Source organism: Carassius gibelio, chromosome B3 (assembly GCF_023724105.1).
Source record: "Carassius gibelio isolate Cgi1373 ecotype wild population from Czech Republic chromosome B3, carGib1.2-hapl.c, whole genome shotgun sequence".
NCBI classification, from domain to species: Eukaryota; Metazoa; Chordata; class Actinopteri; order Cypriniformes; family Cyprinidae; genus Carassius; species Carassius gibelio.
This window is the reverse complement of record NC_068398.1, coordinates 17,659,302-17,722,224: the sequence shown is the minus strand read 5'-3', so window position 1 is coordinate 17,722,224 and position 62,923 is coordinate 17,659,302. Positions and strand designations below refer to the sequence as shown.

Here is a 62,923-nt window from a genome sequence, read left to right as displayed (position 1 = left end):
AGCTATGAAACTTTCAATGGCAAAAGGTTTTAGAGATAGAACTCTTTCCTTTTGGCGTGATCTGAATCTGAAGGAGTTTTCCCACAAACATTCACAGGGGGAATTCATCAGGATGGCAGAAAAAGACAAACGGTCACCTGGTAAATGTGTCATACTGTTCAGTTCATTGTGAACTCCCTCTCATCCCTACGGGTCACAACCAAGTCATCCAGCAGTCACCATTAAAGCAATACATGCTATTCATGAGAAACACAGACATAAACCACAAACTAGTGAGTAAGCATTTTTCATCATCTGTTAAAGATCACATAAGAAACAATAAAACTTTTTTTTTTTTAATTAATGAAGAGTGTGACCTGGACTAACAATTGTAATATCAGATGTATTAGTATATACTAAATCAAGACAACACGCACCAATAGACAACTGATTGAATGAAATTAAACTACTTATTTGAAATATAAAAATAAAAAAAGTTATCAGCATCTTTTCTATCCATTTTGAATACTTTTGTGCATCTTTGATGAATACACATGTTCAATGTAAATTTAGTTCCAAATGTCAAATTTTTTTATAAATCTCAAGCATCAATGAATTATGTTATACAATTCACATCACACAACCTGAACAGCAACACATGCTTTAAATTCTTAGTACTGGTGCATTTTATCTAGTTTAAAGTTAAAAAAAAAAGCCCTACTCCGAGGTCAGTTCATTTTCCCCTCATCTAGACACTTTACAGAGACTTTGTTCTGCCTGGCACTTCTCTCTCTTTTCTGCTTGTCCTTATCTGGACTTTGTTAGCAGGGCTCTGCTCGCTGCATCCACAGTGAGGCTTGTGCAGGAACAGTAATTAAACCCAAATGTCCCGCAGGCTTCCTGGATCAAAAATGGATCAAAAATTTCCATCTCTTTTAGAGATTCTGTCTTATTTCATACTCAAAAGTAAAAATCCTCTAGGACCAACAAAGGACAACAACACACACAAAAAAAGAAAATATATAAATACATTGTGTGTATATTAATACAAGGGGGTTGTTGGTTGCTCATGTGTCGCAAACCAACAAGCCCCTTAGCTAGGCTGTAAGACCGTGTTCTCACAATCTCACTCGTAACACTTGTGCCAGAGGCAGGGGCGCCTTAAGATAACCAAAAAATTATGTGCACCCCTGTATATAGCCATTACATAAAGTAAACACTAGTTATTACAGGCATTACACGGAGGTGATATGAAAGGAAATGTCATCAATACTTTCCTGGCTGAAATGTGAGTTTACAGGTATGATTTAAACACCATACAGATGCAGCTCAAAAAAATCTGAATATCATGAAAACGGTCTTTATTTTTGTAATTTAATTTAAAAAAGCAAACTTTCTTATATTCTAGATTCATTGCACACAAACTGAAATATTTCAAGAGTTTTGTGTTTTAATTCTGATGGTTATGACTTACAGCTTAGGAAAATTAATTATTCATTATCTCAAAAAATTGAATATTCCATTTTGAGCTTGATTACTTCATTTTGAGTATAAATACTGGGTACCTCTTGGGCTAGTTTAGAACATGCAACCACAATTATGGGAAAAACTACTAACTTGACAGTTGTCCAGAAGACAATCATCAACACCCTCCACAAGGAGGGTAAGCCACGGAAGGTCATTGCTGAAAGGGCTTTCTGTTCACAGAGTGCTGTATCAAAATATAGTCATAGAAAGTTGACTGGAAGGAAAAAGTGTGGTAGGAAAAGTTGCACAAGCAACAGGGATGAACACAGCCTTGGGAAGATTGTCAGTAAAAGCAGATTCAAGAACTTGGGAGAGCTTCACAAGGAGTGGACTGAAGCCGGAGTCAGCACACGAAGACGTCTTCAGGAAATGGACTACAGCTGTCATATTCCTAGAACCAAGAAACCAGAACCAGAACCAGAAAAAGCATTTCACCTGGGGTAAGGAGAAAAAGAACTGGACTGTTGCTCAGTGGCCCACAGTCCACTTTTCAGATGAAAGTAAATTTAGCATTTTGTTTGGAAATCAAGGTCTGGAGTAAGACTGGAGAGGCACAGAATCCAAAGTCTAGTGTGAAGTTTCTGAAGTCAGAGATGATTTGGGTGTCATGACGTTGTCATGCTGGTGTTGGTCCATTGTGTATTATCAAGTCCAAAGTCAATGCAGCCGGCTACCAGGAGATTTTGGAGCACTTTATGCTTCCATCTGCTGACAAGCTTTATGGAGCAGGAATTTAGCACCTGCCCATAGAGCCACAACCACTTCCAAGTGGTTTAATGACCATGATACTACTGAGCTTGATTGGCCAGCCTGACCTGACCTGACCTGACCTGAACAGTAATTCATCCAAAATGAGCCCCAACCAAGTATTGAGTGCATAATTAGACCTGCTTTGGAGATCTTTTCTTTGAGAAAATATATATATAAAAAAAATTTCAATTTTTTTTATATTTCAGTTTGTGTGCAATAAATCTACAATATAAGAAAGTCTGCTTTTTTAAATTAAATTAAAAGAACTTTATCATGACATTAACATTTTCTGAGGTGCACCTGTAAATCACTAATTATTATTTTTTTCAACATCAGTAGATCCAAACAACACGGCATGTTGGCATAAATGTGGGTTATTTGGTGATTGCTAACTGTGTTTTTATTTTCAAACATGACATGTTCACACTTTATTAATTAAATCACAGCCATATAAGGTTAAATGATCACATTTAAGCAATAGGACAATTCCTATTCTTCCATCCCCAGATTTAAAATTGAGACTTTGAAGCAGCACTATTTATGGAAGACAGACGACACACAGATTACATCCAAGCAAGTTACTGAACTCTCACTGTATGACGTTACAGAATGTTGTCTGGTCCTTTCACATAGCAGTGTTGCGTTTCTGTTAATCTGCATGTTGAAAAAGATATTCTGGTGCTGCAGTTATTTACTAGTGAATGCATTCCGCTTACAGTATATCGATGGAACACGTCAAACATATCAACTGTACAAATTCTGTGGGGGGAGCCTAAACTGAGCCATTCATTATATAGGATACTACAACCAGGGGATCACTAAAAATGAGTGTGTGAGTTTGTTTACAGAATGCTGTTGTCACTGCTGCAAACTCCCATATAAATATTTTTTAAATAATATAATTACCCTGCAGCCAGTGGGCCCCCTTTAAAAGTAATCAGAGCCTTATATCTTTCATATGCAAATGTGGAATCTGATGGGGGACACCTTGAAACAATAACACCAATAAGAAACAGATGCTTAGCAATGGAAGCGCTTGATAACAAATAGAAAACATAAGCACCAGAAATAGCAAGTCTTTGTATTGGGAGAATGAACAGTTCACCCGAAAATGAAATCTGTCATCATTTACTCACCCACGTCGTCCCAAATGACTTTCATTTGTCTTCCGATAAACAACCAAGAGATTTATTTTGTTCCTTCATTTAAAGGCCATGCAACCAAAACATTGATGCAATAAAACTAAAAGGCCAATCATGCGTGTTTGATGCATGAACTAGTGAGTTTTAAGGATGAGCTTCCAATGATGAATGTTTATGTGTGAATAAATAAGTCTAAATTAAATCCATCCATCATGTAAAGTGACTAAGAGAAGACTTGGATTAAGCCACAGTTTCAAAGATGAAAAGTCTCATGAGTTTGGAGTGGCATGAAGGTGAGTAAACGATGACATTTCTTTTTGGGTGAAGGTTGAGAAAATCTACCGTGTCTGTAACAGACTTTAATAAGAGTAATCCTTAATTTCTCGATTTGTTTTGTGTTGCCTTTGATATATTTTGTATGTTAAAAAAATATGGTCTAAGGATCGCATTATTTGCGGGGGACTTTTATTCTGAAATGGAATCTACTTTCACAGCTAAAAGATAATAATTAAAAATGGTACAGAGAGCAAGCGTTCATGGCGGCTTAACAGAACTCGTGCATGAAAGGACTGTTCATAAGTTTATTCCCCCCATTTAACTCTTTGTTAGGTAAAAACAAGTATTTGTGAAAAATCACTGAATAGGTATAATAATGTTAATGTACATTTAGCTCTTATGGTGATCTCTGAAGTAAAAAAGAAACGCTAATAAAACATCATTTCATCAGTAAAGTTTCGGTCATCATTCAGACGGAGCCTGCTACAGTATCCATGTCCAAGATTTAGATAAATGTTTCTTTATTTGGTGCTTTAAAGCTTCACTGTTCTTCTCAGATTGGCTCAATGCACAGTTTTTAGTCATGACTTTGGAATACGGTTTCTGAGCCAGTGTTGCACTCAGAACTAATACTGTCCCAAAAAAACAGGCCTTTTCAGTATGAGTGCAAGAATAGCCATTGCTTGGGCTACATTCAACCTTAAAACGGCAACTTCAAATTTTGATCACATAAACAGCCTGACGCCCTGTCTATCTAAGTGGAGAGAGAGTAGATGGGGGTTATATGGAAACTGTTCATATTTGTTTTACTGCCTAAGAGGGATCCTGATAATCTCAGCGTTGATCCAGTGCTAAAATAATACATCAGATCTGTTGACCTCACTCAATGATACAGCTCCAACATTCTTTCCTATGAGGAGGTTCTGTTTTTCTCATTACCATATGCTGGATTTCTGTGTGATTTGATCACTGCTCTACCTGAAGTGTGCTTAGGAAGAAGACGTTCTCATGGGTCGCTGCTTCTCAAAACACAAAGCTTCGTTGTACCTCGATTTCAAAAGAAATGACTTTTTATAAAGTGGAGTTCAAAGGTCTTTGTTGACAATAGAAAAATCTAGCTTGAACCTTAAAATAGGGATGTACGATATGTTTTGTCTACAATAATATTAGGGATGCACAATGAATCATAATTAAATTGCAAAAGCAATAAATCGCCATTAGTCAGAAGCTGCGATTGTCGTGCATATCTTCCAGTGAAGCATGGTTCTGTGATCAGCAGTAAATCTCCATTGGGCCAGAGGGCGTTATCGCAATGAAACTTCGAATATGCCCCAATGAAGAAATCAAGGAAATAGCTGCAATGAACAGTGTGACTAATAAACACATGACAATGGATATATATGTTTTATCAGAGCACTTATTAATATAATTTTCATCATAATAAAGCATCTCTATAATGAAACGCTAATCGACATAGCCTTTATCACTGCTTAGAATACAATGAAATATTGTGTGCTTTATTCTGTTTAAATAAGCCACATCTCACAGAAGGATTTATTTCAAAACACTCGACTGACGTTATGAAGTGAGTTTGGAGTAAAAACATCTCTCAGACTGAGTAGCATTTACTAAACAGATCCATAGTTCACTGAGGAGATAGGCAAACAGCTGTCATTATCGCGAACAATTTCATAATCCTACAATTATATCGTCTGCGATTATGAATGTGATTTTTGAAAAGCTTGTCAGAGAACTACTACTCTGTGTAGTAAATGCTGCTCCACCTGAAAGCAGGTGATGGAGATTTACTACTAATCACAGAACTGGCAAAAATATGCATCGCGTTCGATTAATGGTGCAGCCCTAAATATCATAATTTTTGTTTTGATCATGTGCCAGATGACTTTGTCACTCACTTATGAAAAAGTGTTTATGCTTTCATTGTCTGAGTAAGCATATTAAAATGATATTAAAATCATTATCCCTCTCTGAGCAAAAAAAAACAAAAAAACAAACAACAACAAAAGACTGTTTGAGTGAATTATTCAATGACTGACTTGATAAGACAGGGACTTGCCACCCCCTACAAGTCTATTTCAAAATAATCATATATCATTTATATATTATTTCATATTTCAGTATTCAAAATGTATATTTTTTTACTTTAAAAATAACATTAAAAACTTGCTGTATCAAAAAGTCTATCTTAAGGTTATTTTATATGGTTAGAAACAAAATTACCAGCCTATATAAAGTGTTTTTGTTGTTTTATGTTTAATGCCATGCCAGCTTCTGGCTTCTATTTAACTAGAAAAATTGGTAAAATGGTCACACTTTTCCTCAGGTTTATAAACCCTACTGAATATAAAACATCAGCAGACACTCCAAGTGCACGTCACAGTGTAAATATCAGATCCAGATCATGCAGGCATCTAGCCAGACAGCAATTTAGCAATGTTAAAGCACATGTGACTTACTCTCTTGAGGCCTTAGTGGGGCTTCATGTACTGCTGGAGGGGTTTTGTATTCATCGAAGTTAGGAGTGATGCTGGCTGCGGAGGTGAAGCTGTTCTCTGACTCCCGTGCAGGAGACGGTGTGTCCAGCTGTCTGTTAATGTGCATCTCCGCCCGTCTGGTCGGAGCTGAGATCTCAAGAGGGCTGGGAGGCTCTGCTCGCCTCTGGGACACCTCAGGGATCCGGGACGCAGATATTGGTGGGTCAGCTCTCCTTGGTGGTGTTGGAGGTTCCTGGGGTCTGCTGTGGTTACCTTCAGCCCTTCTGTAAAGAGGCCCATCTGTGGCTTTACTCTGGAGCGAGACCTCAGGTCTCTTTAAGCCGAAGCGGGTGATACCGGGACTGGGTGAGCTGTCCACCTGCTTGGAGGAGATGTCGATGGAGATCTCAGTCCTGCGCGACACAGCCTCTGGGATGCGGGCCCTCGATAACTCTATGCGCCCCATGCCAGACTTTGGAGAGCTCTGGTTGGAGGAGGAATCTGAAGCGTGCCTGGAGGTGGACTCGGAGTTGAGCGATCTCATGTCATGGAAACGGCTGCTCGTAGAAGAGGTGGCAGAGCGCAGAGGATTGGTCGTTCTACGGGACAGAGGGGATGGGTTTGTGGATGTGTCCTCCTCCACTTCAAATGACCTCTTAAGTGCTGTAAACAAATATGAATAAAAACATCAGGCAACTTTCAAAGCTTTAAAACAGGCAAACTTCCAGAAATGGATAACTACATACATTAATTAAATACATAAACATAACTACATTGACTTAGTTTAGTTAGAATGTGCTAACTAAGCCTAAAACAAACCAATTTTATAACAGAAAATGATTTCCAAAATTTGGTCACCCAAGCAGGGGTTAAATAATTAAATATAAGGCTTTATACATATAAAATAAGGCAGACTGATAAAATCAACAAAAGATTTACAGAATTTGTATCCCTAAATGCACTGATACAGAGATGTTGAAGATGTTTAATCTTTTGTACCGGATTAAAAATGTTAATAACGTTCCCATGGTCCCTCTGTAAACTCGTAACGTGTAAAGACGCGACTAAAGTGTCTTTCGCGCCGGTGGGGAAATATACCTAAAGAATAGTTGTCTGTTTGAAATAAGAACAGTGTATGGTTCGATATTTTTTGAAATACCTGATTTCACGCGCTTCAAATGTTCAGTAAACATAGCTGTAGTTTGAGAGCTCTCACGCTTGAATGAACAACAGTCATCGCCTGACTCGAGCGCAATGGTGTCCGGTTCGTTCATTTGAGCCGAATCATTTTAATGAATCGGCTGAATTAGTTCAGAAACGATTGTTTAGTTATTGAATCGGTTCGAACGCGGAACAGTCTCTTTAGAACCAGAACGCTACTGACTGGCAGTCATGGTGTTTTTATTCGTGTGCTCCTGCTGGCTCATTAAACTTAGAACGGCCTCTTTCGAATGCGATGAACTGAACAAAGAACGAGCTGAAAGAGATTTGGACTGAACTGGACCTATTTGACTCATTTAAATAAGTTACTTTAAACAAATAGCATTGCAGAAATATTTCGCAAATTGTAAACATTTAGGTTACTTATGACAGGGCAACGCATATGACACAGGTTTTAAATAAATAGCATTTTATTAAATGTCATAATTATAGAAAGCTAAAGGGAAATTGTTAGATAACTGATAAATCACCTATCTATCTATCTATCTATCTAGGCACTACTTATGATGCATCAGGTGCATTTTTGTCCTGAGGCCTGGTTCTTTTTTGACCCTAGTACAGTCGATAGATAAATTGCTGGCAATGCATCAATACAAAAAAAACCTTTTCTCCCATAGCTAGGAGTGCAAACATTATTGAGGTTGTGAAACTGGAGCTGGACAGCCTTAAGATAGCTTTTTCAATTATCTGCAATGTGGCGCTTGACAGAAAGAGACACAATGGCATGCTTGGTCGCTCAGGACATTTGTGTGTACTAATCCCCGGGAAATGTCTAGACACTTGAGTCATGCACAGACACAGCAGTCATATTAATGGCCAACAGCAGTGCTATGGCTTTAAGTTCTGAGCAGGTGGTTTCTATTTCATCAGTTGGTCTGTCCAAACATTAAACACACATATACCTCTCTCTCTTTTGTAGAACGGCATGAATTGGCACTGCTGTTTGTTAACAACATAACATCATTTTTTAAGCTGGTGCTGGCAAAATACTAGACGTGTGTAAGTTAAGTATTTTCCAATGGGCTTGGAAGCTCAGAGACTATTTCATGACTGTAACAGCAGTTTGGCCTAGTAAGAGTTGGCATACGTGCCCATGGCACGTTAGTAAAATAAACAGTTTAATTTACTTACTGGAACCTTTTGCTGGCATCTCTCTGATACTACTCTTAAATCACATTTTCTAAAAGTTTATTGGTGCTGATGGATGCAAAAGGCCTTTGCAAATCTTGTCTTTTTGTCATACAAACTTCAAGGCATCCAATTCACAGCTGGATCTTAGTTCAGTGTGGGAGAGGATCATTGTTTGAAGTTCTATTGGCAGTCTTATTCATGAGAAATAAACGATTGCTGCGATCAGATATGCATCCAGCTGTGGGACAAAATAGGAAAATTAAGAGTCTATAGGCTAAAGGTGACTATTTCTATTCTTAAGCTCATGAAAACTTTTCATGTATTGAATTAAATCTGAAATGAAATCATGACATTTGCCAAGTATGGTAACCCATACTCTGAATCGGTGCTCTGCATTTAGCCCATCCAAGTGCACACACACAGCAGTGAGGAGTGAACACACACCCGGAGCAGTGGACAGCTATAGATCCAGCACCCAGGGAGCAACTGGGAGTTCAGTGCCTTGCTCAAGGGCACTTCAGTCATGAGTATTTAGGGTGCTGCATTGTTCATTCACTCCCAGCTACAGCTCCTGCCAGCACCGAGACTCAAACCAGCAACCTTCGGGTTACAAGTCCAACTCTCTAACCATTAGGCCCCAGCTGCCCCATGAAATAAAACAATATATAAATGTAACACTTAAAATGAAGCTTGAAAATGATAAAGGAAAATGATAAATGCTGCCTTGACAATTAACTGAAATACTAAAAATACTCAAATAAAATAAATGAATACTAAATAGAATACATACATTTAAAAAAAATGGAAAAAAAAATACTAAAAGATTAACTATAATTAAAATGAAAACTGAAAATATATCAATAAAAACTAACATAACAGTATGTAAACAAAAACACTAAAATAGGGGATAACACTAAAACAAGGATAGTTAACGATGGATTGCAAAAGTCTCTGTGTTTGGACGGTTTCTTTTTATTATTGTTTTTATTATTATTTTATTTTTTCTGTACAATGAGCGGGAGACCAATATTGTTTTGAACCCTGCTGGCTTTCATTTATGGACAAATGCTTCAAAATGTGTGTTAATATAGGTGAACTGAACTACTGATTTAAGAGCATGTGGTAATTCAGATCTTTAAGTAGGGCAGGTCCAGGACGTCCACTGTCTCATATTGGCTAGGTGTGTCCATTATACCTCTATATTTTACGTCATGTTATTCAGTCACATGCTTATCATAACACAGCACACATGGATCCATTTTCTTCCAACACACAGGAAAACTGACTTCAGCAGGAAAGGATGGAAGCTGATGCCCCTGTTTTACAGTACCCTTGCATTTGGATAAGGAAAAGAGACCTGCCAGGCATTTGTTTCATTTTTGAGTTGTTGAGTGATGTTTTTTTTTTTTTGGTACCGCTGGTGTTATGATTGGATATGTGATACTCTCAACTCTATTTGGAACTGCTTTGCTTTTTCTCATGAGAGAATCACCATGTTTCTCATGAGTCATCTTCAGAGGGGGCTTTATTTTTAAGATTATATAATTTCCTGTCATTTTAAAGTGTAGCTGGATTAAAATGGAATCCTGCATTTACATAATAATCATGTATTATGCATTCTGTGATTATACTAGACATAATCAACAAAACTTTAATGGCAGTCCACACACACACAAGATCCCTTGGGCTGGATTAAGGCTCAACCGAAAATGATTGTGAATATGTGTTTAACAGGAAGAGACATTGTCTGTCTTGTTGCTTTAGTCCAGGCAATGATATACTTGGCACTGCATGCAATGTAGAGGCATACACAGATGAATCATAATAGTTTGATATACTACAGGATAAATCTCTCTCAGCATTTATCCTCAAACAACCTCTTCATTCACAGACAGGAAGTCAATCATTACAGGCAGATTTTACTGTGTAGTCCAAACGCTCTGTGCTTTTGGACTCTATAAAGTGCAGTATAAAAACCATACAGTGCACTACAGCCAAAACAAGCAGATGACCTCTTACATAAGAATCTTCATCTCAGTATGGTGCATGTGTATTTCTGACATGGTGAGCAGGCTAGATGATGAGAGCTTCAGTGGTGTCTGACTTCAAACCTCTGTCTGTCCGTGGTTTCAAAAACTATACAGAGCATCCAAAAGATCAAGATCACAAAATGCACCGAAACAAAAATAAATTTAAGAAAAGGCCTACATAAGCGAACTACATTTGACTGACACAGGAGAGAAGAAATTCATTATTTTAAGTCATTAATAAAGTCATTATTTTTGTTTTCTCGTAATTTCTATGGTGTTCATCACAGTGCCAAATAGTTAAGTATTTAGACTAAATAGGCTATTTGGTTTCAAAAAAGGGCCTTTATTAGGGCTTCATTAATTAATATTACGGTAGTTAATTCATTACAATATAAACTGCCAATGAAAATTTCTTCCGAACATTCATTCATCTTAGGTATTCCAATATTTAATAACACGTTAAAATTGAAAGTTGCAACTGTGTTACTTAATGAGCTAACATGGACTAAGACTTCAGTAGCAAATGTAGTTATTGGTCATTGTAAAGTGATACCTATTGGTCTTTATAGTTCTTTTGCACTTTAATCTGTGAAAAACAGACTTTATATATTTTTCTGAATTGATTTATTGTATTTAAATATTCAGGTCTTTTTGTTATAATATTTTTTTTAACCTGATATACTGTATTATGACCACCTTTTTGAAACTAATTTTCAATACCGTGATAACAATGTATACTGTGATAAAAGCATTAGCAATTAATCACAACATGAAAATTTGATACCGACAGATCCCATGAGTACTTAATGACAGAATTTTTATTTTAGGGTGAACTATCCTTTTTAGTAGAATTGTGCACTTAACATATGCACCATTCTGTGCCATTTTGTAGTATGAATAGTGTGAGTGATGTGCTCACCCTGAAAATTAAAGCAAGAAGTGCGCTTCAAATACACAGATTAGGGCTGGGCGATAAATCGATTTTATCGATTAACTCGAATTTAACGTTAAGGGCGATTTGTTTTTAATGAAAATCGGTTTTCTCTTTAACTTCCACCACACAATTTTTTTATTTATTTATATTTTAATTTATTTTTAAGAATGTGTCACTGTATGTCACACAAAGGGGAAATTTAGACTAAACTGCATAAGTGAAAATCAGAACAAAATAAAGAGTACATTTGTTTTGAGCAATTTCTTTGTCGGTTGAAGTTTGTTTTTAAATAGAAAAAAAATCGATTAAAATCGAAAATCGGGGTTGGTGTGAAAAAAATCAGAGATTTTTTTTAAAGCCATATCGCCCAGCCCTAACACAGATGATGCATTTAACAAAAAATAAAAAATAATTAAAGGGGATGGGCTGTCAGACTCAGTTGCTGGATGACAAAATAACCCAAAAATCATACACTTGATAGTAGTAGAGTAAATATTTTATGTATAGTACGTCATTTGGGACACAACTTGTGTTCATCAAATGTCTATATATAAATGTCACCGGAAGTAGCAGGTCCTACTCTTTTCAAATTCTATGAATACAGACATTCACATTCACAAACTGTTTTCTGCACACTTGCCTATAAAAGTGTGTAGATGCATTAGATTTGTTCTGAGTTGTTGCAAGGTAATTGTTTACTATAAGTCTTATTCATTGTTAATCTAGTCCTATCACAGTCACATCTGCCCAGCCAGAAGAATCAGAGGTGTTTGAGGTATGTGCCGGCAAAAACAACAGGATACAAACAGAGAGTGTGAGTCTGCTGTAATGATATGTTTGGCCTTGCTGATCTGCGAGAGTTTGGGAGCTGTGTGATGCCGCCCCAGGCTGTGGTGGGAAATGGGCCTCACGAAAACACATAAGAACCCCCCCCCCCCCCTCTCTCTCTCCCACAGTACACACAGCTGCAGCTTTGAGTAAACACATGCATACAAACTCACACAGATGCATTTGCTCCTACCCAGTGCTCATGCACACACACAACACATGTACATCTATGGAAGCAAGAGCGTGTGTTTGATGCGTATGCATAACTTCTGATCAATTAGTGTCCACAACTAAACTATAGGTAGAGGTTTACCTCAATACGCACATTACGCAGTGGAAGCTATTCCAATGCTGTGTTAGCAGAGGCAATACAGGTGAGAAACAAATGTGTGTGCATGTACTGTTAAATTCATCACGTCGCAAAACAGTCATGTCCCACTCGCTTACAGTTTCGGTGCAATGGCTGATTAGCTTCAGGGCAGTTTGCTTATAACACAATGCTCTGGGTTCACTTAGTTTTGACTTGTGTGTTATTACAGGTTATGAGTGCAAAACTACAGATAAGCAGCTACAGTGGGACATACAGTATTTGAAGTGCAACTAGTTGTTTACTGAGTTGGAAAATACAGTTTAGTTGGTAGTTTCCCAAATGCATCGATAGCTAACTATAGTCACAAGTTAATTTGAAGTCTATTGGTAATGGAACTTGCAACCACAGTTGCTTTTGGAAAACGCACCCCAGGCTGGCAGCTGTTTACTAGAATATGTTAGATGGTCTAAAGTGGTCATAGCAGCAACAAATCTGCTACCAGCTGGTCATACCTTCTTAAGCCAAATATGAAAATCATGACAGTGATTACTCACACTTACGTTGTTGTAAAGCTCTTTGACCCGTTCTATATGTTCTGTGAAACATAGAAAGGGGTTTTGATAAATGTTTCAGTGTTTTTACTGCCCATTCTATGGAAGCAAATGGAAATCAGAGCGGTTTGGTTATCAGAATATCTCAATATATATTATTTTAGGTTCCACAGAAAAGTAAGTCAGACAGATTTGGAATGACATGAGGGTGAGTCAGTTATGACTGCATTTTTGGGGTGGTTTTGTTTCTTTAAGACAGTAAATCTTATATATATATATATATATATATATATATATATATATATATATATAGAATGGTGGCTGGTCATTTTCTGACAGGATAATCAACTAGTTTAAAAGCTGACTAGTTAATTCAACCCCAAATATAGTAGGTGCTGGTAAGTATGCAGATCTCTTTTCAAGGCCATATCTAAGAAAGGCAAAAAATAATTACAAGACTGGGGAAAATGGTATGAAAATTCATGCGACAAAACTGTTATCAGTAACATCTCTTTCTCATGCACCTCTCTTTTATCTCTATTTTTATGAACTTTTCCTGTCTCTATTTTAACTCGCCTGCCAGACTGTCACCCCTCCCATACACAAACACACATCTACTTGAAATGATTGTGCAACGTTTTTGAGACAGTAAGTGCATCATAAGGAGTCTCAAAGTTAAACCGACACACATTAACATGTACTACAGCTTAGCAAGGGTTAACTGGTCTGGCTTATTATGGTAAGCTTGAGGACATTCATGAAGTTTTATAATTGAGAACTTTTAATATCCTTTCTTTTCCAGATGGCCATAAATTCACGGTCATGTGACTGAACATAACACATGCACATACTGTAGCACATGTTTCCAGGGAGTATATCAGTATGTTCGCACTTCAAAAGTACAGTTATGAATTTCAGAAGTTATGAGCTTCATACATTAAGCCCATTTCCTTGTGCAGAGGCCAGCACTGAGTAAATGGAAGTCATTTATTGCTCCGTTCCCAACCATAAGCCTTCTTTGAAAGTGTAAAAACAGCATTAGGCTGTAAGTGATGTGTTTGGTCATTGGCAGGACAGTGCTAACATCTCACTGGTCTTCTTTGGGAGGCATTAACCTGATAAGAAAACTAGCATTGCTAACATGTTGTGCACTAGTTTCCCACTTGGATTCCTAACTAGCAAGAATTTTTTTTAGCTAGCTAGTCATCTAGCTTAATTTAAAAGAACATGCTTGTTGACAAGCATCACCAGCATGGTTTTGAAATGATGCTAGTTCTTCAGGTAGACCTGCTGGTAAATTCATACTGGTCTAAGCAGTTGTTTTTAAGCAATAATTAAAGGATTACCATGTCTTCATTCGAAAATTAGCCTAGAGTTTGCTTGTTTATTTACTAGCCATTAACCAAAGCTAATGGAGTTTGTAAATATACAGCTGTGAGATGCTTTTCCCACCCTCAGGAAAAGTTGCACAGAACCACACTATAAAGTGCATACCTCTCTTTATAGTGTGGTCAGTCCTGCCTATAATCTCTGCAAATAGCCACGCTTGATGATGAATTTAGAGACAACATTTAGCCTTACATGCAACAACATAAAAGTGGTTTAGTCGCAGTATAATGAGAGCGCTTTTCCCCTCCCGATGTCTGATTTGTTAGCAATGTAATGAGTCCCAGTCTGGAATAGTTGTCATGTGTCCATGAAATGACCAAAAGATGCCAATTTAGGTCATTCAGAGCACTCCAACAGGACCCATTTAGAGACACATAAATACTTGGTCTAGAATTGTTGTAGTCTGAAAAAAAAAAAAACATAAACAAACGTGTTTCTATCTGTCTTGATTATCCAAGCACTCTCACTCCAGTGTTTACTTATAAATGACACTGAATGTGTCTGTATTGGTTAATATACTACTCAAAAAACTGAAAGAAAAAAAAACCCTCTCTTGATTTGGCAAGCTTTCACTGGAGCTGCTGGCTTAGTAGCAAGTGCACATATATCCACAAGCAGAATTGCATGTTTAGTTGCTTTTTTCATTTTTTGTAAATGTAAAAAAAAAAAAAGTGCTGCACCTTTAAATTATTTTAAATTATTTTTTTTCATACCAGAAAACAGATTAACTCTGGTTTTAGCATTTACATATTATTTGAGGTTCATAATATATCAGTATATTGCTATTTGCCAAAATGAAACATGCATATCATATTGTTCAAAGTGTTATATTGAATTGTTTATGCTCATTTCTATTATTTTTAACTCAAGCTATTCTTTAAAAGCACTAAAAATGTATTAACACTGTTGCTGAAATGTAATCTTTAGCAAATTTCTAAACGAATATCCATCTTTTATAATTTACACTATAATGTTATGATGCCTAAATTCCCTATAGTGTTAATACATAACTAATATCAAAATATATATAAAAAATGTTTTTCTGCTTTATTTTTAATTTATATAGATGAAATAGTATTGAATTTTGATATTAGCTATGTATTATCACCCATATCATAAAAATAATTATTCGCTTATCAATATGGCCCGGAAATTTTCCCTGTCTAAGTAAACAGTTCTTAGTTACAATATGCCGCAATTTGGACAAGACCTTTTTCCGTTTAGTCAAATGTTTGGCTCTGTCAGAAAAGCACAGCTCCATTCAAGTCTATAAAGACACTTCTAAATTGAGATGAAGCTCAGGCAAACCTGCCATTTTCGGCACCCGCAGAATTCTGCGCTTTCTGTGGAATTTCCTCCTTCATTTGTCTGTAAGTTTTAGCACAAAGCCAGAGCAAACTGTCTGGCTTCTTTTCTGTCTGTCCTCTCTCATCCATTCAAGTATCTCTTTCTCTCTGAGACAGAGTGTACATCCATGAAGCAGCGACCCGGTGCACAGCTAAAGCCTCTTGTCTGGGTGAACCGGGTCATCAGCTGACATATGAAGACCACCCTGCCCTGACCCGCATGCCGTTCCTTGTCCTCTAACCTCCTGATATTCGGCACAAAACGCATTCCGAGAAGTGATGACACCGAAAAATCCAGACAAGTGGGAATGTGTCTCGTGTATGAGAGGCGTGTGTGTTTGTAAGGGTCTCTCACAGCTGGATGAGAGGTGTTGAGAGGGGGAGGGGAAGGGGGGTGACAGAGCAAATCAATGCCAGGAGCACACCAATTAAAAAAAAATTAAAAGCAGAAATACAGACGTGACGCTCGAGGAGGTGAGCAGGAGGAACGGACGGCAGCCAGGTATGATGGTCAGTGTGCTCACGGTTAAAGTTGCTTTTGTGTTTACACAGTGAGGACGTTTCCTGTCATGCATGACTGTTTGTGTGTACAGCCTACAGAAAAGAGTGAATAGCACGTACTGTGTACGACAAACACACACACACACATGCATATCACTAGGCGGCCACATGACCTGTGTGACAACCACAGCACACTAAGCTATAGAAACAGACTCCAGGGACACACACACTAATATAAAGATATTGACAATAACTCAGCTTTATACTGACTGTTTGCCTTTGAAGTGAACTCTCTGATTTAAAAGTTACAGAACAACTTCAGATGATTCTGATGAATGTTTTGCACTTTAAAACTCTACGTTTTCTTTCTAAACCACAAAGAATCGTATAAAGAGGAATAAAAACAAACCTTCAAAGTCTGAGATAATTCCCTCCAAATGCGCATTGACATTGGAATCAGACATTCTGAAGCTGACTCTGCGGGATCAAAGCGAGCTTTCTCAGCAAGGCGAAACTCTCTCAGACTTTGTGCTCTCCAGCTCCCAAACAAATCCCAAATTAGGAGGTAACGGGGGGAGGAAAAAAGAGAAAGCGTTCGGAGCGGTCCCCAGATCCAAGCCCACGACTTTCTTAAAGGACCAACTGAGTTTTTCCCACTTCCCCCAGCTCCCTGAACGCAGCAGACCTCAGAATGAGAAACCGATGACAACCCCCCTCCCCCGCTCGCTCTCTTTCACTCTCTCACTCCTTCCCTCTCTCCTCCCTCTCTCTCTCTCTCTCTCTCTCTCTCTCTCTCTCTGACCGAGGTGCTTGGCTTCTAACGTGAGTTATTTGAGACAATGCTCAAACTTTACTTTCCAACCCGCCCACAAACGTGCCGAGACTAGGCTCTTTTGCAATCGGTGAAGAGATAACGTGAGTATTTCTAGATTCAGCTCAGTCAGACTGGGTGACGTGGGCAGAGAAGTTCAGAAGAGTGCGGTCCGTGCGAGAACTGGAGGGCAGCGGCGGCACATATTTCATCACAATCCCCGAGGAGAGCACATCTGCGCTTGCGGCTTCCCCAGTAGTTTCCTGAATTCGAGCCTGAGGCCACCAGCGCTCCTCGTAGCAGAGGGGAGGACGGGGCTGAGGCCACGGGGTATCTTAAATCAGTGACCTCATCTACAGACTCCATCAGAGCTATGTTTCTGCCCACACCTTCTGCTAAACACGTTTTCATTTCATTCAGACATCATCAGCTCTGGCTACAGTTGAAGAGCTGGTTTTGTTTACAGATTCGATCTGCTAACTGCAGATATGGTGACGAGTGTCTGGTTTGTTGGGTTTTTAATGCAAACCTCTCTGCTTGCAACACTATGACTGTTGGGGAATTCTGTGGGATGTGGGGGTGACGTGTTGCACTGAGGTCTGAAGTTTCATGAGCTAGAGTCTACAAAAACAGGAAAGTCAAGCTGTATGCGACTAATCATACAGCAGATTTCACAGCTCTTCAGGCTTGTCTAATGCAAACATCAGGCCTTCTGTATACAAACACACATATACACACACACACCACACAAATCCGGTAAAGGAGGAAATGAAGAGAGTCTGTTAGAGGAATAGGAATAATCTGAAAAGCTTCAGAGGGCACATATGGATTAACCTTGTCAGACTGACTCATGAATATTAATTTGATGAAGTAATGTACACCCAGACATCCTAAACTAATTTGCTTATTATTATTTTTCTCCTGTTTTCTAGTTATATTCATGATTTGACAATATTCTACTGTATAGATCATTTTTTTAGCAAACTCCTAAGGAGTTAGGATTATTTTTTTAATAATAAGTTAATACTTTTATTCAGCAAGAATGCATTCAATTAATCAAAAGCCGCATTTACTTTTATAATTAAACAATTTATTCATAAAATAAATGCTGTTCTTTTGAACTTTCTATACATCAAAGTATACTGCAAAAACAGTTTTCACACAAAACATTAAGCAGAACAATGGTTTTCAACACTGATAATAATGAAAATAATTTTTAAGCAGTAAATCAGTATTGCGAATGATTTCTAAAGGATCATGTGACACTGAAGATGAGAGTAGGCCAATCATGCTGAAAATTCAGCTTTTACTTCACAATACATAAAAATGTAAAATATAAGCAAATAGTTAACAGTTACTTTTAACTGGAAAATACACAATATTATTTACAATGCTTTTTACTGTATTTCTGAACAGTCATAAAAAAAACACATTTTTGAAGTGCATAGATAATTAGCTTGTAGCATGTAGCTAACTTATTTTTTTAAACGCTGGCTATGTAATTAAACTGTCATCTGTGACAATTCTGGACAACATTTACACACCGCCATACACGCAAAAATTCCCAGAAATTTTTCATTCATGAACTTAAACAAAGCAGAATTACCACTAGATGTCGCTGTCACACACACAATACGAGCAAACGGTTGTGGAGTTTTGTCAGTCTCAATTCTAGCACCAACTCTTGCATGTAAAAACTGATATGAAATAATTAACACTGGCATAACTCCTTCAGACGGTGAGATCTTACATGATGTGTTGTGGAGAGCTGTACCAGGCTGAAAGAGGCTTCTGTAAACAAATGCTTTTAGAAGCCATAACTCATTCCACACCGACATACCACGAGGGAGAGAGAGAGAGAGAGTGTGTGTGTGTGAGAGAGAGAGAGAGAGAGAGAGAGAGAGAGAGATCCCTGACACTGGAAAACGTAAACAATCACTTGAATATTGGCTTCCATTTAGGTGGGACCTGTAAGTAGCATGTGATTTACATTACATTTGTGTTGCTAGTTCTCCAGAAGTGTCTGTGGAACTGTGAATTTAGTGCTTAAGCGTAGCTGCAGTGTCCTTCTCCTCCTCCCTGAGCCTCTGCATGTTTACACACTGCCTCAGATCACCAGAATCTCCCAGGACCCCATCACACTCTCCAGCAGCAGAACATCTGGAGTGGAGAAGGTCACTCACTAACACTAAGGGAGTTGATGTAGATGTACTCTCTCAGTGTGTTTCTTTGCCTGTGAGGTAGACGAACAGTAGAATGTGCAAGGACCAGTAACCTTTGTTTTCAGATGGCACTGTATTGAGTTGTATATTGAGAGCAACTTAAAAAAAAAAAATCAAATTTAATTAAATCCAATTTTATTTACACGTAAAGAAACAGATTTTTTTTATTTAGTTCACACACACAGACACACGTATGCTACAAAGTTGCCAAGTATTTAAACGTTCACATTACACCCCAATCAAAGCTTTCCAAATGCTTGTGCACTTTAGCATAATCTCTATGCACATAAACAGGAAGGCCATCTTCTTTCTTTCTATTTTTACATGCGCACAGAGAAGGTGCCCTGCTGAAGGTTCTTGTTACTTCAATTCACTTCCTGTTTTGACCTTGTGTGAAGGATATCTATATAGTATATAGTTCATGATGTTTCAAATATGTGAGACTGCTGACAATGCCTGGCAACGCCAGAAAAGTGAGATCGATAGTTCACGAGGTATAACACCCTTGGTATATTTATAATTTACTCAGAGAATAAATGATAGGATTAAAGGATAAAGTATATTTATGTAGTTATATATCCTCAGAGTATGAACATATACTATATATGCTATTGAAATGCAGGGTCAGCACCAGACTGTACTGTGTGAGACGTGTTTACCCTACAGGTGCGGTTACGTCACACACACAAATATGGTCAACAGGATATGATGTCATCATGCTCTAACTTAAGTTTCCATGCCCTGAAATTTAGATCTTCTAGCGGCCCTTTAATTTTGAAAATCAGAGTTAAATCACAAATAAGATATGTCTTTGTATGAAACATAATATATATATATGTATAATTGGACCGAGATTTGCTGCCAGTAAAAACACTTGAAAACTATGTCTCTTGAAAAACTGTATCTTCAAATGTGTCTCTTAGTGCAAACTGAGAACAAAGATCTTGAGAGTAATACAAATGAGAGGTTCAGTCTTCATTTTGTATGTGCCAGACACTGATTGTTGTGCAAGTGCAATCATTAAACATGTGGTTTTCTTTTTGGGTGGTTCTTTCTGATTAATTGATTTAAAAATATAATTCACTGACACAATTGAGTCATCACTAAGAAGTGTATAGTAGTCCTGCAAATACTTGAAAAATGATGAAAAAGGGGAAGGGGAGAGTAAAATAACAACGTTAACCAACACAGAACATGTTTAGTGAGTCAAAATACAGCAGAAGTACAGTTTTTTTTAGATAAGACTAGATCTGACACCATCCCTCGAAAAGATCATTCACATCATCCTATTTTATTGTTTGTCTTATGAATGGCTGTGAACCCTGTCATTCTTTACTATGTTCATTGCTTTTGTCTACTATCGTCTTTCTTGTATCAAAATACAAAAGAAAGGAAGCCACAAAGGTCAACTGTGACATGAAGTCTGGTGTTTTCTGTTAAGTGATGCACAATCAAGGAAAATGTTGTAAAAGTATGTTGTTGCTTTTAGAGGAAGTCACACAAGTGTGTGCATGTATTTAAGGAATCATTATATTGGTCTTAATGAGTCTACTCCACCTAACTGTTATAAGAATAAGCCCAGTCAGACTGGAGGTGTTGCAACAATATATAGTGATATTCTCATTGTTACCCAGAAAACAGGATACAGGTTTATCTCTTCTGCTTAATGTTACACTTTCAGATATACAAAAGAAATCTATTGTATCTCTTGCTCTCGCTACTGTGTATAGACCACCAGGGCTGTATATAGATTTCTAAAAGAATTTGCAGATTTCCTCTCCGACCTTCTGGTTACCGTTGATAAAGAGCTGATTTCCGGAGATTTTAACATTCACATTAATAATACAAATGATGCATTAGGACTTGCGTTTACTGACCCAATAATCAAGCAAAATGTTTTAATCATATACTCATCATTTTACTCATGCACTAGATTTATATATATCACATGGAATCGATCTTACTGATATAGATATGGTACCTCAAAGTGATGATGTTACCAACTATTTTCTTGTATTGTGCATGCTGCGTATCACTGATATTAACTATATGTCTCAGTCAGCGTTACCGTCTGAGCAGAACTATTTTCCCGGCCACCAAAGACAGATTCACTAATAACCTGCCTGATTTATCTCAACTGCTCTGTGTACCCATAAACACAAATGAACTAGACGAAATGACTGGCAACATGGGCACTATTTTCTCTAATACATTAGAAGCTGTAGCCCCATCAAATTGAAAAAGGTTAGAGAAAAACATACTGTACCATGGTATAACAGTAATACTCACTCTCTCAAGAAAGAAACTCGTAGTCTTGAACGCAAATGGAGAAAAACTAACTTGGAAGTTTTTAGAATTGTGTGGAAAAACAGTATGTCCAGCTATAGACAGGCTCTAAAAACTGCTAGCGCAGAGCATATCCACAAACTCATTGTAAGTAACCAAAACAATTCAAGGTTTTTATTTAGCACAGTATCCAGATTAACAAATAACCAGACACCACACCGATCTTAATATTCCATCACAGTTTAATAGTAATGAATTTCTTCACTGATAAAAGGGATAAGATTCTACAGTGTTTAATACTTCAGTTTCATCCATTGAAGCCAAAGATAAACTGCAGTGCTTTACAACTATAAGACAGAAAGAAATAAATAAACTTATCATGGCATCTAAACCACCAACATGTTTATTAGATCCTGTACCCACTAAATTACTGAAAGAGTTGTTACCTGTAGCAGAAGAACCGCTTCTCAATATTATAAACTCCACCATAGCACAGAAACTGCACTTGTTAAAATTACAAATGACCTGCTTCTCGCGTCAGATCAGGGCTGCATCTCATTGCTAGTTTTATAGATCTTAGTGCTGCGTTCAACACCATATATCATGACATACTCTTAGATCAATTACAAAACTTCAGAGGTATTAAAGGTCAGGCTCTAAAATGGTTTAGATCCTATCTGTCTGATCGCTACCACTTTATTTAAATGGGGAGTCATCTCAATTATAACCAGTAAAATATGGAGTGCCACAAGGATCCGTCCTAGGTCCTCTGCTATTTTCCATATACATGTTGCCCCTTGGTAATATTTTTAGAAAATACGGGATTAGTTTCCAATGTTATGCTGATGATACTCAACTATATATGTCAACCAGATTCAACTTCTAAATTATCTAAGCTAACAGAGTGTGTTAAAAATGTAAAAGATGACCAATAATTTATTACATATTGGAGCAAAAAACACAGTACACAGAAACAAAGAAACAATTTGCAACTAGACGGATGTACTGTTACTTCCTCTACATTCAAAAATCTGGGTGTTATATTAGACAGCAATTTGTCTTTTGAAAACCATATTTCCCATGTTACAAAAACACCATTCTTCCTTTTTAGAAACTTTGCAAAGCTACGAAAATGTTTCCTGTTTCTGATGCAGAAAAGCTAGTATACATTCATGACCTCTAGACTGAACTATTGTAATACACTTCTAGATGGTTGTCCTCCATCTTTGATAAACTAACTACAGGTAATCTAAAATGCAGCAACTAGAATCCTTAGCAGGTTAAGAAAATTTGATCATATTACCCCAATTTTACAGTCTCTGCACTGGCTATCTGTTACTTTTCCTATCAGTTACAAAATAATTAACTATGAGACCCTTAATGGTTTAGTTCCTGCGTTTAGTCTTCTACCACGCTACGATCCATCATGCTTCCTAATGTCACAAAATAAAGTCAACTAAGGAGGTAAAGATTTGTTGCATTTGGCTCCCAAACTCTGGACTAGCCTTCCTGAAAATGTTGGAGTCACTCTGGAATAGCAGACTTCCTGAAGGTACAGACAAACCCTCTCTGTTTAAATCTAGATTAAAGACATTTCTTTGGCCAAGCATTCAGATAATACATCTCATAATCTTGTACCGCAGTTAAATCTGATCAAATGCACATTATTATTTTTTAGCTTGGGTTAAACAAATACATTTTGGTCATGCATTATGGTCACTTGGAAAGCTGTATATAGTCCTGAATATTCCTGTCATTACACATTGTCATCAGCGCAGATGTGTTTTTTTTTTATTTTATGTCCTCCGTCAGTCTTTCATCCATGTTGTCCATGAAAACTGCATTGGACAAAACCTGATGTGACCTAAGACGCTGAGACACTGAGAACCATTTAAACGGCCCTTATGCCTTTGTTCAATTAAAAAGCATTTATCCAGACTAAGGTGCATTCTTAAACTGTTTCTCTTATTCACCACTTCCTGTTTTCCATTCCTCTAGTCTCTCTCTCTTTCATTCTGTCCATCCGTCTACACAGCCCTGATTCAATGTTCTAAATTAATTTGTTCATTCAGCTCTGCTCTTACACTACTTGCTAGATTTCCACTAAGAAAAAAGTTCAATGGAATTATCAAAACTGTACAATGGGTGTGTCCATTTTTTGTAAAGACTATTCTTTGTCCAGCCTAATCTCATTAGTAGATATTCATGCAATGTTTAAACATAAAAAAGGATTGGTATACACTACAATGCACAAAATGTGACTAATGACATAATATAAAACAAAGTATTTATCTATACGAAGATTTAGAAATGTAAAAATCATCACAAATCCCTGCTATACTGTACTATAATATTTCACTGTTTTAGAGATATTTTTGACCCCTCAACCTTACCATATCCTGACAAAATAAAAATATAATATGTAGATAAATGTATAGTTGCAGTCATTTTAATCACATTATTATACAGAAATCGTAAAATTTGCATGCCTCTAAAATTTTACAATTCCATCACAGCAAGCACCTCAGTCACCTTCCAAAACATTCACCCTTTCTGCTCCTCTCTGGTCAAATGATCGGCCTAATAACTTTCCAAAAAGTGGCTGAAGACACATCTCTTCTGCAGGCACTTAACCACTCCACAACCTTAAACAAAGGCACTTATACACACACACACACACACACACAATTGTCATCTTTGAATTTCACCTCTACTCTAGCGTGTTTCTTTTTAATAAACCTTGCATCATACACTATAAATATTGTTGGCTCTGTGGTATTGGCCTAGTTCCTGTATTTAAGTCACTTTTGATAAAGGTGTCTGCTAATAAATTTAGTGTTTATTTTTGATGCATCTCATACACTATACATTATCTTTAAACATACAATATATATGTGTGCTAGAACCACATTTAACATTCAAAATCCACCTGATTTCTATTAAGATTTGTTTCTCTTTCCCGGTTCCTGCTAAATCCATTAAAGACCCACCTGGACTGTCTAACTATCTAACTATCTCAGAAGTGATCTGGGACCTTGTGCTGTGAGCACATGGAGATCATGATGGTCATTCCTCATGTATTTATCCTGGAACTGGCTCTCTGTCAGGGTACCAGGTGTGTCAACTCAGATAAAGGATAAAGGCTTGTATTATATACTGTATTAACTTTTTTTTCTGTACAGCTGAAGCACAGCACTGTTATTTCCTGGCCTAGAAGCTCTCAGAGTCTCTGACACATTTACAAAAAGCCTGTGTGCTGACAGTGCAGAGTACACCACAGCACTGATACAGAGCATTTCTTCCACACACACAGCTCTATTTATTGGCTGTTGTCTCAGCCTGATGAGCGGGTTCCCTCTTCCAGTCAAAGCCTATGGAAAATCCAGCCCTGCCAACGGAAAAACTTACAAACGTACGCTGCTCTACAGCACCAACGCCACCAGGGACAAAAGTAGTACAGCGTAAATGCTCTGTCTGGTGGAAAAGTCATAAAAGAAGCTCAATGAATTCAATTTAAACCACAAGACGTGTGAAGACGCAAGTTTCGGCATCCGACACAAGTCACAGATCCCAGCTAAAGCAAAAACAGTCTAACTGAAATCTTATAGAGCAAGTGAAAAGAGTGTAAAAAAAAGGCTCCAGCATGGGAGAATCTTTTTAAAAAGCGCCTCGATGGTGGTGTGCCGGTCTCTTACCTGCGATTCTGTCCCCCTCCATGGCTAAACGCACACCTTCCTCTGCCACATGTAGCCTGTCTCTCTTCCAACCTTTTTTGTTGGACTTCCTCTTTCTCTCCCAGCGCTTTCTCCTCCTTGTTTGCTTTCGCTCACTCTCCTTAGGCTTTTCCCTCCCTCTCTCTCTCCTTCTCTCTCTTTAACTCTACCCCAATCTTCTTGATTTAATGTCTTCCGTGTGCCGTAATAATGAGCGGATGCAGAATTACGGCATGCCCATGTGCTGATCATATGGAGCGTTTTTGATCTTTTGCTTTTATTGTCCTCTGTTTTGTGTCTGTCTGTCCCGAAGGCTCTCTCTCTGTGTCCTCCGACACTGAGGCAGCATTGTGTGCTAGATGGAAACCCAAGGCCATGTGATATGAGCGTTTCTTCCCAAAATATCTCCTCTCGGCAGCTTGAGGAATCCTGGACTGCCCTCTGATTTTCTTCAGGGCTCTGGTGAGTCACGAGAGAAAGGGCCGAGGAGATAGACGTGACTGACACCACGCCCCTGTGATCGAAAACAAACATCTGAACATTGACTCGAACCGTAGACAAACATTTCCATACGCCACTTGCCGCTCCTAATTTCAAGTATGGCCAAGACACACAACACAGATTCCTGAGTTTTCCTTTGTGTTGCTCAACGAGAGTGAATGCAGACCCCTGTCTGAAAGCACTTGGATTCAGGATGATCTTTGTTCAGGAAGTGGGACTGACCTTTGGCTTCTTCTTCTGGGGGGTTACAGGGTCGTCTGGCGAGCAGACAGCTGGGAGACAAGCCTAAATACATGTGAAGAAGTACGTCGGCCTAGATCAGGCACGCCAGACTCAGAAATGTATAGCAAAAATGATATATACATATATTGAGCTCGAGTTAAATTAGCTATTTATCAATAATATCCATATCAATGTATATAATACAGAAAATAAAGCAAATTCAATAAAGTTGATCAATAAATGTCAATATACAGATATCTTGTGCTAGTAGTGATAAGTAGTGATTTGTAAAGCATTCTGTCCTCATGCCTCTTTACACAGGAACAATACTGCCTCTATGAGAGAGTTAATATATCTACACTCACTGCCGGACTCACAGCCTTAAATTCCCAAACACATGACATTTCATAGACCTCAAATGGAGGTTGAGTCACAGTCTTACTGTAGCTACAGGCTTTGCTAGCAGCATATTCATTCAGAAGAGCTTACAGATCAACCGTTCTGTTAAAAATCATCAGAATTGGGATTACAAGGCTTGAGCAGTAAATAGTAATAGTAAAAAAATAATCAGTGATGGGAAGAATTCATAGAAAAAAAAAAAAAAGGATCATCTACTCGCAGAAAAATTATCAGTACATTTTCAGTTAAATTTAAGGACATTTCCTTCGATCCTAAAACACAAATGCAGAATTTAATATATATGGGCAAAGCACCTGTACAAAATCAATACAGAAAATTATTTAATATTAACATTTGCTGGAGTTTCCTGTATTCACACAGATTTCTGTCTGTAGCCAGGGTTTGAAAATTAGTGAGGTCTGGGGCAGGGTTAAAGGGGTCATCAGATGCTAAATGCACTTTTAGATGTTGTAAATGTAAAATGTAAAACTGAAATGTGTGTTGGCACTATGTGTACACAACCACCATATAATGATAAAAATCCACCCAGAGCTTTTTTTTTAACCTACTACAATCTTCACCCCTTTCTCAAATCGAGTCGATCTCAGATGTCTGTCTGTGTGGCTCCTCCTACGATAGTTTGATTGACAGTAGCATTTCAGCACAGACTGGACTGGCGTCTTACCTTAGACCCGCCCTGAGTGAGCAATTATCAGTCCGCCGTTGTTTAACCATCGGAGCAAATGTAGACAAGAATGAGTCCTAAACAACTGGGGTGTTTTGTTGTTGGATGTAATAATGAACATAGCAGTCGTCATTTACTGCCGACATGTGAGCAGCTGAAGATGCAGTCGATTATGTATTTTTTTGAAGGGAATGTGCCCTGATCTACCTAAAGGTTTTTTAATGAATCTTTGCTAATCACCTTTCCTAATAATGTGGTTATTAGCAAGTTTCACGATGAATGCGGCTAAAGTAAACAATCTCTCTGAGAGCAGCTGGGAAGAGAGAGGCGGGGTCAGCAGAGCTCATTAACATTTAAAGGAAAATGCTACAAACGGCTTGCTCTGAAAAGAGCTGTTTTTGACATGGTTAAAAAGGTATTCTTTACACTACCACTGAGAAATTTTAACCAAACTATGTTACAGACTTTTCATTAAGACCATAAAGAATCATATCAGTTTGTGGAAAATGGACATCTAATGACCCCTTTAAGAAGCGTGCTATAATAACCCCCCATACACATTAAACTCTTTAAAAGAGACAGACATGTAGATCTTAGATGTAGATGTTTGTGAAATATGTTTTTTTTTCTATTTTGGAGGAATGAGCATTGTTAAATTATATCATATGGGGTGCACAGTTGTTTATTATTCATTCATCAGTTCATAGGATTATAACTGTTATAGTTTTCATTAATAATCATTGCTAGATGATAACTTTGACTAGTGCTCTTATGAATGTTGTTAGCATGACTTTGTGAAAATGTATCTACAATAATCAATGAAATAGCTTTTCATGTCGTGTTCGGCTTCTTTTTTTTTTTTATTCTGTAACTTTCTACAGATCTCTGCACTAGTGTTATATGGTACTGTTTTGACAGCATTGATAAGGTTTCTGACAGATAATATGATGGGGGTTTTTTATCTTTGCCTTACTGACTGTGGTATCCTGTCAGCAATAACATGTGTGGGCTCTTTTGACTGCTGTCAATTTCAGTTCTGGCTATCATTGTTTGTGTGTGCGTGTGTGTGTGTGTGTGAGAGAGAGAGAGAGGGTCACACAGTGGAGTCAGCTGTCTTAACTGTCCGTGGCTTGTGTACTGCAAACACACACAAGCTTCGTCACTGTGTCTGTCACCGACTCTGTTCCTCTTTCGAACTTGAACTAACTGTAAAACTAAGGGCATGATTAACTGTCTTTACATTTATTTTCAAAGATGAAGCTCGTGATTATGGAAAGGGGTGTTACATTTCCCACGAGTGCTTGCAGTGATCGGCCAATCACAATGCACCGGGTCAGTTGGCCAATCAGAGCAGACTGTGCTTGTCAGAAGGAGGGACTTTGTAGAAAGCCACAGGTTTGAGAGAGGCGGAGCATAGAGGACCTACAATAATGTACAGTATTTGAAAAATAATGTGTTTTTTGAACATTAAAGCATGTTGACATGTTCTATAACACCAAATAAACAAAATAATGATCTTAAAAAAGCATCTGTTAATTCAGAGGCATACCCTCGAGTAGCCTATTGATAAATACGAGTTAGCAAATCTTTAGCCTTCACCTAGGGGGCAGTCTGATTAGTCCCACTGCTAATCAGTCGACCCGACAGTTAGTGCAGTGCTAGCTTGAGTATCAGTCACGGTTATTGACAGTGTAAGATGATTTATAGTTAGCTGTGTCAGGAATCCAGCCACGTGATAGCATGTTGCTCTCAGAAACTAATATTACTAAATACTAAATAATATTTGTTTCATTCTAATTAGGCACACCATACCAGCGACAGTCCTAAACCCTTTTTAGACTTCAGCCCCACTATGTGTCTTCTTAACCCCAAAAACTGTCTGAATGATAGGGTCAGCGCTGCTTCCTCAAGAAAGTTTTATCATTCTCACTTGTTTTAAGTCTTGAACAGTTTAAGCATTAAAGTCAGTTTAAGCCATTTAAGCGCAAGACTATCTATCAAGGACTTCAAGGATATCTCTTAAGCAGTCATTTGGACTCTGTTTTGACTAACAGACGCCAGGATGTACTTTCTAACCAACAACAATGTCATATTTGTGACATAAAGACAGAACATGTTGACATTTTCTACAGCAAGTCAGTGACCAAAAGTCAGTGCAAACGATACATATTCTTAAAACCGTAAATGTAGGCCATTTAAGAGTTAATATGTCAGAGAAACTTATAATCTCACCATCACAATTGTCTTCCCTGGTCAAATTTGCTATGCAAAAATACATACATATATATATATATAAAATGTAATTAATGCAGACGCTTCTATCCAAAGCAACTTACAATGCATTCAGGCTAACAAGTTTCTCCTGACATGTGTTCCCTGGGAATCGAACCCCCAACCTTGCGCTTTCTAACACAACGCTCTACCACTTGAGCTACAGGAACACTATATCATATCACACCTTAAGGTCCAATTCTCACTAATAACAAACCATTAACTATGACTTCTGCCTCAGATTCCTATAAATAAATACATTTGCTGCTTATTCATAGTTAATTAGGTAGTTTTTAATGTTAGGTATTGGGTAAGATTAAGGATGTAAAATATGGTCATGCAGAAAATGTGTTTAAAGTTCTAATAAACATAATATATTTATATACAATATTCATATTCATATAATATAAAATATATATATTACATGTGACATATGTGTAATAAGTGTTTTAAAAATGGAAAAACTAAATTGTCTTTAAAGATGTCCAAATTAAGTTCTTATAGCACTGCATATTTAAAATCAATCAAATCAAATCAAAAATTACGTTTTGATATATTTACGGTAGGAAATTTACAAAATATCTTCATGGACTTTAACTCCTAATGATTTTTGGCATAAAATAAATATCAATAATTTTGACCCATATAATATATTTTGGCCTATTTCAGAAACACATGTGCTACTTATGACTGGTTTTGTGGTCCAGGGTTGCATATATAACACACCAAAACATACATGCACATGCACATACCTTTAACCACACACACACACACACACACACACACACACACACACACACCCATAGTGTGAGGAAAACAGTTTTCTGTTTTATGTAAGAGAAAAAGTGGGGCATTAAATGTGAGACCGCCTGGACAGCACACAAACAAACATTTGCTTTAATTAGCATTCTTTCTCCTGTGTGCGTCATTTGTGAACATGTGTTCATGTGTATGCTTTGTTTGTGAAGTTTGTCAAAGCAGATCTCTGGATCTTCAACCAGCCCCCATATGCAGACGTGCTGACAGTGCAAAAGCAGACTGCGCTTCCCGCTGTGAGAGGATGCTTCAGTGGTGAGATATCACCCCACACACACACACACACACACAGACACACACACACAGACACGAGAGCAAGGTGTGAATGATCAGTCAACCACATATGTGCAAAAACACATATCCATAAATGTAAACATCAGAAGTCATTTGCTTTGTCCACTGTGAGAGAGAACGCTTCCAAAACTGCACCAACAGATGCACAACAACTGTGCTGCTCTTTGTGGTTTTCTCTCTCTCTAGATATATTTAACCTTCTTGCACAGAAACAGACAGCTGCTGTAACCATGGTCCCCCTAGACACACTAAACTCAATTACTCTTTACAAAAACACACATGTGGATCTATTTATTATTAACCAGTATGACATGTTCTCTGTTGGCTCTATATGTCCGTATTTCACTGGACAGCAGTTGGCAATCCAACATGATACCAAAATTATTTATCGTACAGTTGTTTGAAATCAACTCAAAAGTTGTTAATGACTTTTTTGTTGATTTAACTTTCAACAGTCATACACAACGATGCAAGATTTTTTCAACAATCACTTTTTAAGATAAAATATGTACAGATTAATATAATTAATTAATATATGTTATTTTTTAGCAACAAACAGGATTATGAATGTGAAACTACTGTAAATGCCTTTGGTGTACAAGCAATGTCAATCATAATTCAGAGCCTAATGTCTGATGCAGCGAATGCTTTTAGCAATGCCTAATAAAAATAAAAATAAAAGTAAATTATTATTATTGTTTTTTTTGTTATTAATAATAGTTGTAATAGTTAATAATATTTTTTATATTTACAATTATAGCTAATAAAATGAACAACATGGTTTTCAAATGTCTTTTACATTATATTTACATTGAATGCATTTTCATCTGCCAATAATTCACCACACAAAATAAACCATGGTAATCCTTGCTAAATCTTATGTAGTTTAAAAAAAATCTAATCTAATGTTTGTTTTTTTTCTTTTCTTATCTTTTTTTGGGGGGATAGGATTGTACATGGTTTCTTGTCACATAACTTGTCCAGGATAGCATCTACCTAATTTTTTGGCTTCTTCTACCGAAATAATGTACAGTTTGATTGGATGCACAGCTTTTTGGACAACCATTGATCTGTCTATCACAATAACGAACAACAGCAACCTTTTGTTTGAATGTGAACACTTACTAGAACCAGTACCAGTAGGACTTGTTGCCTCTCCTCTCTCTGGCCTCCTCAGCTTGCCGCTGGTGGACCTCGCAATGCCTGTCAACACAGAAGACATAACAGAAACACTTTTCAGAATGATCTGATTATAGGAGGAAGGATATAGTGCAAGATGTATAGGACACAGTGTCCAGAAGAAATGGAGCAGAGGAAAGCAGATGTGTTGGGAACAGACATCAAAGTAATGAAGCTCAGCCCACTCAATTATGTGCCGCATGTGTTTGAAAAATCAAGTCAGATGGGTCACAAACACATCTGTGCTGCCACGAAAACCCTTAAGATCACCAGGAGGGTGTTTAAGTATCAGATATCAATTAAGATCAAAATGTAATTATAATACCACTTGTAACAATGCCTTTAATTTATCCTGAATGAATTTATCCTGCATGGGAAAGGTCCAGATGCATTATGGATCATGGTTCCCATGAAAATAATATCACAATGTATAAAAATGTTGGTTTGTTTTCTGATTTTTAGAGATGAAATGGGGTCTCAAGCATCCTCATTCTGATACTGAACTAAGAACAAAACATGGAACTGTTATGATCCATTATTCTTAAAACAGATTTTTTTTTAAGTAAAAGTTTGTGGTCAAATATGATGTTCCATACTCAGAAAGTGTGCTCTGCATTTAACCCATCCAAGTGCACACACACAGTAGTGAACACAAACCCAGAGAAGTGGGCAGCCATATTGCTTGGCTCTCTCAAGGGTCTCACCTCAGTCGTGGTATTGAAGGTGGAAGAGAGCGCTGGTTATTCACTCAACCCACCAAAAATCCTGCTGGACCTGAGACTCAAAACCACAACCTTTGGTTTACAAGTCTGACTCTCTAAACATTAGGGTTAGAAAGCAAATAAAAAGGTTCAGATGTGTACAATTCTCCTTCAAGCAAGTTTACAGAAAACATCGAAATTTTTCCCCATCATCATAAACCTCAACACAGGCCACTAAACCATTAGATCACAGAACAGTTTAATACATAGGCTTACAACAGCGGTTCTCAATTCCAGTCTTCGCGCCCCCCTGACTGCACATTTTGTATGTTTCTCTTATGGCTTCAGATGTTTGATCTATTCGAACGTATGTGCCCTGCGAAGTGGACATCACAAGATATTCCACCATGATTCCAGATCGAAGCGAATGGATATGTTCCATTGAAAGTTCATTGAAGTGTGCGAGACGTGAATTTAAATTGTATTTATTTACAGAGGTATATGATGTCACACTTGTCTGTTTGTGAAGATCTTGCGCAGCACAAATCAGTGAATGAATGTTTAGAAGTGAAGTAAACTACAACAGATTTCCCCTACTCAGGGGGCAGGAAGTAATGAACACTGTGTAGGGACCATGTCAATGGGAACACAGTTCATGCAGAGCTCACTTCTAATGAGCTGATTATCTGAATCAGGTGTAAACAAAGAGACACATAACTACTACGTCATACATAAATGTGCAGAGCAGGGGGTCGCAAGGACTGGAATTGAGAACCGCTTACATACAAGAATCAATTACGTTATATAACATAAACAAAAAAAAAACATTATTTGTTCATAAAAGTTTCCACAACTGAAGAGGGTTTGACGCAACTGTCTGCTGTTTTCTCTGAATTTATCACAGAGATAAGCCGCTATCTGTGTCAGTGAAAATGCACGTTCTTACAGGTCAGAGATTTGCTGATACAAAGAAGTAAAAAAAAAACCAAAGGCTTTAAATGTGTGAATTTCCTGTGTGCTGTTATCATAGGAAAAAATGAACCAGCTCTGCGCTGGTCCCTTCAAGCAAAACAATTATTGCGATTCACAGGTGACGAAACTCTAATTTGTTTCCACTGAGATGTGCAGGTATATTCATCATTTCTGGCAAATCCCTGACAGTTCTTTCCTGAAACTCTGTGGTGAAACGCTGAGTCAGTTCACTCTTCCTGCAGAGGAATACAGTAAATGTTATGCGGTTGAATGTTTTGACACCAATAAAACATCAACAGGAATGTCTTTAAAAGATTAACCTCAATGCATCCAGAGACACTTGTTAGGGGCTTGCGTCACCAGTATAACAACATCAGTCACGCAAACATAGAGATGGTAATGCAAATCTAACAGATAACATTAGGCTGAGAGAAACAGAGGAATGATTAAGAGGAACTTTGCCAGTTCAGACTAAATAAATCAAGCCCAGAGCAACATTCAGTTCTTTGGTTTACCACATAGACCACCTAACCTTTTTCAGTATGTAATCTCCTCTTTGAGTTCATTTTGCATTATAAACTCCGTCTATATGCTGGTTTAGATAGTAATCCATTGTTTTCTTACATTCACAGACCAAAATAACATTACAGCTTTTTTTCTGTCAAGCCCTATCAAACCAAATACAGCAAGTCTAAAGATAAAATCATGCACCACGTCACAGGCTAAGTTACAGGAAGTATTCACACAATGACAGTAAAAGGCTGAGTGACAGAAATAATGTACCAGTTACACAGTGTATATCACGTAACACTATATATATTAAATTAAAAACTGACTTTGGGCTGAGTTCATACATGACTGTGACTGACAAGCTGGCAAAATGAATGTGTGTGTTATGAACTGCCTGAAAATGTCCTCGGTTTTATTGACTCACTAGAGAGAGTGAAAGGGTGAGATCGTTTGAGTTGTTTTCTGTGTAAATATGAGGGGTCTCTGCACACTGGGACATGACTGAACAGGCCAGCATTGCTAAATACATACGCTCAAATGTACGTTGCATCACATGCACTGTGGCCCACCACTTTTCATTTTACAACAACAGTCTTTATTTATTCATGCCATTTTGTAATATAATTATTAAAATCTATTTTGTACACCTGTTCAATTGCTTGGTAACACAAATTGATAATCAGCAAATTACATTGAAGCAATTCAGGCATCTAGATGTGGTGAAGACGACTTCCTGAAGTTCAAACCGAGCATCAGAATGGGGAAGGAAGGGGATTTAAGTGAACGTGGAATGGTTGTTGGTGCCAGGCGGGCTGGTCTGAGTATTGCTGGTGGTGTAATGGTGAGCATCGTTTAAACACCACAGCCTGAGTATTGTTGCTGACCATGTCCATCCCTTTATGACTTCAGTGTACCCATCTTCTGATGGCTTCTTCCAGCAGGATAATGCACCACGTCACAAAGCTCAGATCATCTCAGTCTAGTTTCTTGAACATGACAATGAGTTCACTTTCCTCAAATGGACTCCACATTCATCAGATCCCAATCCAATAGAGCAGATTTGGGATGTGGTGGACAGGAATGTTTCCAACACCTTGTTGAATCTATGCCTCAAAGAATTAAGGCAGGTCTGAAGGCAAAAGGGGGTCTAACCCGGTACTAGCAAGGTGTACCTAATAAAGTGGTCAGTGATTTTATATTAAACATTTTATTACTGTTAGTTATAACTGTAGTACCACATTGATTTCACTTAAACTGAGAAGGCAGAAATTAAGCTTAATTAAACTAATATACTTTAAAGGTTGCATTACTCATATATACAGGTATAAAACATAAAAAAATCGACTTTTACAAAGTTTCTAATGTACTAATGCTAACTGTTTATGTTTATTGTTTTATTCTATATGAAGGAAAATATTAGTTTAATTTTTAAATCACTATTATTGTGATTACATGTTTCAAACACTACTCATTGTTTGACAAAAAATATGAAAGAATAAAAAGAAAGATTAAAAATGAAAAAGAAATAATAAAATCATGCACTTTGTTTCCTCCATAGACTAGCACTCTAATGAAAACTGACACATCAAGAACAGAAAAGGTTTAGGCTTAGTAAAGAGAGACTCTTAGTGTCTTCAGTTAAATTAAATCTGATCTTTAAAGCTTAATCGTGTCAGTTTATCTTTTAAAATGTTTATCCAACTAACAACTACTGCAAAAGTAAAAAAATGAAGGTTGATTCCCCTGAAAAATGTAAACACTCCAAATCTGTGGCGCTATCAAAACATTCCGACAAGCCTGACATAGCAACACCTACTCAACCAATGGTGTGAGTTTGGGGCGGGGCTATATGCTTGACTAACCAATGACAGGCACGGAAGTGTTTGGGAAGTTTGTTCGAATACAGTCATTATTTTTGCAGTTCTATGTGGTGACGCTAGCAAAAATGCATAGCTTAGCAGGATGCATAGCAGGATGTGATAGTGCCAGTAGATAATCTTTAACTCCTTGTCTGATTCTTAGCCACACACACCCTGTGAGGTGAAGTGCACATTATCAATCCGTGACATTCCTCTGTCCGCATTCGGTAATCACTAAACTAACAGTCTTGAGTGATGAAGACACAAGCAGGGAGACTTGGAGGAGGCAGGAAAAGACCATCTGTCAATTTCAGTGTCAAGTCGAGTGCTGTCAAAGGAGACATTTTAGCTCAAGTGAAATGTGTGACATGGTACTGAAAATGACTGTGATCAACCCTCCAAGTCCACATGCCTCCGCAGCAAAGAAGAATTTCAAAGCACTCTCGGCGTGGGTTAATTTCACAGGAGATTTGTGTTGCCGCTGACTCACCTGTCAGCTCCACTATGATGACAGGGCAGGTCAGGAAAGGGGAGGGAGGCAGTGAAGGAAAAGGAGCCAGATACTGATAAAAAAAAAAAGTGCTATAGTGCAGAGTCTCTATTGCCTCAGTAAGCTCTGTTGGGCAAGGATTCAAAATAAAAGATTAACAAAGAGATTCATTCATCTGCTCAAAATGATTCACTTCCAGATGAGACATGAGAGACATTTTTTAGCATGTCCACATGGACAGTGCAGCATGCAATCCAACATGCAGTAATTTGGTTTTCACAGATGAGCTTATTAATGGTTTCCAATAAACAAAATAGAGGAGCAAAATGACTCATAACGGTTCAGGAATCAGAAGATCATCCAAGCATTAAACTGTGGCAGAAAGAGCTGACAGTGTGTCATGGTTAATAAACGATCTGTGTGATTTACGCCGTCTATGCGTGAACTTGTCTAGCGGAGTCTTGTTGTGCTGACGTTTGATTGCTTCTCATTGTGAGTTACTGATTTACCTCAAGTGCTCAGGGTGTTTCACACGACAAATGTACACACATGTGCACGCAATTCAAAGTGTTGTGTGTTCTCAGAAATACGTAAATCAATGAAACGTATGATCTTAAAGAGATAGTTCACTCAATGAAATCATAATCACTCACGTCGTTCTGGATCTGCATGACTTTCTTCTGCAAAACTGATAATAAGACTTTGAAGAATGTCTTACAGGTTTGGAATGACATGACGCTGAGTAAATGTTGACAGAATTTACATGTTTGATCTGTCTCTTTAAGCACCATTGTTCTTGCCGTGGAGGCCAAGGTTGTACTTGAGGGATATTCTCTGAATGAGATCACATACGCTGTGTGCTGCCAGAGAAGGAAAGAGAAAAAGGACTGATTACATGATCCAACATGTGTGTGCTAGGAGTTGGGTGTGCTGTGACAATGACTTTGGCAGGCCTGAGGAAACACTACATTCCTGCAAAATCATTGTGTACACAGAGTTCGGCTTATGCATCCAGATTATAGGAAAGAAACATGCGTCTGTTCTCAATGGAAGGGCTCTATGCTGCGCCGCAGGCTCTGTTGCACAACGAAGAGGAAATAGTGTGGGTAAAGCTTTGGGGACAAGAAATTAATGTTCTTTATTACATGATGTCTAAAAGTCTAGGATGTCCATTAAGCACAAATGGATAGATGCACAAATGAGTTGCTGCAATCACCGCAAACATTTTCTTCCGAGTCTTTTTTCTTCTGGGGTGTAACCAAGAGTGACTTCCCAAAATTAAAATACAAAGCATCAATCTCATTGTGATTAGCTGTATTCAAGTTCAGGAAAAGTAATTATTACAAAAATGATTATGATTATTAGAATACTAATATATAAATACATTTGAAAATGTGAACAATATGGTGGATTTGGTGGTGTCAGTTAACCCCTGGAAGATGGGGGTCTTATGCTTTCTTTTTTTTTTAAATTTGGGAGAGGGGTGGGATATCAAACGTTTCTGTAAATAATTGCATTAGGGTACCCTACAAGTTTAGTCAGTGTGCATATTTTAAATGACCAAAACAGGCCAAAATAGACCCAAAAAGACGCTAACGAACACCGTTTGCAAGAGGAAGTATCCATAACAACAGCATGATGCTTGCACGCCATTGCGGTCAGTTTGGGCGGTTTGGGCGGTTCGTGTTGATAAATCATTATATTTACATATAACCAAAAATAAAAAAAGACTTAACTGGTATTTGGCACACACATGACGAGCCAAAAAAAAAAAAAAAGCGAACGTTCTTTTAGAATAGTGGAACACCATAAAAGTCATGTTATAGGCTAATTTAAAAATGCTAAACATGGCATTCTTAAGAAAAGAATCCATCGGTTAAATAGTTGTGTAAGACTCTAAATGTTTGTGAGAAAGTATTGCACATATTTATCTACAAAAATAGCCAGTAAGGCTATCTGACTCACCCTGATGGAAATACAGAGCACACAAACCAAACTATAGCAGATAGAAATTTTAGTTATTTGAATTTTTTTTGTTAGTCGTTATCAGTCGGTTAAATAGACCTACTAGGCCTAAATTTGATTGTCCCCTCTAATAATTCGTATACGTAGGCTATTGTTTAGCCTAAGTGTAAATTCACTGTTATATGAAAAGAGTATATCATGCGTAAAAGAACTTTTCAAGTTTGCTTTCACTTTTGCATAATGATTAGATCACAGCTATTTTATAAGAGCAAATGTCGTGGGCATGAAACTCTCGGTGGTCCTGTAGGCTACTCACCAGAATATGATTTCTTCATGTTCGTGTGCTCCTTTTTATCCGTGGAAATTCGACTTTAGTCTTTTAGGTCCGTGTTTGAGATTGCAACATCTGAAATTTGATCGATCGCCGCGTATAACTTCTCTCCGGCTCTCCGCAAAGCACGTGTACTACGACCAAAATGTAAGCTATGTATTTAAATCGTTCTTATGCTAAACCAACTAAATCGCTAAGAACTAAACTCCCATTCACCTTCAGCTTTACCTGTCCACCCACACAGACCCACACCTGCAGATAACTCCGCCTTATAGAGGCAAGACTACACACCTGGAGGCTTGACGCTCGAGCTGGAGTGGTACTACACAAATAACATGGACATGAATTGGGATTTATATATACTATATATATTTTCCACATAATTTTATATAGGCTAGTTAAAAAAAGTAGTAAAAGCAAAATTATAAAACCTTTATAAAACAATTATGAAATAGCAAAAATCTAATATACAAATATCAATCGTTTCAGGCCAGCAAATATTAATAAATGTAATTATTTTTTTAATTTATAAACGTTGATGTTTATAATTTGAAGGACTTTATTTAGAGTAATAACACATGACGAACTACCACTAAGAAACTTCCCATAGCCTATATATATACTGTTGTTCTCACAAGAGTTCGCCTGGTGAGAACCAATCAAGTTGTTGGTTTGGAACTTGTGAAATGTCATTTTGATTTGAGATTTTGGTTGTTGCTGTTTTTTAACAACTGAGAAAAACTGCAATAGGCCTACACACCATTACTTCATATGCTGTTAAAACCAAAACCTGTCACTGTCTACATGTTTCCAGTCACTCTAAGTAAACATTACAGCAAATCTTTGATGTTGTTTTCCAGAAAATACTTTTTGAAATGATGACAACTGCATGACATTTCCCAGGTACAATATAATAAATTTGGACAGCATTGACTGTGCAATTGTTCTGACAAACATTTTAAAAACCCACACATTTCCTCACACATCCTCTCGTTTCTGGTAAAAGTATTGCAAGTTATTTTTCCCCAAATGCAGTGTTTATCACTTTGTGGTTTCAAACACCACTCATATCTGAATAAAGCCCTCTGAAAAAGGTGCAGGTGTTGGTGGACTAAAGTGAGACTAGAGGTGACATTCTCTGAACAAGGGGCAGGTTTCCTCCACAGGGGTCTCGACACGAATGTGATTCACCACAGGAGGAAGTTTGCAGTTTCATCTCAGAGAAGCAGATTGTGCAAGCCCCAATATAGACTAAGAAGCCAAAGCGAATAAAAGCAATTCTTGAAAATCAGGTGACATTTTCAAACCCTGTTTTTCTGTTGTCGGTCACATTTTCCATTATTCTTGTAAAGCAACACTTAAATGTGTATTACTGGAGCTATACTATGAAGTCATCAAAAAATTAGGGGCAACATCCATAGTGGATTATATTACACAATAAGTAGAACATACACAAATTCATTCACTTAAACTTTAATACACAAATGGTAGACAACAATGCTAAAAATACAAGAGAAACAAAGCATAGTATTTACAGCCAAAACTGAATCATTTATTAATGCTGAAGGATTTGAACAATCATGCAAAGCTGAAATGTATACACAAAATAACTCTGAAAAATATTTACAGAAATATACAGAAATTAGAAGAATTTAAACAAACAGACATTTGGAAGAGATCAATAGAGATTAAAAGCATTTCTCTGAATCTTCTGTTGCCATATTTCAACAGAAATAGGTCAGAAAACCAGCCTCAGCAGATTGAACTAAAGTAGGTGCGTAGGATTGAATGAGTCACAGCAACATGCAAAACAGTAAAAAAATATAGTTTTTTTTTTTTTATATATATATATATATATATATATATATATATATATGTATAGAGAGAGAGAGAGAGAGAGTGAGTTTATGTTGGCTACACACACACAAGTTGGTATGATACACACACAAAAACATACATGTATGTATGTATATAATACCAACTTGGTATGAGCCAGTAGCTTGGCTATATATATATATATATATATATATATATATATATATATATATATATATATATATATATTATATATATATATATATATATATATATATATATATATATATATATATATATATATATATATATATATATTCTATTACTAGGGATCTTACTTCTACTACTAGGGAATGTCTCATATTTATGTGAATTTCTCATGCAAACTCTGCCTTTCGGTGAACAGTCATGACCTCGTACACTCCATTGTTACACCTTCTCTCCTTTTCACCTTTCTCTTTGCTTCTCATCTGTTTCTTAATCTGAGAAAAAAGACAGGAACAATTGAACTTGATTATTAACCTCTAAACACATCTGCTGGAAAATGCCTCTTTGATATATAATACCAATATACATACATACATACATACACACACACACACACACACACACACACATATATATATATATATACATATAATAAAAAAATAATACCAAAAGTATTTGTCATAGACACTAAATGTGTAATCATATGGCTGGACAAATTTGAAATCTGTACTTTCCAGGTTGAATGTGTGTAATGATCTTTGGATGTACAAACATGCAGCAAGATTTAGGTGTATGACATTCACCTTGGGCACCAGCCACACTCCAAACACAAGGAGTAACAGTAAGAGCACACTGCCAGCTGTGATAGCCATCACTAGGATCATTAATTCATTTATGCCACCAGACTTTTGATCAGCACTTTTGGAAGAGGCCACATTGGCCACTGGCTCTGTAAAGAGAAGCCCAAATACAGTAAAGTACAGCAATAAAACTATGTATTGTTTAGTATTTTTGTAGTTTCTCACTAACTGAACTTTTAGCACCAAGAAAAAAAAACACAAAATACAAATAAACAATTCCATTGAAAAGTTTTGGGGTCTGATTTCAGGTTTTGAATTAAGTCTCTAATACTCAACAAGGCTGATTTTATTTGATCAAAAATACAAAACTATAAAATTTGAAATATTTAGTGTTGCATGATCCTTCAGAAATCATTCTGTGGATTTGCTGCTCACAAAACAAAATGGTTGTGCTGCTTCATATTTTAGAAAACCATGATAATTTGGATTATTTCATGTATTAAAAGTTCAAAAGAACTTCACTATTTTATATCTTTATTAATAATTTTGATTAACTTAATTTATTCCTAAATACATATACATCCCAAACTTTTGAATGGTCACATGTCTTAAATCATACTTCTCAATACAGGTATGGTAAATTCTTAGTTGTCTGTAATTAAATGCTGAGAATTACATGTCAATAAACAAAACATTAATTTACGCTCACCATGCACCAAAAGAAAAGGACCTTTGTCGTCCATTTGACATTCCCCCTGCAAACGATTGCAGGTGCACCAGTAAGCCCCAGCATCTCTCAGTCGTAGGTTAATGATGTCTATTGTCAGGGTCTTTTCATCATATTTGACTCCAACACGTCCTTCAAAGTCTTTATGGACAGTTAATTTCTTGGTTTGAAAAAAGTAGTAGAAGACTTCTCGGCTGATCTCACTTCTGCTGTACAGATATACACCCAGTGCTTCTTTCTGAGGTGCAGGAAACGTCATGGTGAAATTGTCACCTTTATATTTGATCACATCTAAAAATGATTCAAGAAACAGCCTTGATCAGATCACAGCATCCAAACAAACTGAAGTTAAGACATTAAGTTTGATATAAAGGATAGTTGATAGTTTACATGTTTTTATGCCTTAAAGGGAAAGTTCACCCAAAATTGTAACATTCTATCATTGTACCCTCACATCATTCCCAACCTGTATGACTTCCTTCTGTGCAACATAAAATATGATATTTTGAAGAATGTTGATGACCAAACATTTTTGGTGATTATTCACTTCTGTTGTCCAAAATGACACTGACATTTCACATAATATCTTCTTTTATGTTTCAAAGGAGGAGGTTTGGAATGTAAAGAGGGTGAGTAAAGATGGTTTTTTAACCATCATGAGGCATTTTGGATGCTCTCGCAAATATATATAAATAAAACAAAAAAGAATGTATCACTGTCTAAAGACACTTCACATAGATAACCCTAATTATGAAGTGACTGAAAGTAGGTCATCTCTAACCCAATCTAACACTGCTGCAATGCTTTGTAACACACAAATGACCAAATCATATAACAGTAAAAACACAAAGCACTAACCTGCACTTGCAACAAAGTTGGTAAGACAAAGAACAACCAACAAGAAGATGAAGATTTGCAGAGAACTCATTGTTATTTTCTTCAGTGTATCTTAGTCAGTGTCCTCTGTCTAACACAGAAAATTAAACTACTTCTTCCGCACTGAAAGTGTATATATACACACGAGATCCGGCCCACAACTTCTGATATCACTGAGCTCTCTAGTCAGCAAACCTCAAAAGAGTGAAGTCACACCAACAGTTTCAAAAAAATATTTTTTTTCCATTCATTTAATTTACCATTTGAAGTGAAGGCACCAGAGTTACAAACAGCCGTCAGGATCAATCTGACTTTGGCTGAGAGTTATGGACTCACTATAAATATTAGGTGGCAGGACAGGATGTAAAGCATGCATCATCATTAGATTTAGGTGCATACACCACAAATTCAAGTCAGGGTCAATTATACATCACAATCTTGTCAAACACTTGTCATTAGACCTGCACAATATGGCTTTGGAAGTTGATTCCAAGTGTTCCATTTGCATTTAAAAGCTGTTGCTGTGAACCCACATCATGCAGTCAAATTAGCTCTCCAAACAAGTGAAACAGACAATTGTTAGACTTCAAAAACAAAACAAATACATCTGAGAGATCGCAGGAATATTAGGAGTGGTACATTCAACACCTTGGTACATTCTGAGAAAAAAATAATGCACTGTTGAGCTCAGCGACATAAAACGGCCTGGACGTCCAAGGAGGACAACTGTGGTGGATGACCGGAGGATCCTTTCCATGGTAAAGAAAAACCCGTTTACAACATCCAGCCTAGAGAAGAACACTCTCCAGGGGGTAGGAGTGTCATTGTCAACATCTACAATCAAGAGAGGACTTCACCAGAGCAATTACAGAGGGTTCACCACAAGGTGCAGATGCCAGATCAGACTCAAAAAATCAAAAAAATATCTAAAAAAGCCAGACAACTTCTGGAAAAGTGTTGTTTGGACAGCTGAAATTAAGATTAACCAATGGCCGAGTCAATCTCCTGAAAGATCATCCATTTCACTTACTGAAGACAAAACTAAAGGCAGAAAGACCTACAGACAACAACTAAAGTCAGCTGCAGTAAAAGCCTGGCAAAGCATCAGAAAGAAGGAAACCCAGTCTCTGGTGATGAACATGAGATCTAGACTTGAGGCTGTCATTGCTTGCAAAGGATTCCAATAAAATATAAAAAAATTAACATTTAATGAATATATTTATCTGTCGATTACATTTGAGTCCCTGAAAATAGGGGGCTTTATTTAAATGATTGGAATTTTTAAGCATTTTATGTTATTTTTCTTCAACCCCTTGAATTAAAGCGTAAAAGTCTGCACTTCAATCACATCTTGATTGTTTCATTTTAATTCTGTTCTGGTGGCATACAGTGCCAAATTTATGATAATTGTGTCAGTGCCCTGTATGTACATTTATTAATAATAATAAGAAGAATAAAAGCCAAAATTTATGTTCATAATATAAAGTGATTGTGTGACTTGGATTAAACCAGTCGACTAATTGATTACTTTTACAATGTCTTTTTTATTAACTTTTTTGAAGCATCACATTTTGCTTGCATGGACTTTCAATGGAGGGACAGAAATCGCTCAGTTTTCATTAATAATTTTTATTTGTGTTTCAAAAATTAATAAAAGTCTTTGGGTTTGGATGATACAGAGATGCAAACAGGTAAGGGGAGGAGGGTGACAAAATGGGGCATGCTCCACATGGAATTGTTTTAAAATGTATTTGTTTTACATGCCCTTTTTGTAGGTAATTTAAGGTATTTTTTAAATACCTTAAATTGTAATTGTAATTCTTTTAACAAACGATTATGTAAATAAACTGTCAATGTGCCTGAACATGCATAATATAATTACATTTAAGTTAAACTGTTCACCAAGTACGTACAGTTAAGCTTCCTTTGGCTTATTTACATTTATGTAATTTATGTATATATTAAAACTTGATCCGATCCCCACTCACCTCCTTCAAGCAATCTCTTCTTCAGTCATACCTTCGCGTACTCACATTATCAACTCCTCTCTTCACTCTGCAACATTTCCCTCAGCATTTAAGCAGGCTTGGGTAAGCCCACTTCTCAAGAAACCATCTCTAAATCCAGCACTTCTTGAAAACTACAGACCGGTATCCCTTCTTCCAGTCATTGCAAAGACACTTGAGCGAGCTGTGTTCAACCAGCTTTCTATGTTCCTTGTACAGAACAACCTCCTGGACAGCAACCAATCTGGCTTCAAAAGTGGCCTCTCAACTGAGACTGCTCTGCTCTCGGTTACTGAAGCCCTGCGACTAGCAAGAGCAGCTTTAAAATCCTCAGTACTCATCTTACTGGACCTGTCTGCTGCTTTTGACACTTTTAATCACCAGATTCTCCTGTCCACCCTCAGAAAGATGGGCATCTCTGGAACTGCACTCCTGTGGGCTAAGTCCTACCTCTCTGACAGATCCTTCAGGGTCTCTTGGAGGGGTGATGTTTCTAAGTCACAACACTTTGCTACTGGGGTTCCTCGAGGCTCAGTACTTGAACCACTTCTCTTCTCCATCTACATGACGTCATTAGGATCTGTCATTCAGAAGCATGGCTTTCATTATCACTGCTACGCTGCCAGATGACCTGACGGTAGCTGCTCACATTTCAGCCTGTCTTAGTGACATTTCCAGTTGGATGAATGACCATCACCTTCAGTTTAACCTTACGAAGACAGAACTTATGGTGATTTCAGCTAACCCATTGCTTCATCACAACTTCTCTATACAGCTGCGTTCATCAACCATTACTCCTTCAAGGACAGCCAGAAACCTAGGAGTTGTGATGGATCATCAGTTAAGCTTCACAGACCACATTGCTGCAATGACCCGCTCCTGCAGGTTTGCCTTATACAACATTAGGAAGATTAGACCCTTCCTGTCAGAGCAAGCCATCCAACTTCCAGTCCAAGCTCTTGTTCTCTCCAGACTGGACTATTGTAATGCTCTCCTGGCGGGCCGTCCTGCATGTACTGTCAAGCTTCTACAATTGATCCAGAATGCAGCAGCGAGGGTTGTCTTCAATGAGCCAAAAAAAAGCTCATGTTACTCCTCTCCTCATCAGGTTACACTGGCTACCAGTAGCTGATTGCATCAAATTCAAGGTACTGATGCTTGCCTACAAGACAACCACTGGCACGGCACAAACATACCTAAACTCACTGGTTAAATCTTATGTGCCCTCCAGAAGTTTGCACTCTACAAGTGAACGACCCCTTGTGGTACCATCCCAAAGAAGTTCAAAATCACTCTCACTGACCTTTTCCTGGACTGTGGTCAGCTGGTGGAATGTCCTCCCAATCTCAATTCGTACAGCTGAGTCTTTACTCATTTTCAAGAAACATCTAAAGACTCCTCTTTTTTTGCATGCACTTAACCAACTAATACTAGCACTTTTCCTTTTCTTCTCTTTTCATTTATATATATATATATATATAAAAAACCTGGCTATGCGTTCTATACTAGACTAACTGAGACTTGTCATGGCACTTGTATACTGTTGTTGTTCTCTTGTTGACCTGACTGCTTCTATTGTTCTCATTTGTAAGTCGCTTTGGATAAAAGTGTCTGCTAAATGATTAAATGTAATTTAAATGTAAATGTATGTGCATTGACTGTTTTTTATATGTAAAGCCGAAATTAAATCTGTTAAATTAAAGTGACTCCATCCCTTCAGAAGACTAAATGCTTGATTTATATATTGATTACGTTTACAATGACTTTATGAACTTTTAAAGCATAAAAGTTTTGATTTCAGACCTTCAAAAAGGAGGGACGGAAATCTCTCAGGTTTAAAAAAAAATCTAAACTAATACCTGCGTTTCAAAGATGAAAAAAGTTATAGGTTTGGAATTATGTTTTGGAAGAAGGTGAGTCAAATGACTACAGACAATTCATTTTTAGGTGAACTATAATGTCACAACAAGTTTGTCAAAAGATTGTTCGCCTCTGATGAGGAGCAAGATAGCTAGAGTTCTGTCCCATCTTGCCTTCCAAACATAACTGTACAAAATCTTTCTCCTGTATGACTTCCTCTTCATCTTACATAAAAGGTAGACTGTTTAACAAAATTACCCATGATTAAAAATGAGGAATCATTCCACTATAAGAATAAACACATTGGATGTCTCAGTTGCTGTGGATTTTACTACATGATCATGAGACATCATGAAGCCCTGAGGATCCTCCTGCCACGAGCCAATGTCTGCCATCATCCTGTCCATGTGCAGGGCATCCAAAGCTGCAGAGGAGTTAAAAATAAATAAATAAATAAATCCAATTTCCACATTTGCAAAACATTGTTTTTTATATACAGTCATTGCCAAAAATATTGGCACCCTTGGTAAATATGATCAAAGAAGGCTGTGAAAATGAATCTGTATCATTAATCCATTTTAAATTTTACTTAAAAAATAAACAATCACCTGTGTGAAAATCGAACCTTTCACTGGAGAATAAGAAATTAAAACGGGGGGGAAATATCCTTATGAACTCTTATAATGGCCAATGTTTGGATCTTCCAACCATACAATAATCCAAACACAAACCTCAAAAACAACACCAAAATGGGTCACTAAACCCAAAACCAAGCTTCCGCTATGGCCAATCCAGTCCTCTGACCTGAACCCTATAGAAAATGAGAGGAGTGAACTGAAGAGGAGAAGCACCAACATGGAGCTGGGAGTTTAAAGGGTCAGGAGTGATTCTGGATGAAGGAATGGTCTCTGATCTCTTGTCAGGAGTTCTCTAACTTCGTCAGGCATTTTAGGAGATAATTTAGAAATGTTTAATTGAGGCCAATGTGTATTAGAGAAAAACATTTATTTCATAATGACACTTCCCCCCATTTTAAATCCTTATTCTCCAATGAAAGGTGAGATGTTTGTGAATTTTTTTTAAATAAAAAATCAAAACTATTAACAATGCAGATACATTTTCAAAACCTTCTTGGATCATATTTACCAAGGGTACCATTATTTTTGGCCATGACTGTATATAATACACAATTGGAATTATAAGGTTCGATCTGTATTCGGAGTAGTTTTGAGATATTGAGCTTTAAAATTCTTTCATTCCATTCATGTCCCAAAATGTATAAAACATTAAAAAGTCTATCACATAATGTAAATAAGTTGTCACAGAATAAGAATATGTGAATAACTCCGTTTTGACAAAAATGTCAGATAGAACCTTATAAAATAATAACCTTATAATAACTCCAAAGGGGAGATATATAAAACACAATGTTTTGCAAAACAGAACAACTGATATGTTGAGACACATTACACATAGAAAAGCTAATCTAAGAATCAAACAGGACTTTTCTTACTGTCATACTGCTTAAAGCCATTGACATCAGCAGGGACCACTGAGTCATCCTGAGAAACAGACATAAATTAATATCAATTTGACTAACCGGTCTACTGACACAGAGCATAACTAAATTATAATATAAACTGGGCGTAGAAATTTACCTTGAAAAAAATTGTCTTGAGAAATAACTAGGCTGTTATGCAGAAGCTTCTGGAGGCTTTTACTCAGAGTGGTCTTTCCTCCATTTGTCGTCCTGTCAATTGATGAACAATTCATTTATGCTGGGACTGAACATGGGACAAAATTTGAACTTTACACACGTTTAGTTTACTCACCCACCAATTCCTATTATTAATTTTCTAATTTTAGATTAGATTTAAGTCAATACCGCAGTTTTTTCAACGTTTCAACTTTTGCTATAGCGGGAAGCATGCATTTAAGAGGACTGGCAACATTTTTGCCAGCGGTTAGTGGACTTCAGGTCATCTAACGGATTCAAGAAGCTCTTCTTCCTTCTTCACTCACGGATCAAACTGCTCTACAGTGCCGCCTGCAGAGCTGGGTCCTCACCGGAGGACAGACAGTTACATTCACAACCAGTTTCAGAATTACTCAAAAGGATAGTTCCCCCCAAAATAAAAATTCAGTCACCCTCATGTTGTTCAAACCTGTATGACTTTTCTGTGAAACATAAATGAAGATGTTTTGAGAAATATTTTTTCTCTCCATACAATAGAAACCAATGTTAAATCACTTCCTCTAAAGAAAAAAAAAACTGCACAGACACTTACGTACATGTGTATATAAGGATTGCATCTCAAAAATTAGAATATTTTTTATAGTTTTCTTTTTGTAACATTTCTAAAAGTGAAATCATCTTATATTCTATATTCTATAGATGTAAAACATTTCAAATGTCTTTTTGTTTTGATTAGATTAGATGATTAGAGCTTACAGCTAAATATAATGATTTACATCAGAATATTTACATTTGAGTTTCATTAAATGACCACCACTACAGTATAAATTCCAGGTATCTCTTGTTCTTTGAAACCACAATAATGGTGAAGAATACTGACTTGGCAATGGGCCACAAGACAATCATTGACGCCCTCCACAAAGAGGGAAATTCACAGAAGGTCATTACTGAAAGGGGTGGCTGTTCACATAGTGCTGTATCAAAGCATATTGAAAGCAAAGTTGCCTGGAAGGAAGAAACCGGGTAGGAAAAGGTGCACAAGCAACAGTGAAGACTCGATTCAAATTGGGAGAGCTCCACAAGGAGTGGACTGAAGCTGGAGACATGACATTCTAATTTATTGATTGGCACCTGTGTGTATATATATATATATATATATATATATGTGTGTGTATGTGTGCATGTATATATATATATATATATGTATGGGTACATGTATATGTGTCTATATAAGTCATAATGACAAAAAGCTGTTTTTAGGTAAACTATGTCTTTAAGGTTTTGATCTATCTAGTTTATATATCGCAGATAAACCATATGAATATAAAGACAAACAGAGGGATGTTAACCGTAAAACTTCTCAGTGCCATTGGATTTTATATCAGCAATTTTGAACACAAATCATGTTAGAACTAATTGTATAATATGAACAAAAATGAGGACAAACAAAAGAGATGAAGCATAAAATATTGCTTCTTTTATGGTTTTAAAAATGATTTAATTTCTATTTGTACAAGGCAACAGTGGAACAACAGTGCACATTTGCTTCTCTATTTACAGTCTATGTACAATTGTGGTCAAAATTTTACATACATTTTGCAGATTATTTTTTTTTTTAAATAAGAGGGATCATACAAAATGCATGTTATTTTTTATTTATTACTGACCTGAATAAAAGACGTGTATATATTCCACAAGAGAAAATAATAGTTTATTTATAAAAATGACCCCATTCAAAATTTAGATTATTAATATTGTGTTGTTTCCTGAATGATCAACATGCTGTGTATTCTTTCTTTAGTGATAGTTGTTCCCTTGTTCCCGAGTCCCTTGTTTGTCCTGAACAGTTAAACTGTTCTTCAGAAAAATACTTCCAGTCCCACAAATTCGTTGGTTTTCTAGCAACATTTGCATATTTGAAACCTTTCCAACAATGACTGTATGAATTTGAGATCCATCTTTTCACACCGAGGACAACTGATGGACTCATATGCAACCATTCCAGAAGATTTAAACGCTCACTGATGCTCCAGAAGAAAACACAATGCCTTAAGAGCCGGGGGGTGAAAACTTTTAGAATCTGAAGATCAGGGTAAATTTTACTTATTTGGTCTTCTGGGAAACATGCAAGTATCTTCTGTAGCTTCTGAAGAGCAGTACTAAACAAAAAATATGATATTTAGGCAATATGAGAAAAATGTCAACTTTATTCTATTTCATTCTTTCTTCATTCTGTTCAAAGGTTTACACTCTTAATGCATCGTGTGTCCTTCTGGAGCATCAATGACTGTTCTGTAATAGTAATAGTTGTGTATGAGACCCAAAGTTGTCCTCAGTGTGAAAAGATTGATCTCAAAATCATAGAAGAACAGCGGGCAGTTTAACTGTTCAAGACAAAAAAAACAAAAACACTCTGTCTCATCCAGTATTACATTTCAAGTGTATGTAAACTTTTGAATGGGGTATTTTTTTCTCTCTCCCTCTTATTTCATCTTATTTTGGTAAAAAAAAAAAAAAAAACAAAAAAACATTTTGTAGTACTGCAAAGTGTAAGTGAAATGCTGAGGTCAAGCAAATATGACAAAATGTTTTTTTTTTACTGGGAAAAAATCTGATTCTTCAGAGAGTGCACCTGAAAAATAAGATGTAAAAAAATCAGTATGCTCACTTATATTACCACAATCTAATTTCATCTTTATTCAGGTTTTCTTACCTAAGTGTCTGACACAGCTCCTAGATTGTTGGCATCAGTGGTTGGGATGACAAAAGAACTCAAGCGAACATCAGTGGCACTGTACTAAGCAAACACAAAATAAGAGAACCAAACTGTTATGAGAGTCAACTTACAGTACTTTACAAACAAGGTTGGGAAAGTTACTTTTGAAATGTATTTCACTACAGATTACATTTTAAAAGGGCCATATGAATTTGTTAAAAAGAACAGTATCTTGTGCATTTGGTGTAATGCAATGTGTTTATGTGGTTTAGGGTTAAAAAAGCACATTCTTTTTCACATACTGTACATTATTGTTACTCCTCTATGCCTCACTTTCTGAAACACATCGATTTTTTTACAAAGCTCGTCATTCTGAAAAGTGAGCTCATGTGCTCTGACTGCTATCCAGTGTTGTGATTGGTCAAATACCTCAACCATGTGATGGAAATGTTACGCCCCTTAACATACGGTGACGCCTTGTCCTGGTCAGAACAGCGATGTGAAAAGACAATAAAACCCATTACAAATGAGGCATTTGTTGCATCCAATGGGGACATAATTACTGATCATAATGACTTATACGTTCTTTTTAAGCATTGCATCGTGCTGCATAAACATAAAACCATGTCTACATTTGTGATTGGAGAAACAACAAGTGCTACTCTACACTGCTCAAAACTCACGTTTGAATCATCAGTGGCAAATCCTTTAAATATTTAATCATACATACAGACTGCGAGTCAGAACAGATGGCATTGTAGTCTTCTCTCCCAGGATCAGGAAACAGTCCTCCATAAAATGCGCTGCACACATCTGAATATTTGGTTTAAACTGTTCTGAAAAGTGTTGTAAATACAACTTAACCACGGTTTCTAGTTGTGTCCTTTTTTGAAAGACCAAATGAATTATTTTCACTTTCACAACAAAACCGCTTCTCCACAATATGGTGCTGACAGTAACCGCGAGAATCAAAAGTTACACCTTCTTTCTTTGCATGAACATTTGTGCAGCGTTATGCAAATCTTCCCACACAGTGATGTAGACGTGGGGGCGTGTTTAAACAAAGCGTTTTAGGAGGGCGTGGATGAGTCTTAACTTTTATAAAGAATATCTCTTTGGGTTTGAGACTTTAGTCTTTGCAACTTTAGGGATCTTATCTATTCATGAACAGCTTGTAACACTCCAAAGAGAAAGTAAAACTTGAAATCGCATCATATGACCCCTTTAAAAAGTAATTTGTAAATGTAATGGAATATAGTTATTGATTTTTTTTTTGGTATTTGAAATATGTAATAAAAGGGATAGTTCACCTAAAAATTTTCAGAACACAAATTAAGATATCGTTGATGGAATCTGAGGGTTCTCTGACCCTCCCATAGACAGAAATGTAATTACCACAATCAAGGTCCAGAAACATAGCAAGGAGATTGTTAAAATTATCCATGTGACATCAGGGGTCAATCGTATACACCATTTACATTCACTGGATACTCTCCGCAATGGCACTAGGGTGATGCAGAGGAGACACATTGTTGAATAAAGACTTATTTTTGTTTTCTTTGTGTACAAAAAGTATTCTCGTAGCTTCATGATATTATGGTTGAACCGCTGATGTCACATGAACTATTTCACCGACGTCCTTGCTACGTTTCTGGACCTTGATTGTGGTAGTACCCTTGCTGTCCATGGAGGGTCAGAGAGCTCTCAGGATGCATCAAAAATATCTTCATTTGGGTTCTGAAGATGAACAGAGGTCGTACAGGTTTAGTACGACATGAAATTGAGTAATTCATGGCAGAATTATCATTTTTGGGTGAACTATCCCTTTAATTTACATGTATTCTGTTACTCCCCAACCCTGATTACAAATCATCGAATGATAGCTTAGTACATTCGTATGAAAGAATGTAAAGTGTGAGGGAGACGGTGACTTACAGGGAGTTCTCTGGGTGCGGATGAGAACGGCGGGTCACTGGCACACATGCGGGTGAAGGGTTTCTCTTTGGTCGTGGGGTGATTGGTGCAGCAGAGGCGCAGAGTGGCAGCAGGGAGGAGGATATGCCAGATGCTGCCGTGCTTCTTCACCAGCTCATCCAGCATCCTGAAATATACATGAAGCAATGCTGGACATGTTGAAACAATATATTTCCACAATACAGATTTTCTTATTCACATGATTAAAAATGTAACTGATCATTAAACAGTCAAATTTCATCTCAGTTAAGAAGTAAATATTAGCATTAAATCGTGTAACATCACATACTGAATAAAGTTCTTAAATTCAGAATAATTCATTGTCGGCCGAGATAAATTGAGCAATAAATGCCTGAAGATGTCGTACTCATTAAGAAGTGATTCGGTGACCAAGTCCATGTAACCAGTTTGCCGGTGATGTATGACTAAAGCGCTTGAATTCAACCTCAGACGTTTCTTCAACTCACGGTTAACCTGAAGAGAGCGAGAAGAAAAATGTCAACCATTTATGTCAACGATATGAAACCCAGCTGTTTTTCCAAAGGAAATTATTAACTATTTCCTACATACACTACTGGTCAAACGTTTATGGTTGGTATGATTTTTTTTTTTTATAGGTACTGAATTTAAAACTATTATGTTCACCATTACAAAAAATACAGTAAATACAGTAATATTGTGACATTTTACTACAAATAACTGATTTCTATTTGAAAACATTTTAAAATGTCAATTATTCCATTCCATGACTACTCCAGTTTTCTGCGTCATTCTAAAATGCTGATTTCATGCTCAATAAACTTTTCTTATTATCATTTGGGAAAACAGTTGTGTTGCCTAATATTTTTGTGAAAGCGGTTATACATTTTTAAAAGATTTTTTGATGAATAGAAAGTTTAAGTATAGCATTTATTTGAAACAGAAATCTTTCATGAATTCTAAATGTCTCTCGTGTCACTTTTGATCATTTTAACAAGTTCTTGCAAAATAAAAGGATCAGTATTTTAATTTTTTTTAATCTTACTGACCCCAAATGTTTAGGAAGGTGTATGTGTCTCTTACTTCCATGAGGATCCGCTTGGGAAGCCGGGAGAGAATTCCGAGAGGGTATCCCTGCTGATGGATGACTTCAGCGAGACACGTGGCCACATCCTGACTGAGATTCTGAGTCAGAGGGAAAGCTTCCACCCATTTGGAATGGTAGTCAGTCAGGGTCATGATGTGCGTGTGCTGGTCTACTGTGGGAGAGAACGGGCCTCTAACATCCAGCCCGAGCCATTCCCACCTCTCTTTAACCTGAGGGAAGGCAGTGCAACAGCTTCAAATACTTCAAATCTGTGCTGTTATCTGTAAAGGCCTAACTGTAACGATAACTATAGTGGCATCCACAGCAAGAGATGATGAAATTATATTAATATAAGTGCATGCTACCTTGTGTGACCTGCTCATTTAAATAGACTTTGATGTCAATGTTTTAGTTATTCTAACGATATAATTCCTCTTTGTTTCACCATTATAGTCGTGGTGTGGATTTCAGCATTCTCATAGGATTAGAATGTTTGTTAAAACTTGGAAGAAAAATCAAGTGTTCTACCAAAAACTGCACTCAATCCTAAACAGTCTGGTGCAGTAGACAGGATCTTAATAACGTAATAACAGATACCTAGTGACAACAGTTGTATCACAGTTCGGATGTGAATCAGAAGAGGCCTTACCTCGATGATATGGGGCTTCATTTGTCCTAAAACTCCATAAGCCACATGCGGCATCTGAATAAGAGAATTAGGTGTTGATGAACACCACTTTCATAGTTCTCTATTAGGAAATGTATATTTAGGACTCTCTGTTATTCAACAGTGCATCATAGTCACTTACAATATTTAATTCATCATCTCCAGCCCAGTGGATGTTCTGAAGGAAAAATAACAGTTTATTAGTGAACCACATTGTGGTGCATACGCTCTTAACAATAAAGGTGCTTCACGATGCAATAGAAGAACCTTTTTTTTGTCTAAATGGTTCCATAAAGAGCATTTAACATCTGAAGAACCTTACTGTGTCACAAAAGGTTGTGAAAGAAGGTTCTTCAACCAAAAAGAATTATTCTATGGAATTACTGTGAAAGTCCTTTCAAGCTCCTTTATTTTTAATAGTGTAGGAATGGGGAAAAACAATTATGGAAAAAAAGGATATGTTAATTACATCGGGCAAACAATATCCACTGTGAAAGAAACTGGGTATAGTCATGCTTCTGTCGAGAGCTTCATCACCCAGGATGGTCCACGGTTGACTGAAAAAGCAGACATTAAGAAATAATAACAATTAAATCTGAATATAACCAGCACAGAGTAGCATGTATCTGATGGAGGCTCTCCTTCAGACGCTGTTGCAGACCTTTTTTCCGGTTCTGTCGGTTGCTGTGTGGAAACGCTCTTTTGGTTTGTTCTCATCTGGCTAGAACTACCTTTGGATGTGTTCGGCTGTAAACTCTCTGTAGTTCTGTCCTCAGGTTTTTCTGAGTTAGACTTCTGTGAAGTTCCTGCTGTCGCGTCAGGTGCTGCTTGACCAGATGAGTTTGAGTCAGCAACAATTCCCTTCAATTACAAATGACCAGGAAAAATAAATTTTAATGCCACATTTAGAAAATGAAAAGCAACAGTATTAGTTAATTGTCTAAGGTTGCATGATTTGTCAAGCCCTCCACAGAACACATACAATAAGCCCAAAAAACTTTTCATAATTAATAATATTTGATTAACTTTTTAGATTTACAATATTACATTTAATAGATTACGCTTTAAATAAAACATTTACAACTGGATTGTTGCCTTTTTGCATGTTTGGACTGTTTTGTTTCATTCACTCCATTTTGACCAGAAGGTGTCTCCAGATATTTGAGAGGTTCGAAACAGCAAACAAATGAAACTGTTTTTGATAAGGCAGCATCAGTGTAGCCTTAAACTCTGTATTAGATCTTATTATGTACTGTTTTCTATTTCAGATTTATAATTACGCATAAAAAAATTTTTTTTTTCATTTTATAATAAATTACTTCTGAAATTGTAATTTATCTCTAAGTGCATTTCTTATTATCTGTGTAAATACACCATTCTGTGTGCAATCCAAAGACATATTTCAGAATCACAAAATGCATATAAAACAGTTTCTGTAACTCACCAAAGCTCTTTTGCTTCTAGGATTGATTTTAACCTGTAGGCAATAAAGTTTTTTTTTAAAACATTACGTTTAAATGGGTAACTGACACAAAATTTCAAGCAGTTTCAGCACTGAATTGTGGTTATCTGTCATAATATAATTAAACAAAACTTAGTCTAAATCTTCTTTAGTTTAAACTAATGTTTTATTTATACTTTTATGATTTAAAATGGAGAAAAGCCTGAGATTTAGCAGTGACAAAAAATACTGGCGAAAAAACACATATATTTAAAAAAAGTTCATGAACATGTATATAGTATTTAAACAAGTACACTCCTATCATCATGTCAACGTTCACTCGCCTTTCTCTCTAGATATCGATTTGGGAAGGAAAAGAGGGTCGGCACAGCCCATGAATGAAGTCTTGCTCTCTTCCCATCTTCAATCAAACACTTCTTTTCAAAGTGGATGGAGCAGATTTTACTGTTTGGAGCAGGTTTCCAGTCTTTCCATCTTAAATTGTTAAGCCACTTTTTCAGCAAGTTGGGGTCTTTCAGCGGGAATCTGATAATAAGACAAAATACGAGAACATAGCTTTAATCAGTCAGCCACGTTTAACATAAAACAAAGTGAATCTTTGCACTTACTTGTGGAATGAGAGACTCTTGTTCCTCGCAGTGTTTTTACAGTTATATGCACAACAATGATACACCATCGTGTTTGGAGCCGTAGCAAATCATTTACCAATTCTATATTAGTCTAATGGAGGGAGAGATGGTTTTATTTATCGTTATATTAGATTGTTTTATTTAGCGTTGTATTATATTTTAAAAAAAACGCCAGCAGACGAGTAGACACACGTAAATCCAAAAACCAAAACAGAGCTCCAGCAGCCAATCCTTCACAGTTCGGCTTCATCTGTGGTGTCCGGCTACGAGAACTGGAAAGACTGCTATTGCCACCCACTGGCCAAAATAAGACATTGGCTCTTATTCAGTTTTTGCAAGTTAATTGCACGAAAACATTTGCACGATTTTCTCTTGGAAGCGGTTTCTTTTTAACTAAGAATTATTAATTATTATTATTATTATTATTATTATTATTATTATTATTATTATTATTAATTTGTAACACATTGTGGCTGTGCATTTTAAAGGACATTCAGCATCAGTTATGCCATTACACAGGGTTGCCAACTTTTAAATTCAGCTTCAAATGTTTTTTTATGCCTTTTTTAGCACAATTTTAAACTTGATTTAAATTCAGTATTTGCTTGCATTCATTTTGTTTAATTACAATGCACATGGGTCAAAATAGAAACACCTGCAAACAACTGATCTTGTTGGAGCTGACATTGCCCTGGGAGGAGAGAATAGAGGAGGCTCAAGAGAGAAAGAGGGAGAAATACCAAGAACTGGTGGAGGACCGTCGGAGGAATGGATGGAGGACCAGGTGTATGCCAGTAGAGACGGGCAGCAGGGGGTTTGTCAGTCACTCCCTGAGCAAAGCCTACGGCAAGCTGGGCGATTTGGTTATTAGCTGGGCTGTTTGATTAATTAATATTAATGTTTTGACTGAGTCACCCTTTCCCTATCTCTAATCAATAGCTCACGAGTCTATGTGCCATATCCGGATCCACCAGGTTACTTTGATGGATATGCCTGGCCCTTGTACTTGAAAAACAAAAAAGTGATAGAAGAAACTGTGAATGACATTGGTACTGTAATATTTTAACACGCAATAAGCACAGTGACTTAAATCACTTCTATTGTTGTGAATTGGTTGAGTGAGGTCTTTGCCCTTTGTACAGTGTTTCTGGATGGCACACAGAAGATCGAGACATTGCTCTCAACTGTTCTTGCAAACGTTCAGGAAATGCTTATGGTTACACAGAGATGAGTTGTCACGTAAGTAGCTCAGCTAATATTGCAGTACACTTAAAAGATTTCGCCATTTAAACTCTTAGACAACTTCTCCTCGTATGTGTAAACATACCTGGCAATAAAGCTCATTCTGATTCTGATTCTGATTCTGATTCCATCGGAATGATTTCCAGGAGTCAGCAGTGTATTCTTCAAGCATATTATGAATTTATCAATGTGTTCCTGATAACGTCTTATTTCACTACCTCATTAAAGTCGATTTGCCGCAAGACTGTCATATGACAATCTGAAACGTGCATTAATACTCAAAAGGAGTTAATTAATAGAATAGAGCATGTTTATAAATGCTCTGAAGTTCTAATCTGTCCAAGTGCATAAATAATGTTATTTGATTAATGTTTTACTTTTTGACATACAAATATGAAATGTTGGAAAAATGCAATGATACTTTTAAATGTGATATTAAACCACCAGGAGGTGGTGGCAAGTCGAAATTTAATTTTCGGCGTGACAATCGAGTCTGTCCCAAATGTGCCCTGGTGGACTTGCGCCTAGGTCCCTATAGGTATGCACTACATGACGTCACCAAAGTGTAGACTCTGAGGAAGTTCACAAGTCCGGAGTGTGCCATTTGGGACAGGGCCTTGTACTCAAAAATCTCTGCTCCACCCACAGTTTTTCACGTTTTGGGCGGAAGTGACGATTTCCAACGCGGCCGATTCGACTGGGAGTGTGTTTGGGATCGTGGTGATTATTCTGTTGAAGCGATTCTGGATCTAAGACCTGAGGATACAAGATTTTGTGCTGGCTGGAATACGAAGTGTGATCTTGTTGGTTGGTGAGTCGATTAGGAAGTGGTGTGGGATAGCATCGGCCGACGGCCTGTATAGGTCCGATAGCGGTGCTGTCTCACAACTTCTGGTTGACCATTAAACTAATAAGTTAAGCTATGGCAGGGAAACAAGTGGATTGTATGGATTATAGCGAAGTAGAAGGGAATGGTAGTGATGAGAGGAGGGAAAGTGAATGGGAGGAGGTAGGGAGAAGGTGTGGGGATAAGAAGGAGGCTAGCCGCAAAAGAAAGAAAAAAGGATGTGTTAATTCAAATGGGACGGAAAGTGAGGAAGATGAAGGGAAGGAACCCAAAATAAGATTGTTTAATGTAGTGGTACGATTTGAGGGAGAAGGAGGAGTTAAAAGAATTGATCCACTTAAGTTAACTAAAATATTAAAAGAAAAGGTAGGAGAAGTGAAGTATGCAAGGATTTTGGGAGATGGAAATCTACTTGTAGGATGTAATAATGAAGTACAGGTGGAAAAAGCAAAGAAGATGATTGGTATTGGAAAAATAAAAATAGTAAAAGTAGTAAGATTGGGGGAGAAAAGAATTGGAGGAAGTAAGGGAGTGATATATGGAATTCCACTTACTGTGAATATGAAAGAGTTGGTGGAGAACCTGAGAATGAAGAATAGGTCAGTCAAAAGTGCAGTAAGAATGACAAGGGGAATGGAAAAAGTAGGAACAGAATCTGTATTGGGTGAGTTTGAAACAAAGGATGTACCAAAAGAGGTATTTTATGGATTCATGAGATATAGCATAAGGGAATATTTACCTAAACCAATGAGATGCTATAATTGTCAGGAATTTGGGCACATGGCTAATGTATGTAAATGAAAGAGAAGGTGTGCTAGATGTAGTGGGGATCATGAATATGGAAAGTGTGGGGAAGAAGTAAGGCCAAAGTGTTGTAACTGTGGAGGGAACCATAGTGTTGCATTTTGGGGATGTGAAGTGATGAAAAAAGAAGTGAAAGTGCAACAGATAAAAATACAAAGAAACATTTCATATGTTGAGGCTGTAAAGAGAGTTGAACAGGAAAAGAAGAATCAGAGTGAAGAAAGGGTGACAAGGGAAGATCAAGAAAAGAAGGGAAAATGGGAAGAGAAAAAGAAAATAGTGACATTCATTGCAGGGGTGATAAATGCTACGGCTGAAGTCAGGTCTAAAACTGAAAGAATTCAGATTATTGTTAAAGCAGCAATACATAATTTAGACATGGCAGGATTAAAGTGGGAAGAAGTGAGGGATGAACTCAGTGTACAGTCGAGTCAAGAGACAACATGTGTGGGTTAATTTTAGTAATGCTAATCCTTCAATGGAATGCAAGAAGCTTGATCGCAAATGGACAAGATTTTAAACAATTTGTTAGAAGTAGAAGAGAAAAACCAGATGTTATATGCATTCAGGAAACCTGGCTAAAGCCTAATTTGGACTTTATAATATATGGATACATATCAGTTAGACAAGATAGGGAAAATGGTGGTGGTGGGGGATGTATTACATTTATAAGACAAGGGATTCCGTATAGGGTGTTAGGTGTAAGGAGCAAGAATATGTAGTGGTAGAAACATGGGGGGAAAGGAAAAAAATGGTAGTTATAAATTATTACAATCCGTGTAGAAAATTAGATATAAACAAACTTGAGGAAATAGAGGGGCAAGACAATAATAATATTGTATGGTGTGGGGATTTCAATGCGCATAATGCATTGTGGGGTAGTGAGAAGATGAATAGTAATGGACAAGTAATTGAAGAGTTATTGGATGAGAAAAACCTAGTATGTTTAAATGATGGAAGTAAAACAAGGATAGATGTTAGTAATGGGAGGGATTCTGTACTTGACCTCACATTGGTGTCCAGTAGTATTTCACCGATATGTGATTGGAGTGTCTATAAAGACGGAACAGTAGGAAGTGACCATTATCCAGTATTGTGTAAAATTAATATTTCTTTATCTCAAAGTACAGAAGGAAGAGGAGGAAGATGGATATTTGAGAAGGCTAATTGGGAAAATTTTCAGGAAGAAAGTGACAGATATTTGAACCAAATTGATTATAATGATGATATAGAGACACTGGAAAGTAAAATAAAGAATGGTATAATAACAGCAGCAATGAAGTCCATTCCAAAAAGTAAAGGTAATGTAAAGAGGAAAACCGTACCATGGTGGGATGAGGAATGTAAAGAAGCAGTCAGAAATAGGAACAAAGCATTTAAAATAATGAAAAGAACTCATAACTTCATGCATATGATTAAATATAAGTATGCACAGGCAATAGTAAGGAAAACAATTAGACAGGCAAAAAGAACATATTGGAGGAATTATTGTAGTTCAATTGGGAATACTACTCAGATCGGAGAGGTGTGGACAATGATTAAAAAGATGGGTGGTGAAAGGAGAGAATGGAGTTACCCAGAGTAGTGGAAATGAAATTGCAGTGACGAATAAAGAGAAGGCTGAAATGTTAGCAAATACATTTGTCAATGTGCACAGCTCTAATAATTTATCTGAAGAAGGGAAGAGAGGCAGAGAGAAAACTAAATCTGAAAATGTAGAGGCACTTATGAAGATGGGAAAAGTAGAGGATGAGCAAAATATACTGTTTAACATGGGAGAGTTAAATAGAGCAATGGCCAAAACTGGGAAGACTGCACCAGGAAAAGATGACATTTGTTATAATATGTTGAAACAGTTAAGTGAGGAGGGAAAAAATAAGTTGTTGATGCTGTACAATAAAGTGTGGGAGGAAGGGAAATTACCAAAGAGCTGGAAGGAGGCAATTATTGTTCCGATAAGAAAACCTGGGAAAGAAGCTAGTAAACCAACAACCAACCAACTGGTTTTTAGGAGTACAATTTGACACAAGGTTAACATGGGTAGAACATATTAGGAATGTAGAAGATAAATGTAAAAAAGTAATAAATATAATGAGATGTTTAACAGGACTAGACTGGGGAACAGACTATAAGTCACTGAAATATATATATATGTAAGTTTAATAAGATCAAGGATGGATTATGGAAGTGTGGCATATGGATCAGCAACCAAATCTGTACTTCGGAGGCTTGATGTAATACAGGCTAAAGCACTGAGATTATGTTTAGGAGCAGTTAAAACATCACCAGTGTGTGCTCTACAGGTGGAAGCGGGAGAAATGCCATTGAACATTCGACGTAAACAATTGTTAGTAAATTATTGGGTAAATTTAAAAGGACACGGAGATAGTCATCCAACTAAAAGAATACTACAAGATTATTGGGAAAGGGAGAGAGCACAAAAGTTTAGTTTTGGGTGGATAGGAGATGAGGTAGTGAGAGAATTGAAAAGGAATTCTGCCCAACAGTAACATGGCCTGATACACCGGTATGGAAGCTAGAAACAATGGAAGTTGATCTTAAGTTACTTCGAGTCAAAGCAGTAAGTATAATAGTACAGACCTGGCAGCGGAATTTTATAAAGATATAGATTTTAAATATAAAGAGTATGTTCAGATTTATACAGATGGATCAAAGGATCCAGAAACAGGAAAGACTGGATCTGCAGTTTACATTTTTAATCAAAGAGGTGAGATAAGCAGACGAGCAACAAATGATCTGAGTGTGTATGCAGTTGAATTATACGCTATTATGATAGCATTAGAATGGATTGAGGAAAACAAAATTAAAAAAGCTTTGATTGGAAGTGATTCAGTGTCAGCTTTATACAGTCTCATGACTGGTATATCAAATAGCCATCAGGATTTACTGTATTCAATATTGATTATGTATACAAGAATGAAGGAAAAATGCTATGAGATTCAACTGACGTGGATTCCTGCTCATATTGGCATTGTGGGTAATGAGAGAGTGGACAAGTTAGCTAAACAAGCTGTTAAAAAAGAGAATATTGAAGTAAATATTAAGTTGTCAAAGTCTGAAGGAAAGAGTGTAGTATGGAAAGAAGCCATT

General features: G+C 37.0%; 3 protein-coding genes across 7 annotated transcripts; all 3 read right to left on the bottom strand.

The window, feature by feature from the left end:
• Positions 1-2,525: 2,525 nt before the first annotated feature.
• LOC127952922 (septin-9) lies at positions 2,526-38,893 on the bottom strand. Of its 4 annotated transcripts, XM_052551825.1 has the most exons (3): positions 38,623-38,893; positions 31,756-31,833; positions 6,117-6,832 (listed from the first exon to the last, which is right to left on the bottom strand). In XM_052551825.1, exons 1-3 carry the CDS (start codon positions 38,639-38,641, stop codon positions 6,132-6,134), a joined length of 798 nt encoding a protein of 265 aa, XP_052407785.1. In that variant the 5' UTR covers positions 38,642-38,893; the 3' UTR covers positions 6,117-6,131. The 4 variants fall into 4 exon arrangements, with proteins under 4 accessions (XP_052407786.1, XP_052407785.1, XP_052407787.1 ...); XM_052551826.1 differs by lacking the exons at positions 31,756-31,833; positions 38,623-38,893 and adding an exon at positions 16,820-17,145 and having other exon boundaries at positions 2,526-6,832; XM_052551827.1 differs by lacking the exons at positions 31,756-31,833; positions 38,623-38,893 and adding an exon at positions 25,425-25,959.
• Positions 38,894-40,721: 1,828 nt separating this feature from the next.
• On the bottom strand, positions 40,722-42,984 carry LOC127952921 (uncharacterized). The gene is made up of 4 exons (XM_052551823.1): positions 42,826-42,984; positions 41,950-42,258; positions 41,244-41,389; positions 40,722-40,934 (listed from the first exon to the last, which is right to left on the bottom strand). Exons 1-4 carry the CDS (start codon positions 42,893-42,895, stop codon positions 40,830-40,832), a joined length of 630 nt encoding a protein of 209 aa, XP_052407783.1. The 5' UTR covers positions 42,896-42,984; the 3' UTR covers positions 40,722-40,829.
• A 6,894-nt stretch (positions 42,985-49,878) lies between these two features.
• Positions 49,879-57,197, bottom strand: zgc:163143 (uncharacterized protein LOC795946 homolog). 2 transcript variants are annotated; one of them, XR_008153072.1, is made up of 12 exons: positions 56,899-57,196; positions 56,614-56,815; positions 56,273-56,305; positions 55,490-55,689; positions 55,298-55,385; positions 54,971-55,006; positions 54,811-54,864; positions 54,158-54,391; positions 53,463-53,569; positions 53,057-53,222; positions 51,119-51,197; positions 49,879-51,037 (listed from the first exon to the last, which is right to left on the bottom strand). XR_008153072.1 is itself a non-coding variant. In XM_052551822.1 (12 exons), the coding sequence occupies exons 1-11, from the start codon at positions 56,964-56,966 to the stop codon at positions 51,119-51,121; spliced, it is 1,272 nt and encodes a 423-aa protein (XP_052407782.1). In that variant the 5' UTR covers positions 56,967-57,197; the 3' UTR covers positions 49,879-51,037. The 2 variants fall into 2 exon arrangements, 1 of the variants encoding a protein (XP_052407782.1); XM_052551822.1 differs by having other exon boundaries at positions 51,119-51,202; positions 56,899-57,197.
• Positions 57,198-62,923: the final 5,726 nt, after the last annotated feature.

Coding starts and splice junctions, on each gene's coding strand:
- LOC127952921 (XM_052551823.1), bottom strand. CDS start 42,895: ATGAGTTCTCTGCAAATCTTCATCTTCTTGTTGGTTGTTCTTTGTCTT. Junction 42,259..42,825: donor CAACTTTGTTGCAAGTGCAG/GTTAGTGCTTTG, acceptor AATCATTTTTAG/ATGTGATCAAATATAAAGGT. Junction 41,390..41,949: donor TCCTTTTCTTTTGGTGCATG/GTGAGCGTAAAT, acceptor TTCTCTTTACAG/AGCCAGTGGCCAATGTGGCC.
- zgc:163143 (XM_052551822.1), bottom strand. CDS start 56,966: ATGGTGTATCATTGTTGTGCATATAACTGTAAAAACACTGCGAGGAAC. Junction 55,007..55,297: donor GTGGATATTGTTTGCCCGAT/GTAATTAACATA, acceptor TTTTTCCTTCAG/AACATCCACTGGGCTGGAGA. Junction 54,392..54,810: donor TGAAGCCCCATATCATCGAG/GTAAGGCCTCTT, acceptor GCCTTCCCTCAG/GTTAAAGAGAGGTGGGAATG.
- LOC127952922 (XM_052551824.1), bottom strand. CDS start 7,443: ATGAACGAACCGGACACCATTGCGCTCGAGTCAGGCGATGACTGTTGT. Junction 6,833..7,328: donor TTTGAAGCGCGTGAAATCAG/GTATTTCAAAAA, acceptor ATTTGTTTACAG/CACTTAAGAGGTCATTTGAA.